The sequence below is a fragment of the Lathyrus oleraceus genome, chromosome 4 (assembly GCF_024323335.1).
Source record: "Lathyrus oleraceus cultivar Zhongwan6 chromosome 4, CAAS_Psat_ZW6_1.0, whole genome shotgun sequence".
Lineage (NCBI taxonomy): Eukaryota > Viridiplantae > Streptophyta > Magnoliopsida > Fabales > Fabaceae > Lathyrus > Lathyrus oleraceus.
In genome coordinates this window covers 457,930,257-458,002,345 of record NC_066582.1, presented here as the reverse complement: position 1 = coordinate 458,002,345, position 72,089 = coordinate 457,930,257, and the positions used below count along the sequence as shown (strand labels likewise).

At 36.0% G+C, this 72,089-nt stretch overlaps 1 protein-coding gene across 1 annotated transcript; it reads right to left on the bottom strand.

Annotated features, from left to right (window-relative positions):
* Positions 1 to 35,435: 35,435 nt before the first annotated feature.
* Positions 35,436 to 70,071, bottom strand: LOC127137961 (uncharacterized). The gene is made up of 5 exons (XM_051064366.1): positions 70,065 to 70,071; positions 69,739 to 69,758; positions 69,634 to 69,669; positions 69,492 to 69,547; positions 35,436 to 35,910 (listed from the first exon to the last, which is right to left on the bottom strand). Exons 1-5 carry the CDS (start codon positions 70,069 to 70,071, stop codon positions 35,436 to 35,438), a joined length of 594 nt encoding a protein of 197 aa, XP_050920323.1.
* Positions 70,072 to 72,089: the final 2,018 nt, after the last annotated feature.

Sequence of the window (72,089 nt, the reverse complement as noted above, 5' to 3'; positions counted from 1 at the left end):
GTGTAACTCATTTTTTCCCTCAGTTATATGAATCATCGAGTTATTAGACTTTGTCTTACTATCTTGATTTATTAAATTAACAAAGGGAAAAATATTTATTATTAAAAAATTATGTTTTAACTTAAATTATATTAAACAAAATCTATTTTGTCCATTTCCAAAATAGAAACATTCATATGTATCAAAAAATATTCATTATTTACACCAATTACAAAGATAAAAATGGCACACACATTGTCTTTTAATAATAAAACTAAAATAAATGATTAATGAAGAAAAGCAGAAACCACGATGTGGATTCTTGAATGGCCGTCAAAAAGTTTTCTTCTTTGAATTTTATAATCGGCTGCTAAACACCTATAATTTGAACCACATTTGAAATCAATTTGGATAATCAACAATAATGACATTAAATATTTAAATCATCGATCTCAACAACAACAATAACAAAAACAAGAACAACATTCAAACTTCAATCTCAACAACAACAATAACATCAACACCATCACCAAGAACAACAACCTTCAAACTTCAATATCAACAACATGCATCAATAACTACACCTAACATAAATAATTTATAAGCATATATGAATGTCACAAATAATAACACTTATTTTAGGAGTTTTTAGTTTTCGGTCTTTTACTTCTAAAATCATATAACATGCAACATATGGTATCCTTCGACATCTCTACATGCTGGAAAAAAAAATATTAGTAAAAAGTAGACAAATGTAAAATGAATAAATATATATTACTAAGTCATATAAAATATTTACATACTAGTTATCCCATATCTCTTCTTGATGATCATAGAGAATGACATGCACATCATCTGAATTATTTTCTTGAAATGAGAGGTGCACATGTATTGTGAAACAAGGGGTCTCAAAATTTAAATCTTGATTTTCATTACTATCAGGAATATGTTTTCCTTGTAGAACAATTGATCTTCTAGCGGAAAAATGATTAGTGACATAAAAAAAGTTATTTTTCTTGGGATGTCGTGATGGTAGGTTCGTTCATATAAGTTGTCTTTCGAAGATCAACATGTGTGAATCCTAATTCATCGGATTTTACACCAATGTTGCTATCAATCTACTTGAAATTAAATAAAAGCACTTTAAAAAATATATATTCAATCTCCAAAATCTCCTCAATGACCCCAAAGTACGCTCTAAATTCTAGTACATGATTCTTATCTTTGGAACTGGAGAAGTAAATGGATTCAACTTCAACCATAATCTCATTATTTTGCATGGTACTACGATCAAAGTTTTATTTTGTATATAATAAATCTTTAGTAATTTTGAATGCACTCCAAGGTTTTACATTAAAGTTTGGCATATATGATATCTATTTAATTGTCTCAAATGCACTACTATCTTTAGAAACCCTTTCATTAAACCAATTCATAAAAATTTTATTATGCTCTGTCAACATCAATTTTTCAATCATCAGAGGAAATTTTTCCTTGATAAGACTTTTGTGATCGGAAACGTAAGGTTGGACTTTATCAACGTTATTCAATATATACAAATATGCTTGAAGAACTACATATCGGTCCATTGTCATAACATTTAAACCTTGAGTGCCTCTACCTCCATATATTCCATCATTACGAAACTCGATAATTCCTATAGAGTTTGTGTAACACCCTGAATCCTGAAATTTATATAAAATGAATTACTCGACAATTTCAGGTTTCACCAACGATCACCATCCAAAACTCATCAAAACATGTGACAACAAGCAGCAGAAAATCATAACATAAAAACTTCAATTTAATTTCACCAATAAGGTATTAAACTTCAAATCACCAAATTCAACATTGACTCAAGACATGACAAACGCCCCGTTCCTGATGTTACCAGATCAGAGCACTAAAACCACTAAATTGCGATAAGCTATAAATAAAATGAAGAATAGCTCCAACGAACCACCTTCCACACACATTAACAACTATACTCAAAAGTATCTGCAAGATGTCCATGGTGGACAACATTAGGAAAATGGGTGAGAAATAAACTTCGATATAAACGGTGTAAAGATTACAAAGGTAGAGAAACATAGAACATATCATATATTCAATACACAACCAACATCACTGTAATCTTACCCTTATTCACAATGATATGCAATTATATGTAATGTGACTCACGACACAACATGACACTATGTATGTGCTACCAACTCAACATTTGGTTCTCTCAGGAACTGGGTCTCCCTTCTGAACCCATGAGCCCCCCCTTATGAGCTTGGGACAAGTCACTAGTCCCCCTTCTGAACTAGCGAACATGTATCTTTCAACGACACTACACAATGATACATGTCTATGCAAATAAATGCAACAACAATAATAATGCTTACGGTCCCCCTTATGACCATAAACAACATATTGACACACCATAGTAATTCCCCCTTCTGAATTACTATCCACCAATAATAACAATAATTCTCACCATCCATACATAATTAATCATCATATTTATCATGCATTTAATAATAATACGAATCATATTCACATCATGTAGCATCACCAAATAGGGGAACCACATTGAATACACATTCACATATCACTCAATCATGTTAAATCATCTTAACATCAATTCATTATTAATTCATTTGTTTGCATCGATTAACCATTTGTTCATTATCGTTTACTATTGTGTAACAAGTAAAACTATTAATTTTCATAAATTCCAGCACTCATCTAACCTCTTAATACATCACTATGGGATAGTCATACGTGTTAGCTTTCTAACGCTTCAAATCACACCTTATTTGGACTTATGGAACTAGAGTTATGGCAAAAAAATCGGATAAAATAAGAAAAATTACACCAGAGGTCTTTTAAGTTATTTTTTTGGAACAGGTTGGTCCTTTAAGTCTTTTTGAAACAACTCCATCCTTTAGGGTGATTTCTACATCCTTTTTCTCACATTTTTAACTTTTAAAAATGCGTGACTGTTGTATTTCTTGTTGCACTTCATCATTTTCATACCATTCAAAATAATTGCATTTATAATTAGCGCATTCATTCTATTAAAAAAGGGTAACGAAGCACGCGTTTGGCAACTTAAAGGACCAAGTTTTTATAAAGACACTTAAAGGATCAACTTGTTACAAAAAAGTAACTTACAGAATCTCTGGTGTAATTTTATCGATAAAATAATATGCTTCAGCTCAACAATTTTTTAAAAATCAACTAGCATCAATCGATTGACATGTGGGTGTAATCGATTGACATTAATCCCTATTACATTCTTCCTTTTCAAATTTTCACGTTTTGGCTAGGAGTAATCAATTGATTCAGGGAATTAATCGATTGACATGGTTCAATTTTTCAGATTTTTCTAATTTTACACGCACGCAATCGATTGACACAGGATGTCAATCAATTGACATCACCCTAAATTCCAAAATCCCAGTTTTTCACAAGTTAACTTCATTTTCCCTATCCCTCATATATCAAACCAAATCTCATTATAACATTTAAACACATCCTATCAAGAATTTAACGATATATAACAATCTCATCATAATTAAACATATTATAGCGCACATATTAAATCATGAATCATAACAATTGGACACCCCATTACTTTCATCAAATCCAGGTTTATATTCAGATTTTCAAAGTTCCAACAATGGCATAGAATCACATACTCATAAACAGAACAATACACACGCGAATTCAGTCACGAAAATTTGATAATTACACCTTCAATCATCAATTTTTCAGATCAACACATAATAACAATGATTCATAAAAATTGCATGCAATCCCTAAAGAGAGTAAGTGTCTCTCTTCTCGACCCTTTCATGCCAATCACCCCTATAGAAGTCCTTTCTCCGCTTACACCAAATTCCTTGCAAAATTATAAATTAGGTTGATGGTTTGTTCTTCCCTCTTCAAGCCCTAACCTTCTTTTTACTCCAAAAGCTCAATTTCATGTACTGACTCAAAATTCCCACTAACCCTTTTGATCTCTAAAATCCAAATTTACTCTCTTGATAATTATACTTAGCCCCAACTTATCTCATAATTTTCACCATTTCCCTAATTTCTCCTTATTTTCTATTTTCCACCCAAAAACCTTATTTCATATTTATTTTAATTAATTATTAAAAATAATTATCAATTCTAATTATTTCCATTTTATTTAATTATTTTAATTGTTCTAATCCTTTTACCATCCCACTAGTGTTCTCACTACACCTCTCATACACCACATGCACATACAACTCAATGTATATTTAATTAAAAGCGCACCATATACTAAATAATTAAATAAAACACGATTCATTTCATTAAATAAATTAATCAAATTTCAGGGTGTTACAACTCTCCCCCACTTAGAGAATTTCCGCCCTAAAAAATTACCTGAAGGAAACAGGGCCAGATATGACTTTCTCATATAACTCTCTAGCTCCCATGTTATGCTTCCACTAGTAGGCCCTCTCCATACCACATTCACCAGAAAAATATCATTGCCTCTCAATTGCTTCATTTCGCGATTCTCTACTGTCAAGGGAGATGCCTTAATGATCAAGTTCCCACCTAACTTGCACATTGTCCACTTGAATCACATGAGACAGATAAGGAATATGCTTCATCAGATGAGACACATGAAATACATCGTGAATATTCAAAAGAAATGATGGTAAAACAAATCTGTAGGCAACTTCTCCTACTCATTTCATAATCTGATAAGGACCAATAAACGCGGCGTGAGTTTTCGAGACTTCAAAGCTCGACCAACACCTGTTACATATCATCATGAAAACATTTTTGCTAAGACATGCAAAAAAATTCTTACGGGGAATCATATTTATTTGAGGTTATTTGCATAGCACCGGAAAGTAGTTATGAGTTCAGACAATAGGGTACTATGTACTTCACTTTAGTTGAGTGAATGAATGTTTGACTCATTTACATCAGTGTATGGTTTTATCTTCTGTTCTATTTGTATTAATTTTAAATACTTGTTGATAACTACAAGTCCATAAGGTTTTACCTGAAAGTAAAGAATAAACATAAAAATATTTTTCACATCCACATGCATTAACATGCATCTGCACGCATTTTCCAAACAAAAACTCATTTCATCTCTCCCCGTCTCCAAAAATCAATTTGATTCCTCAACATCGTTACGCTAGCTGCGCCAACACTCAAAGAGAGATGGATCAAATTGAGCTGAATCAATCAGCTATGAGGAAGGGATTGACACCATCAAGAGTAAAGTTGATCATATTCTTGAGGCGATGTTGGCTCTGGCCAGAAGAGAGGATGAGCTTCACAACACCACTATGGAAGGAAATCATGTTCCAGTTTAGGGATCTATCTCGCAGTCACGACCTGCAGTCCATAATCCTTGATTTATGGCCTTCCTCAGGGATATACTTCTTCACCTTAGGGAACTCCTACTCAGCCTTAACCAATGCAAATCTATATGGTCACTAATGGACTTACTACGCAAGGACCACCTGTTGCTAGCCACATCCCACCTCCTTGTATTGATGAGGAACTCCATAATGAATATGAAATGCATAACTATCATGAGGTTATCCTTGTGATCAATCCTGGTGCTACTCAGGATTCTAAGGCTATTCAGATGTGTCGTGCTCTGGCAGAAAAATTAAGGATCATGGAAGGACACAATTCAGCTAGCATAAATGCCTTGGAGATGTGCTTAGTGCCAGACGTGGTGATTGCTCCCAAGTTTAAGGTGTCGAACTTCGAGAAGTATAAGGGCCTTAGCTGTCCCAACATCCACTTGAAGATGTATTGTCGTAAAAAATTTATGCACGCTAGAGACAATAAGCTAATGATCCACTGCTTCCAGGATAGCTTATCTGGGGCATCTTTGGAGTGGTATATATAGTTGGAAGGAAATAATGTGCATACTTCTACTGAACTTGCTAAAGCTTTTTCATAGAAGTATAAGTATAATACTAAATTAGCTCCTAATCGCACTCAACTTTAGAGCATGTATCAGAAAGAGAATGAATTTTTCAAGGAGTATGCACAACGCTAGAGAGAGTTAGTTGCTAAAGTGCATCCGCCGTTGGTAGATCGAGAACTGATCGACATCTTCATGGGTACTCTACAAGGCTAATACTATGAGAGACTGATCAACGACGTATCATCAGGTTTTTTTTTGATATGGAGATTGTTGGCGAGCGAGTGAAAAAAGGATTGAAAAACTGGAAGATCCAAGGAGGTTCCAATAGTCAGGTTGGAGCGAAGAAACTTTTCAACAACAGTTATAAAAATAAGGAAGGAGAGACAAACTCAATTTCTTCCTATAAGGGGAAAGCACAACAAAAGGCACCACCTCAAGTGCCTTACTTTCAGTTTCCATATGTAGCTGTTGCACAATACCATGTCATTCACTAAAAGCAAGGTGTTCCAGCTCAGGCTTTAGCCCAAGTTACTCAGAATCAGGCTCCATATAATCAATATCAGGAGAGGAACCAAAAATAGATTAACCAAAAATGCCAGAAGCATCACTAGCGTCAGAACCAGCAAAGGGCATACCGTCAGTATAATAATGCGGAGATTGATCCTATTCCCATGACTTATACCTAATTATTGCCTTAATTAGTTCAAAATGGAACGGTTGTACCTAGGGAATTATCACCAATGCCAAAGCGAAATAAGCCTTGGTATGATGAGAATATTAAGTGCACATATCATGATAATTCTGAAGGGCATACGACTGAAAGTTTTCGTGCTTTCAAAGTCAGAGTTCAAGAACTGATAGACCAGAAGATGTTGTCATTTGCCACATTCTAAACGTGGCAAAAAACCTTTACCTGGACATGGCGGTCCAACTGTCAATGCTATAGAATGAGCTATTGAAGAAGGCTTGATAAAGAATGTGTTCGAGGTGAAAGCTCTCATGACGATAGTTCATGTGAATTTGGCTGAAGCATGATAATCTAAGGAATGCACGATAAGTGTAAGGTGTGTTTATCCATACTAGAACAATGTGAAGAGTTCAAAGCGTATCTTCAACATCTGATGGATCAACATGTGGTCTAGTTTAGTATAATGAAGAATGATGATAGCATTTCCATAATTGTGCCTTTGTTTGATTAGGAGAGACTCCCTAAACCTTTGATAGTTCCTTGTCAAAGGAATGCCACTACAGCACCAGTAAAGAAGATTGAACTGATGGTTATCCATGTTTTACCTTCGTTCCCATTCAATAGTACCAAAGCATTGCCATGGAACTACAATGCCACAATCTATTGGGCAACAGACCGATGGTCCTAAGAGAGCTGGATGTGACCAACATTGCTGGAACAAAGGGAATAACACGCAGCGGAAGAGTGTTCACTCCTGCAGTACTTTAGAGGAAAGTGGATGATACAACAATTGAACATTCCAAGGGGGGATGACATAGCTACTCTAGAGGCAGGAGAAGGGTCGTCCAAGAAGACTGTTTCTATAGAAGAAGATAGAGAACTTCTAAAGATCATAAAAAATAGTAACTACAAAGTGGTAGATCAACTCAATCGAACCCCATCAAAGATCACTATCTCTTCCTTGCTTATGACTTCTGAGGCTCATCGGACTGCCTTGTTGAAATTCTTGAATGAAGTTTATATGGCTGAAGACATCAGCATAAACCAGTTTGATAACGTAATTGCCAATCTTAGTGTCAGCAGATGCTTAATGTTCACTAATGATGATCTACAACCCAATGGACGTGAGCACAACATGGCTCTTCATATTTCCATAAAGTGTGCTAACGATACTCTATATCAAGTACTGGTAGATACTCTATATCAGGCCTGCCTATAGTTGTCTCTTAGGTACACCCTGGATCCATGAGGCTGGAGTTGTCACCTCGACGCTCCATCGAAAGCTAAAGTTTGTCACTTGTGATAAGCTAGTATCAATCTCCGGAGAGGAGGATATTATTGTCAGCCAACTATCTTCATTCAGATATATCAAAGTCGATGAAGAAGTCATAGAAATTCCTTTTCGATACCTGGAAGTATGGATATGGTGCAGACCAAGCAGAAGCTTGCTGAAGAGCCTAAGATGGCCATGTCTTCTTGGAAGAACGTGAAGACAACAATAGAGGTTAGATGTCCTGCAGGATGGGGCATAATAATTTATCTACATGAGAAGATGATAGGTTCATATTAGGATATAAGTCGTCCTTCGAATGGTCTAAAGATATAGGTGTTGATCAGGAGAGAGTGCCTAGTACCCAGGAAGTCTTCTCCAAAGGTAGACTTCAAAGTGATGAACATGTAACTGCAATTGAAGATGAATATGAAGAGATGCCTAAGCTGTTATTTCGTGGACCATCGGGTGCGGCCCTTACCAACTGGAAGATAACAGAGATTCCGAAGACCATTTCATTTTCAAAGTACTTTTTAAAAAAAAAAATCATATGCTCTGCTCAAGGCATATGTATATATTTGTATGGCCCATTTTTTTTAATGAATATTTCTTATCATTAATAAAAGTGCATTTTATATTCAATTAAGATCTATGTCTTTCTGCTCTTGCAAAAAAAAAATATGGCAATTTTTTTATTCCATATCACTTTTATTTTTTACTTCCTCTAAAAAGAAAAATCATATTCATGCAGATCATTAATAATTGAATCCATTAAACATGGCACTACTATAATCCCTATGACTTTGACTTCCACGGTAACCAAGCTGAAGAGGATGGTGAGGAAAACTGCGAACTCCCTAAAGAGTTTGCCAGAATGTTGAAGCAAGAGGAAAAGATCATTTAACCTCATCAAGAACCAGTGCATGTGATCAATCTAGGGACTAAAGAGGATCAAAAGGAAATCAAGGTCGGATCCTCCTTGGAGTAGAATGTAAAGGAAGAGTTGGTCAAGCTAAACCACTGTAAACATTGAAGCCAGAATGTCCGCCAGTCAAGTAGAAACTGAGAAGAACTCAACCAGACATGTCTGTCAAGATCAGAAAAGAGGTTAAGAAGCAGTTTGATATCGGTTTTCTAGCTATCATGATGTATCCATAATGGGTTGCCAAAATTGTGCCAGTTCTGAAGAAGGATGACAAGGTGCGAATGTGTGTGAATTATAGAGATCTGAATCAAGCTATTTTGAAATACAACTTTCCTTTACCATACATCGATGTAGTAGTAAATAATACAACTCATTTCTCTGTATTCTCCTTCATGGATGGATTCTCTCAATACAATCATATCAAGATGTCTCCCGAAGATATGGAGAAAATAAATTTCATTACACCTTAGGGAACTTTCTATTACAAAGTGATGCCTTTCGGTCTGATAAAAACTAGGGAAACCTATCAAAGAGCCACGGTAACTCTCTTTCATGACATGATGCATAAAGAGATCGAAGTGTATGTGGATGACATGATTGCTAAGTTTCAGACTGAAGAAGAGCACATTACTCATCTAAAGAAGTTGTTTTCCATGTTGAGAAAGTACAGACTGTGCCTGAATCCTGCAAAGTGCACATTCGGCATCAGATCTAGAAAATTGATAGGGTATATTGTGAGCCAACAAGGTATAGAAGTTGATCCTGACAATGTCAAAGCCATCCAAAATATGCCAGCACCTCATACAAAAAAAAAGTTTGTTGTTTCTTGGGCAGATTGAATTATATTACTAGATTCATATCACATCTAATAGCCACTTGCAAACCAATATTCAAGCTGCTAAGAAAAGATCAAGCTATCAAGTGAAATGATAATTGCCAAAGGGAATTTGAAAAAGTCAAATAGTATATGCAAGAACCACCAATCTTGATACCATCAGTGTCTAGAAGGTCCCTAATTATGTATTTTACAGTGCTCAATGCATCCATGGGATGCTGTAAGACCCCAATTTTGACCCTAAGATCCCTCATGTTATCTCATCATATGCATTAGCATTGGGATCACAACTTGGCATCCTCCTCACCCCTCATTCATTGGGTTTGCATTGGGAGAGGTCACCAAGCACTTTATATTGTATCATACTTTTTTTTTCATTATTTACTAACCAAAATACCAAAAATATGTCAATGTATAGTTTGTTGCTTTTGTAGGTAGTGTGTATGCTCGCCTATGCTCCATCAAGATCATATCTAGGGTTTGAGACCCTCAATGCAAGGAGCTCAAACAAGAATTGGTTTAATTTGGCTCTAAGTGTCATATATGGATCCCCATGATCTTCACATGTTATTTTGATCAAGAAATCATCAAGAGTTTGGAGTTTGTTTTCCTTGGAAACCCTAATTCATCTGGGTATGTTGTGTGACTTCTTCAATAAGTTTCTTCAACAATTGATTAAGTATTTCAAGGGATACTTCATGTTACATCATATTATGAATATATGATCATACATGAGTCCCAAAAGTAAAGAGAATGTAAAGCTAGCAAGTTGGTTCATGGTGGTTGACCAGAGAAAGTCAACTCGTCAAAACTGGGGTTCCCTAGACCTTATCTCCTACACATTTTGTCATATGAAAATGATTCCAAGAGAAACGTTACTCTAAATGACATTCCAAACAAATTTCATGTTGAAGTCAAGAGATAGTTTTGCTTGGAAAGTAATTTTTTATGGTGAACGGGTATAGGTCATTTTGTCTAAACCCTAGTTTGGAGGTCAACTTTTCAAGGCCATAACTTGCTCAATTTTTATGATATGAAAGCCATTAAAATTCCATGATCAATTTCAAGATGTCTAATTCAATATTTATGTTTTGAGGAAGTGCAAATTCAACTTGCAAATGCATGTGCCAAGAGTAAACATTATAGGTCATTTTGGGCTAATACCATTGAACAAGTGATTTCCCTTAACTTCTAAAATGCATAACTCCTTCATGCCAAATACAACTTTTATGGAATAACTTTTCTCATTTGAATTCCATAGAAAAATTTATTCAATATGGAAGAAGTGAACATTTGACTTGGGACTTAGAAAATTTTCAAATATGTTTGATTTCCCAAACTTCCACCTCAAAATGCATCATAATCCAAGCTTAAAATGAAAAGTGTTCAACATGAAAGTTTTTCCCCTTGGTCTAACCTTTCCGAAACACCTAAGATCATCTCATTTGGATCAAAATCGAAGTACTTGCGCATGGGTGTAAGTTAAGGTATCATTTGGATAATTTGAAGTTCCACTTTTCATATACATTTGCATGAGCTTCTAACATGATTTCAGCATGAAGTACATTGGATTATGGATCAGAATACATCATTTCATGGGCCTAATGCAATCCCATGCATCCACGAAAGGGAGAATTTTAAAATTTTCCAAATTTGGAAGTGTGCAAATATCATTCACATTGGCTATAGATAGAACCCTTGATGATCAGAATTGGGATCCCTCTTGCCCAAGCTTTGACCCTCTCCTCCCCAAACCCCATTTAAAGGATAATATTGAAGGTTTCTTGAGAAACCAAGTTTAATTTCTCCTTCTGTTTTAGGATTGAAACTCCAAGAATCCAAGCCTTTTAACCATTCAAATCATCTTCTGTAAGCTTCTAGAGTCAAGCCAAGCCAAATTAGAAGCCAGATCAAGCAATTCTAAAGCTCCTCGAAGGTGAGATTTCAGCAACTTCTTCTCTTCGATTCTCTCTCAATTCTCCACTATTCTTGTTGACTTTTGGTTTGCTGAAGTCCTACCAATGTAGGCAACAAGGTTGAGTTGCTTTGAGGTCAAATCGAAGCAACTCAGTTCATGATCATCAAAATTCAACTCCCTGTATCTTTTCATATACTTGGAATTGGACAAAATTGAGGCCAGATTCGAGCTCTTGAGCATTTTTTCTTTAAATCCATGTCTTGCTTTTTCATTTTGGTGATGGTTGAAGGTGGACCGGTCCGGTGAGGTCTACCAGAGAAGAAGACCGGAGCTCTGGCTCCGGTGATGTGTTGGCAAGCATATCAACCATAGGATCCATTTAAATTGTTTTAATCTTGGGTGTTGCTTTTGAATACCTCGCGTGCGTCTCAGTTGACCAAGGTACATGTGGAACGTGCGCTGATCACCATCTGATCTACCACCTCAATTAATGAGAGAGATTAGATGGTCCATGTTTTTTTGAATTTCTGAATATTCCATTTAATTGCTGGTTTTTAATTAATTAATATTAATTTCATTATTGATCCAAAAAATATGGGACTTTCACCAAAAAATTTCAAATATTTTCCTCTTTCATTTTCTGAATTAAAATTATTTTTGGGATCAATATTGATATTTTTCATAATTTAATTGTTTTTTGAGCATATTTTTAATTTTTTAAAAATACTTCTGACTTTTCAAAAATAATGAAATTTTTTCTCCAAGGTCCTTTGACCTTGTTTGACCCATTATAAATCTCTTGACCATTTATTTGGTGTTTTGAAGAGGTTTTAGGTTTTTGATAAAACATAATTTAATTTAATGCATTTTAATTTGATTTTTAATTGTTTAATTATTTAATTGTTTAAAAATTGTGTTAAGCCATTTTTATTGACTTGTGAAGTTTGACTATGTATTTGGGTCTTGGTCAAGGTTGATTTGACCTTTGTTGGATTAAAATAATTGGATTTAGGAGATTGATGAAATGTACGTTTCATCTCCCAAAATGAATGAATGGTTTTAATTTGATAAAATTCCTCCCATGACCAATTTGTGTTTGTATCATTTCCCCTCCCTCTTCTTCAATCTCATTCTATCTCATCCCTTCCATTGACCAATGGCATCTCAATATCCTAAGGCTAATTGGTTCATCAATAACTTTGTGTTAGATGAACCAATACAAGTATGGATGAGATTAGGTCCATCCTTTGATCGTTTTTCTTTTTGTGTGTGGTATGTTTTAAGAGTATGGTTCATTATACCATATCTCTAACATGCATTAACACCAAAATTTCTATTGCCCGACCTCAGATAGTTGTGACTTCTACGTAAGTCCAATTACGATTGCTTAACATAGCGCTAAATTTTGACGCAAAGGCATAGCATTGTAGTAAGTGAGATTGTAAGTCTCCCCCTTTCATGATATTATGTGGAAACTTGGCCTTTTTTCCTTCCTTTGGAAGATGTCTTGGTTCAAGGATCCATGCTTGTGAATAGAGGGTTGAGTGTTCTCCAAAGAATGACTAACAATTGAAAAGCAAAACCCCACTAACATCTAATCAACTAACATTTGACTAACTCTTATTATTAATTGCTTTTAATTTCAAGTCATTTACTTTATGCCATTTAAATTCAAGTCATTTATCACTTGCCATTATACATATCATTTAACTTGTTTATTTTAATGTCATTTTCCCTTTGCTCACTTGAGCTATATATTGTGATTGTATATATTTGTTTGTATTATTTTGTTTGTGCTTGTGGTCTTAGGACCTTAAAATACTTAAGAAACAACAAAAACCCCTAAAAAATGTTTGTGTGGACTGTTGGATTTGATCTGAGCTTTGGACTTAGAATTAGGCAACATTCCCTATGCAAAAGGAGTTGGCCAATGCCAACATTTCTGAAACCAAGTTCTTGTGATTTGAATTTTCATCTGATGCAAGTATTGAGATCCACTTTAATTCATCTGCTACATGGTCGTGATGCAAATGTTACTTTGAACCTGTGTCTAATGCCTTATTCTGAGCCATTCAAGGAGTACGTCATCTGATACATGGGGAACATTATGAAGAAGACTATGAAGTTGCTAGATTGGATGTGGCTATCTTTATTTGATGCCTTTCTCTTTGTTGTGCTACTTGCTTATTGATATTGCTTGATTTAAAGTCCAAAGGAAAAGTGGGTTTCTATATGACATTCTTGTCTATTGGATTGCATCCCATTGGTCAGATCTTTTCAACTCTTAACTTTTAAATTTTTACTTAGGATTAGTCTCGTCATCTCCTCCCACTTCTTAAATTTCAAATCTCTCCCCCTTTTCAAAATCTTATTTGCTTATGATTTCTAAACTTAGACTTTATTGAAAATTAGGAACTTTGGCCTTATGCCATTGCATTTTTAAACTCTTTTCTTAAATCAAACTTATAAATGAATTTAACCATACTTGACTTAAAATTTCAAAAAAGAACAAAAATAATTAACACTCATGCAAACTCTTTTAGGACCTTTATGCCTCTTTATAATTTAATTTTTTGTTAAAATCAATCAACTCACTTTGAAATTGTTACCGCAAACTACGAGGTTTTGATCCCTCGTTTTATGTTGGTACGTAGGCACAAGTCCGAAGGTCTTGTCAAACACAAAAATATAATTAATGAATTCTTTTCTCATCCCCACACTCTATTTATTGTAAATATCTTTTATACCAAAACACATACACACATAAAAAAGGGCTCCCTAGGAGTACCTAAGACACTTTGGGTGCTAACACCTTCCCTCTGTGTAACCAACCCCCTTACCTGTAATCTCTGGAATTTTATTAGTTTGATTTGAAAACTTCTTATCTTTGGGTTTTGTTCGTACTTTTCCCTTTTTATTTGGAAACAATAAAAGCGCAATGGCGACTCTGGTTTTATTGACGTTAATTTTATCCATTGCTTAATGGTCATGAATTTACCGCTACAGATGTGTATAAGGACAACATGATGAGACTGGTAGAAAAGAGCACGCTATCTACTAACTGAGTAAGAAATTCATAGATGTGAGACCAGGTACACATTGTTAGAAAAAACTTATTGCACACTAGCATAGGTCGCTCGCCGCCTAATACAATACATGGTATGCCATACAACGATGTTGAAATCCAAGATGGATCCCATCAAGTACATTTTCAATAAGCCTGCCTGAATTTGAAGAATTACTCGTCGACAGATGTTATTGTTAGAGTGCGACATTCAGTATGTGACCCAGAAATCCATCAAATGTAGTGTGTTGTTAGAGTATCTCACGCACTAACGAATAGAGGATTATCAACCAGTGAGGTTTGACTTCTCATATGGAGATGTCATGGTTATAAAAGATTATGATGTTCCAGACCTGGAGGAAGGGCCTGAACCAGGATCGTGATGGACGCTTATATTTGATGTTGCCTCAAATGCATTAGGTCATTGAATTGGAGCTATCATAACTTCTCCAACAAATCATCATATTCCCTTCATAGCAAGATTATGTTTCAACTGCACTAACAACATGGCAAATACGAAGCATGTCTCTTGGGAAATGAAGCAGCCATTGATCTGAGAATCAAGAATCTTGAGATATATGGAGACTCGACACTAGTCATATATCAAATCAAAGGAGATTAGGATACCCTTCATCCTAATTTGATTCCATATCGAGACCATGTCTTGAAGTTGATTCCTTACTTTGATAAGATTACTTTCCAACATATTCCTAGGGAAGAGAATCGACTAGCTGATGCTTTGGCTACTTTGTCGTCTATGTTCAATGTAAGTGGGCTAATGAAGCATCTTATATAATAATTCATCATCTAGATGAGCCAACATATTGCTTAGTAGTTAAAGTAGAAACCGATGATAAACCTTGGTTTTATGATATCAAGTGATACCTCAAGAAGCAAAAGTATGCAGAGAATGCCTCAACCAGAGACAAGAAGACTTTGAGAAAGTTGTCAACAAATTTATTCTTAAGTGGTGATGTGCTCTACAAGAGAAAGTATGACATGGTCCTTCTCATATGCATGGATGACACGAAAAAGATATGCTCATTAAAGAAATTCATGAAGGTTCTTTCGGTATTCATGCAAAAGCACGTGCAATGGAGAATAAGATCCTCAGAGCTGGTTACTATTGGTTGACAATAGAAACTGATTGTTACCACTATACTAGAATATGCCATAAATGCTAGATTTATGCTAATAAGGTGCATATGCCACCTACTCTTTTGAATGTCTTGACTACACCATGGACTTTCTCTATGCGAGGAATATAAGTGTTTGATATGATCGGGCCAAAAGCTGCAAATGGACATCGTTTGTTCTGGTTGTCATCGACTACTTTACCTAGTGGGTAGAAGCGTCTTTCTATGAAAATGGGACGAAGAAATTAGTCACTCGATTTATCAAAAAAGAGATAATTTGTCGCTACGAGACTCCCATCAAGATTATCACTAATAACGGGTCGAATTTGAATAATAAGATGGTGAAGGAGTTATGCGAGAGCTTCAGGATTGAACATCATAACTCATCACCTTACATGCCAAAGATGAACGACACTATAGAAGCCACTAATAAAAACATCAAGAAGATCATCCAAAAGATGGTGAAGACTTACAAGGACTGACATGAGATGTTGCCTTTTGCTCTGCACAGGTACAAAACATATGTCTGCACTTCAACATTGGCAACATTTTTCTCTCTAGTTTATGGCATCGAAGTTATGCTTCCAATAGAAATTGAGATCCCCTTGTTGAGAGTCTTAATAGAGACTAAACTAGAAGAGGAGGAATGGGTGCAAACCTGATTTGACCAACTCAATCTGATTAAAAAAAGAGACTGATGATGATGTGCCACAATCAGCTGTATCAAAAAAGTCTGAAGAGGGAATTTGTCAAGAAGGTTCGACCTCGAGAGTTTAGGGTATGCGACTAGGTGCTGAAGAAGATAATCTCCCTCCAGAAAGATTCATACAGAAAATGGATCCCCAACTACGAAGGACCATATATGGTGAAGAAAGTTTTCTTTGGTAGAGCTTTAGTTGTCACGAACAAGGATGTTGAAGAGTTGACACATCCCGTTAACTCTAACGCAGTTAAAAAGTATTATGCCTAACAAAAATAGATAGATGATAAAGTTTGCTAAGTAGAAAACCAGAAAGGAAAACTTAGGCAAAAATGAGCATCCTGGTGGGTTTGAAAACCCACAAGGGAAACTCGGGAAAAATTTAGAGATAAATAAAAATTAAGCCCGGTAAGTCGAAAAACCGAAAGGGAGGCTTAAGAACAAGAGGGTAAATCTCTCGGTGAACTGAAACTCTAAGGAGTGATTCACGTAAAAATTAGGGAATATCCAAAGGCATAAGACTACATCACACAAGCCTGCATTGCAACAGAACTTAGATGGAAGGGAATAGTCCAATCGCCATCTCCAAAAGCAAAGTAATGAGGATTAGATGATACATGGGAAAACATCAGGTGTTGTATTTCAATGGAAATTCAGTTAATTTTTCATTGCCATTTATTTGCCTTATGTAATCTCCTCTTATAGGGATTTACATCTTCATGTACTTTTATCTCATGTATGAGTTATTCTTCTCATCAAATAAAATTGTTCAGTTGAACTTTCTCCATCAATTATTTTTGTTTTTTTCTGTTTGTTTACATAAAGTTATTTTTATTCTTGATAAAATAGAAACATTAAAACACTAAAATAACAAAAAGCTTTTGAAAACTTTAAATTGTTTTGATTTTTGAAATGTCGAAGGAATATTTGTTAGCTCACAATAATGCATATGATTCACAAGATGTGAGGCATATAAATAATAATCATAACCTAAGTAAATCAGAAGTTTCTATTCTTCCATAAAAAAGAATTAGCATGGAGCCCTCTAGGTGGCAAAGCAGAAGTCAGGGTTTTGTAAACCATCTTCATGGTATCAAAACTACTCAAGGCCAGGGTGTCAAGGAATCAGAGATTGATACCCATTTTATGCATAAAACAGTATATCCATACATTAATTCCTTTTGCATATCATGCACAAAACATACATGCATAAGGCTCAACCAAGATTCAACGACCGCTCAAGGAAGTCCAATTTAATCCTCAGCAGAACTAAAAGTTGTTCTTATAGGAGACTTAGTTCTTATTTACTGCAAGTTTCAAGAGCTATTCAGAAGTCATGACAACAATAGTGTTGATCTTCAAGACGAGGTTCTTCCCTGGAAAAGTGATTGGTATTTCCCCAAGTGAGCTCTAGCGTCAACGGAATTTCTACTTGGTTTCCCCGACAGATATCTCCCCATAGAGTTTCCTTTGGAAATTTCTCCAGTAAGGCTACATGAACTCCCAAGGAGAGTTTCATTTCAGCAGGACTCCTTAGAAAGGTATCCCTAACAACGCTTATCCTCAACAAGTCTCTTGGAAGTATTTGTCTAAGATAGATATCTCTTCACAAGGATATACCGGGTTAACAATATCCATAGTGAGTCTGATTGGCAATAGTTCCCCAATAGATAAACTTCACCAAATGTTCTCAGTATATATCCAGCAAGCCTCTTGTGCATTTATTCCCCAAAGAGTCTCTTATATATATCCCTAACAAGCATCTACCTTTAGCGAGAGCGGATGAATATGATTTCTCAAGAGTCTACCTTTAGTGAGGAGTGGGTGAACATGATCTTTTTTCCCAAGAGTCTACCTTCTGTGAAGAGCGGTTGAATATGATTTCTTGATTAGCATGTCAACCTTCAACAAAGAGTGTTTGAACAAGATGTTTCTAGTAATCTACCTCTAGTGTAGATAATTGGACATGATTACACCTCAACAGTTACACTTGGACTATGATTCTTATGAAGTAGTCTACCTTCTATGAAGAACGGTAGAATATGATGCTTTCTTATTAATCCATCCCCTGCAGAGTTGTACAACATGTTTACATGTTTGTTGGGATCTACCATCGGTAAGAAGCGACAAAATATGATTTGTCAATGTTATAAAATCTAATGTCAATCAATAGCAACTGAGTATGATCTTCTAATCCCTAGAGGAATCTACCTTCAGTGGAAGCGGTCATACATGATCACCTGTTCCCCATAGATCTACCTTTAGTGTTAGTGGTTGATATGATCATCCAAAAGCCAACTGTTGAAGAATTACTAACTCTCGAATTGATATTGGCATATCATATCCCCAAATATTTCATAACATCTGATGATTAAGAAGTCAATAGTATTTCTTAATCCCGTTGGATTCATGCATATCATTTTATGATTAAGAAGTCAAGAGTATTTCTTAATCCTATTGAATTCATTCATACCATTTGATTATTAAGAAGTCAAGAGGATTTCTTAATCTTAGTACATTCGTACATACATAACATCTGATGATTAAGAAGTCAAGAGTATTTCTTAAACTCAGTTCATTCATTCATATCATTTGATAATTAAGAAATCAAGAGTATTTCTCTATCCCACTATATCATTCATCATCGCTAGAGATCAAGGGTGGATAAGAGGTCAGAATGTACTTTATCCAACCTTGATGTCTTAGGGCATCATTTCACTGCATTAGGTTATAGAGGTCCAGATGGATAAATAGTCATGAGTACTTAATTTCATGCGTGCCTTTGTAAAATTTTAACTACTTGATGCGTGCTTTCCGCAAGTATACAGAATACGTCAGACTAATATAAAATATTATCGATCCCACAAAGACCAATGTCAATCTATCGATTACTATCGTTATAGTGTTTATCTAAGGCTAATCAAACAGGTGTATAGAGTGCACAGGAATCAAAAATACTGAAGATAAATTCAGAGAAAATGATACTGGAATGTAATTCACATCGGTTAAACAGTACTCCTATTGTTTCTAAATATAATTACTTATGGGGAAATATTCTCTTCCTTGAAAAAGAGTTAATTAAAAAGGAATCGTCGTGTTAGCGTAATCGGAACCTTACCTAACCTCTAATTTATACCAGTCGCTCATGCTGCACCGGTTGCGTATTGTGTTAAAGTGAAAAAGTCCTTTTTTATATAATTACATATAAGGCTAAGTTGAAAAGTACTTTTGATTGAAAACTTTTAACATAAAAGGGTTTTCGGCATATGCTCGGCCAACCGGATCCTAAACCTATAAACGTGCCCGAAAATAGTTTTAAAACCACATTCTAATAATATTAGAATCTCCTAATTAATTTAACAAAACACTTTCGTTGTTTTTATCAATTAAAAACTAACCAAGTTTTATCTTAAATGTTGGACGGCTTTCGATCTTACCCGACTTAGTCATGGATCTACTTTTGTAGTAACCAATCAAATTAAACACACAAAACTTTTATTAAAATCAAAACAACCCCTAAAGTATTCCTATAAACACAACATTCGGAGTACCGTCAAAACGACGGTCCTCACATTCCAGCACTAAGGATTTAGCTGGACATGGTTACGTTAGACAACAAAACATATAATTGATTTATGGAATAAGTCATTCAGGGAAATAAAGTGTTAAGTGTGCAAATGGTTTTAAAAGTGAACCACATAAATGATACGTTGAAAGTATGGTTTAAAAACGAATCTTTTGCGATAATAAAATAAATCTGACAAGTAATCATGCAAGGAAAATAAACAAATTAAAGGCAGTGCAAGAAATAAACAAATTAAAGGCGAAGCGAGATATAAAATAATAGTAATGTGAATTGTATAAAAAAACCTGCTCCAAATCGGAGACTTGAATCCGGTACAAACTTGAAATAAATCTGACTTGAAAGTAAAATGACGGCAAGATTAACTTCTATTCTACGGTGCTCCAAACCTGATTACAACAAAGGTGAAATAATCCTCCGATGTGAAGAGTTATTTCTTTAACGGTGTGATTCTATGGACTATGTTGCAACTAGACTTGGATTCCTATAACTAAAAACCTAAGTCATATTTATAGTGTAACAATGCCTCGGAGGTAGCATAACACTTTCAAAAATTGTATGGAGAAAAAATCTCTAGCCATGGCCTCTTCCTAGCAACTGCTCTTGACTGGGCACATCGTCTGCCATGTGTACAAAGTGTGGAAGACATGGTCTTGTGACTGTTGAAACGTGGGTAAGAGCTTACACAGCATGGCTACCCACATGGCCAACGCCATGTGGAATGCCATGTGTGTATTTTCCACTGAAAATCTCTAATTCTTGATCTTTTCGCTTCCTTTTTCCATGAAAGGCTTTATTTAGGCAATGTACATGAAAACAAGACAAAATACAAGTATAACGCAAGAAAATAGAAATAAAACTATAATAATCATGTGCAATCCGAGGCAAATATGCAGTGTGTTTTAGTGTTATCAAATTCTCTCACACTTAAACCTTTGCTTGTCCTCAAACAAACTCTTATGAGCACAAAAGAAAAATACAGCAACATACAAGTATCGAAGTTAGGCTAAAGACTTTTAGTTCGATCAAGGTTGCGTAGATAGGTACTAACTCGTGAACCAAAGATATCGTAGTAACACTTTCTGCGGTTTGCTGTCATAAGTTTCCTTCCTATACAAATTAATCCACATCATGTTATTATACCTAGGCCTAACTTCGTCATCCGTTTTTCATCATTTTTCATTCAGGCGCAATCACATTAAGCTCTTTATCTTGTACTCACATGGTGAACGAACCTGTTGGTGACCCTAATCCAAATTTGTGTCAACATTCAATAATTTTTGCTATTTTAGTACAAACATGAAATTCTGGTGTAGTCAGAGTTCAGATGTTCTACTCGAAGTCATGACATCTGATCCAACATTGTTACTAATACAGCAAGACAGTTATACAAATTAAAACCCAGTACTAATATGCACACATTCACAGATGTCACGACATCTGCTACTATACCACCATGGACAGAAGAACATCCAGTTTTGTCCATCTAGTACAAAGACACAGTAGAGATCAAACATAACACTTATGTTTATTGATCCTGCCCAGTTATCAGCATGATGTCTCAACATTGATTTGAACATCACCTGTTCCAACATTACAGATGGTTGAACTGTAACAGACCAACCAGTCTATACATAAGTATTAGCAGTCAATGATGAATGTCATAACATTCTGTTTTGCATTCAGACTGCAGGCTATGTGTCAGGTCTGTTATTCCCTTCATAAATAGACTAAAACCAGACTGAGTTATAACAGACAGAATATAGTGTGCAGAAGGTAAAAACACCAGTAATTGTTAACCCAGTTCGGTACAACATTACCTACTATGGGGGCATACCAAGCCAGGAAGAAGATCCACTATTAGCAGTATTAATTCAGAGTTAAACTCCCCCGTTTATAACTCTTCACTTAATCCCTACCCAATGCAATCTATACCTAGGAACTCCTAGATAGAAACCTCCAGTTTCCATTCCTATCACTACAATTACAATGTAATGTTTAAACAACTTGAACATGCTTCACAGCTTCGTTCAAGAACATAACAACTCTTGCCTACAGGCTTTGAGTTACAAATAATCTCATGCTTTCAAGCACTGAGAAACACCTGGTAACCTTCCCACAGGTTGGGAGGTTTACCTTACACACACCTCTAATTCTACATTGTTTGAGGCTTACAAAACCTAGGTTACAATCTACTATTTATAACCTAACCACCCAACTGGATTTGGGCCTTCAGAAATTGCAGCAAGCTTCTTCTTTGCTGTTACAAAGCTAGCAGAAAACTTCTGCTACAATCAAGGTCTTCAATCTTTTATTTCCTAAAAGATCTCCATATTTGGAAACTGTATATTCACCAAATATTCTGATTGAATTTCTGCTAGGCTTGGATATCTTGAAAACCCTAAAACTATTTTCCAATCAAATCTTTTTATAACAGCTGTATAGATCTCCTTGGAAAATAAGTAAATCTGGTTGTAATCCATGATTGAATGCGCCAGCTAATCATATCTTCAATCATCCAAAGATTTCCATTAATTGAGCAATCACAAAACACCAGACATTCATACTGAATGTTATGTGTACAGGATGTCATGACATCGGGTCTGACATCTGGAAAAATCCTGCATAATCCATATTTCTTTTTATAGCAGGTACAACCATATCAGATATCATGACATTGTGTATGTCATCTGAAACAATCATGCATGAACATGTCTTCCATTTAAGCTTCAGCAGGTACAACTAATATCAGAAGCCTTGTCATTGTATATGGCATTCTGAAACAATCCTGCTTGCTTATGTTCTTTAACTCCAGCATGTACATAGGATATCTTATGTCAAGACATCACACAAGACATCTTGTGAACACTCTTTGTTTTACCAAAATTGTTGCCAACACTTAGAATCAACAAACTCCCCCTTTGGCAAATTTTGGCTAAAACATATATCTGTCCTTTTTGTTCACAAGGCAAACTATCAGCAGTTTAAACCACATACCAGTAGTTTAATCAGCAGCAAAAGCAAAAAAATTACTAGTTATGGATACTAGTAATACACACATGCACAAGGGTACTTCTCCTCCCCCTAAATCTATGCAACAATCAACAGAATTACTAGTTATGGATGCAACTAGTAAGACACACAAATGCACAATGCACAAGGGTACTTCTTCTCCCCCTAAAACTATGCATTCATCAAATAACAGCTACTGTAACTCCAGCACCTGTACCAGCCAGCATGTCATACTGACATCTGCTTCAACATCAGCACCTGTGCACCTCTTTCAATAATAGTTGTCCTCTAGTCCAACCACATACAACTTCCATATCAAGCATTTCTCCCCCTTTTTAGTCAAAATTGACCAAAGGTGACCAATCAGATAAAATAAATGTCTATTAGCCTAGCAGAGAAAGTTAGAACAGATGTTATAACATTAAGCATGTTAAAACAGAATATTCAGGAAGTACATAACACATCCATATTTCCTTATGACTGTAAGTTTCAGAAGGAAATAACAATATTGTCCAAGGCAATGTCATGACATCCGGTCAGACATTCTTCTGCTCACTTAGCCTTGACACACACCACATCATCCCACTAACTAACAAGGTGCCATACCTTGTTATCTGAGAACACATAGACCACAAGCTTGAAGATTACTTGCAGTGCAAAGGCAGAACTCCTCCTGTCATGAACAACCAACTCTCCTCTTGAAACTTGGAGATCACACATGAACATATCCAACACCCCAAAGTTGGACCTGCACATACTTCCTGATTCAAAGAGAACCCAGACCACTTGATGAATGGAAAACATAAGACGCATCTTCATGTCTTCAAGAGCACACCCTCTGTTCAACCCTCTTGGCTGAACACATCCACACTCTGTGTCAATCTCTCTTCTAACCAGAATAGAAAACCACTTCACACCATAACACCATCTGATATTCTTCAGATATCACTGAATCACAAGCTTGATCTAGACAAAGATTGGGACATATGCATTCTCATCCCATTACAAGAGATAATCCTCCATAGATAGCTCAGAACTCCTACCACAAGCTCCAAGTGATGAATAGAAAACACCTCCTTTTGTCTTCAACTTACTACTTTTCTGCTCAAAAGTAATTTGTCTCAGACTTTCCTCAAGAGTAATCAGCTGCCATGTGTTGATTATCTTGATTCTTCGAACTCACTTCTGAGATAGACCAATTGCCACTGGTTGATTACCTCCTTCATGAATCCTCATATGAAAAAGTCAAATGCCACTTTTTGACCTCTCCACGTTTATCAGACTTCTCCCGAAGATACTCTGACCTTCCAAGTGAGACTTGAACTTCAAGCTACATGTTAAACAAAACTTAGATTCTCTAAGACATGAACATGTAATATCCTCTCCATCCAGCAACTCCAAAGATCTGTAATGAGAACGATCTTTTTGAAGAACCCAATCTACAACTCTGTAGACCCTTCTATCTTGAGTTGATGTGCCACTTCACCAACTAAGATTCTGATGTTGAACCAAATGTCATAACCTTGTGTTTTGACATCTAGCTGTTGAATTCAGCTCCTTCTTCTGCCACTTGAAAGAACTTCCTCCCTTCACAGAACAAGAGTTCAATGTTCTCATAGACTTGATTGTGGAACCAAGTTTGAGTAAACATCCACCATCCTGCAGGTTTGCAGTTAAGTCATCCAAGCTCACACCTTGATGAATCCCTGCTTCTTCTCCAAAGACATCAGACACTCTGATGCATGAGTCTTCAGAAGGACTAGTTAGAAACTATCCCTTCAGCTATACCAAGGATTCCACTTCCTAAAGAAAAGTTGTTTCCATGATGTCAAGACTGCTGCCACTTGTTCTTGACTCCATAGTGTGCATTAGCTAATGCACTTTCTTACCTAGATCAGAAGTAAACTGATCCAAGTAACCACCATCAGGACTATGATGTTTTCTTCTTCTTGTACACACCAAGGTTGAACATGTTTCTTGCTAGGAAACCTTTTCAGAGATCATATGCTTTTGCTGCCACCAAAGTGATAGATCATAAACCAATGTACTATCCTTCCTATGATTCTGCACAGGATCTTGAAGATGAGATGTTCCAACATCTTTTAAAAACATCATTTATCTTGAGCTCCAAGGATAATCAATTAAATACTTGTACTTGGCACAAGTAGACATTGATCTTAAATCCTTTCCCAATATTCCTTTCAGATACTTCCACAATAAGACTACTTTGAAAATACTCTTCTAGTGTCAACATCTTCTGCTTGCAAGCACCTCAACAGATTTGAAAGTCTTCCCAGATTAAATTCACCCTTAGGAATGAGAGAGATGAATTCTTCCTTGCAAATGTGTCACACAACCACCAGAACCCATGTGACACAGGTCAACAGCCAACCAGACCCTAGGCTGACCGAACGAGAGGAGGTTAACCAACACTCCCCCTCAAATTAACAATCATGGAAACTCCACACCAATATCTATGCATTGTACAGACATGTCTCAACATGACATACACCATCCCTACCAGTGGCAACTAACTCTATGAGTTATACCTATACATACTCCAATCACACCAATCAGACTCCAGCTGACCATCAGTACTAGTGAAAGAAAACAACACCAGTCAATAGTAAATATGCATTGCCAGAGCATACTACCTCAACCAACCTACTTCAGGGAACAACTATCCAATCCTGATCAATCTATAGGAATAAGACAGACAGCAGGAAATTGCACCGTGTCACATCTCAACCAGCTCCACTTCTAGAGATCAGACGTCTAAAAGTGACCTTCTTGAGCACACAAACAGTTGACCCTACCCTTGTCAACTTAGCACCCACAGATGTCTCCTCTTCCAGGTCAGGAGTAGGTTCCAAACATACGTATCCCTTTGTTTGACACCTAAAACCATCTGCTCTTCAACCAGTAGCTGCATACTTGTTGAACAACATGTTCTAACATCGCATAGAACATTAGTTCCACCTCCTTGGAACAAACCCTCCTTGAAAGTCTTCAAGGTCTTCATATACACTACCCAAGAGAGTAAAAGAATCAGTGATCAGGTGATTCTTACAATCCTGAAGTGAGAACTTCATGATGAGTGGACTTGAGGAGACTCAAGTATCTTTGACATCTTCAGTAGATTATGATGAAATCTTGAATACAGCAACCTTTCATCCACATGAGGGGAACCTTCATCAGAGTTTGAGTTTAGCCAGGTATTATACAGTGGAAATCATAATACAACTCAACCTATGACCACGCACTTCACCAGATCAGCCTCCAAGAACATACCAAGTTTGAATATGTTGCAATACTAGCACAGCTGTTCCACACAAAGGCCAATTGCCAACCTCCAGAGACAGACACACACAGTTCCTGTCATGAATAGTCCATCCACCTACTTCAAGGGACCATTCAGGGAAATCACAGAACCTTCCACAGGTTCCAACATCAGTACTGACATAACTCCTTGCAAGATACCAGAAAGTATCACCCATGGATCTTATCCAGAAACAGAACATGATGCCTGCTCTGATACCAATTGAAATTCTGGTGTAGTCAGAGTTCAGATGTTCTACTCGAAGTCATGACATCTGATCCAACATTGTTACTAATACAGCAAGACAGTTATACAAATTAAAACCCAGTACTAATATGCACACATTCACAGATGTCACGACATCTGCTACTATACCACCATGGACAGAAGAACATCCAGTTTTGTCCATCTAGTACAAAGACACAGTAGAGATCAAACATAACACTTATGTTTATTGATCCTGCCCAGTTATCAGCATGATGTCTCAACATTGATTTGAACATCACCTGTTCCAACATTACAGATGGTTGAACTGTAACAGACCAACCAGTCTATACATCAGTATTAGCAGTCAATGATGAATGTCATAACATTCTATTTTGCATTCAGACTGCAGGCTATGTGTCAGGTCTGTTATTCCCTTCATAAACAGACTAAAACCATACTGAGTTATAACAGACAGAATATAGTATGCAGAAGGTAAAAACACCAGTAATTGTTAAGCCAGTTCGGTACAATATTACCTACTCTGGGGGCATACCAAGCCAGGAAGAAGATCCACTATTAGCAGTATTAATTCAGAGTTAAACTCCCCCGTTTACAACTTTCACTTAATCCCTACCCAATGCAATCTATACCTAGGAACTCCTAGATAGAAACCTCCAGTTTCCATTCCTATCACTACAATTACAATGTAATGTTTAAACAACTTGAACATGCTTCACAGCTTCGTTCAAGAACATAACAACTCTTGCCTACAGGCTTTGAGTTACAAATAATCTCATGCTTTCGAGCACTGAGAAACACCTGGTAACCTTCCCACAGGTTGGGAGGTTTACCTTACACACATCTCTAATTCTACATTGTTTGAGGCTTACAAAACCTAGGTTACAATCTGCTATTTATAACCTAACCACCCAACTGGATTTGGGCCTTCAGAAATTGCAGCAAGCTTCTCCTTTGATGTTACAAAGCTAGCAGAAAACTTCTGCTACAATCAAGGTCTTCAATCTTTTATTTCCTAAAAGATCTCCATATTTGGAAACTGTATATTCACCAAATATTCTGATTGAATTTCTGCTAGGCTTGGATATCTTGAAAACCCTAAAACTATTTTCCAATCAAATCTTTTTATAACAGTTGTATAGATCTCCTTGGAAAATAAGTAAATCTGGTTGTAATCCATGATTGAATGCGCCAGCTAATCATATCTTCAATCATCCAAAGATTGCCATTAATTGAGCAATCACAAAACACCAGACATTCATACTGAATGTTTGTGTACAGGATGTCATGACATCGGGTCTGACATCTGGAAAAATCCTGCATAATCCATATTTCTTTTTATAACAGGTACAGCCATATCAGATATCATGACATTGTGTATGTCATCTGAAACAATCCTGCATGAACATGTCTTCCATTTAAGCTCCAGCAGGTACAACTAATATCAGAAGCCTTGTCATTGTATATGGCATTCTGAAACAATCCTACTTGCTTATGTTCTTTAACTCCAGCAGGTACATAGGATATCTTATGTCAAGACATCACACAAGACATCTTGTGAACACTCTTTGTTTTACCAAAATTGTTGCCAACACTTAGAATCAACAAAACATATAAGCATAAGTTTTAGAAGTTTCTCTACCGTTTGGGTTAAATAACCGGGTGAGGGTTATCTAACTTTGAGGGAGGATCCTTTTTCAAATTCTTAGCTTTTTCTACATGTATTTTTTTTTCTGGATCATTCACCTATTTGCATCGGCTTGTTCGTAGTGGTAACTAAGATGGTGTTGAATGCTAAAATAAATTACTTAAGGATTAATTCAAGGGTGATATTTCAAGGCCACACAATAATAAGTATCTGGACCGGTTCCTATAATTAAGAGACTTATGGTGTCAGAACGATATCGATTTTTCAAAAGTTTTCCCAAGTCTTTGCAACTTATACTAAACTTGTCTAAAAGCCCAAAATTTTCATAATAACAACTGTTTTCTTATTCAATTTTTTTATGGCTCAAGAAATGGGGGAAAATAGACAAACTACACATACGACTCGTCAAGCACATGAAATTATTAAACACAAACTAGAAGCATAATTAAAACTAACTAGAAAGCAAAAAAATTAGAAAACATAAATAAAAAATGAAAATAGTAAATATCTCCTCCCACACTTAAATCGAACATTGCCCCCAATGTTTCTATAAAAGGTGAAAAGCGATAGGCAAAACCTGGGCAATGCTACTGCTGACCACTAGTACCCTCTTCTCCCTTATCTGAACGTCAGGGATGACTTCTCCTACTGCGGTGACGGGCACTCTATGAAATCTCGAGTTGTTCAACTCGTGTTGTCAGTGTGGTGTTTGACTCTTGAAGTCTTTTGATTTCCCCTAGTATAGAAGCCTGATTCATCTCTATAAGGTCGAAGTGACTGGCCATGTAAGCTTGATGGCGTTGCTGTTGAGAAACAATGGTGTGCTGAGACTCTAGGATGGTCTGCATAGATCGCTAAGTTTGTCTCTGAGATCCGCGTATGAAGTTCATCGCGTCCCGTTGATGCCCATACATGGCATACAATAGACTGTCACATTCTTCTTCATGAGCTCTTTACTCTCTTAGCATTTCTTCAGTAAAGTAGTACCCAATGGATGTCTCTAAAAAAGGGTGAGTAAAAGGTCGTGTGTGTGTAGGTGATGCATGAGGTGGAGGTGCATTATGAATAGGAGATGATTTCTCCTCTCATATTAGTCATTGGTTTCATCACCTTCGTCCGTCGAGACATTTGGTGGTAATGGGCCGACAAAGGATGCAGCTTGTAGGTCAAAGGTCGAGTTTCTTTCAAGTCGTACATCGGTACAAAGAGAACAGGGTAAACCAACACTCGGGATAGCCATATTATGAACCATGAGGTGATAGCCTCCCTCTTTCCTTACCTTGCACAAACGCATGTCTCTTACAAATTTTAAATTTATTATGCGGTGCGGTAATGATATGGTCCCTTTCTTTTTCACAACAGCACACATGTGTGCTATCATGAAAGGGACAAAATTTAATCTCCTCTGTGTGAGGGCAGCCTGTAAAAAGAGAACTTCTTTGGCATTTAATTTATTGGAATTTTCCCGGCCGAAAATAGTGCATGCCAACAAAAGTCGAAAAACACGATGGTCGGCTTATGGATATCTGAGGCCAAGTTTCCTTCAAAGAAAAAATGTTGTGGCCTGTCAGATTTATCCACATTTGAAATGCCTTAGTTGCCCAATTGGGATCTACGGGTGCCTCACAAACAACACCTTCCCCATGAGGGAATCCTAACATACCTGCAAGGTAGTCGGTAGTGTACTCATATTCCACATTAAACATTCTAAGTTATACCGTACCGATAGTGCTAGCAGTGTTAGGACTGATATCATTAATCAGGGAACTCAAGAATTCATGGGTCAACCTCTTATAGGTAGGTTCTTTATGTTCAAAAATATCATGCAAACCTAAGTTATCAAGCATGTAGAAAACACTATGGTAAATACCTAAGCTATACAGACAGTTATCATTAATATACCTCATAGCAAAAAAATTGTGTGTCTGCAACTCTTCAAATTGTTGCCTCTGCCTATTCCCAGCTTTTCCCTCACAAAAAATAATTTCTCCATCTCCAATTTCTGCCATTGTTGATATTTGTAGAAGAAAAATGGAAGTTTTAGTGAGAGATGGTGAAATGGGTTTTTTGTGGATTTTGGGTGAAATATGAGGTTTTTATGGATGGGAAATGAGTGGGGTAATGGGAATGTAATGGGCTAGTGAGTAGATGAGTGTAAATGAGGTTGAGTGGGTTTTGAAGTTGGTTAATGGTGTAGGAAATGGAGTTTGGAGAGGTTGAAGATGAAAGAAATTTGGGCAAAAACTTATTTTTTCGAATCTGTCTCGAATTTAGGTTCCAGACCCCATGGAGTTCGCTAAGGGTAGATGGCGTCCACCATCTTCATAAAATGGCTATTGGGCCATATGCTTCTTACGGATTTTGGGGTTTGGCTTGGCTTGGTTCCTTACTCGGGGGTGTATGTAGCATCTTCTAAAGTTCTTCTTTGTATTGGTACATGCATGAAACATCAATGATATTTTGACATAATAAAAATGATATTTAATATAAATAGTGACACATAAATTTTTTTAAATTCACCGGTAAATGCATAAATTTCACCAGTAAATGCATAAAGCTGATATATTTGCATAGTAAGTGTATTATATGCAAAGTACCGAGATCACTGCGTGAATAAGTGTATTTAATATTGAATGCGGAAAATTAAATCTACTTTGCGAGAATAAATAAATCTAATCTGCGAAAGAAATAATCAATAAGGAGAATATGTCTAATAACGGTGAATCAGATAAATAAAATGGTAAATCTCCCCCACACGTAGTGTGAGCAATGTCCTCAATGCTTCCATTAACTCTTCTAAGGTGATCTGCGCCGGGCACCCTGTGCCTCTGCTAGCTGGCGTCGGAGACTAAAGATTTCCTAATAAAGGTAATCTATCACTATGGCATGTGTATCATCTTAGACCTCCATATGTAAAGTTAGTTCAATAAGTTCTTCTCGTAGGGAAACCATCTCTTTTCGCATAGTGTCAAGCTCAGAGTCAACATCATGCCGCTGTAAGTTAACATTAGAGGAATAAACCGTGGTCCTTCCCGGGAGAGGTGTAGGATGGTATTCAGGAACAGGAGGGTTCTTGGGTCTATCAGGTGTCTCATCCTGGGCTTCTAAGACATATGACCAATTTTCTTTATTATGGACATTTGTTCTTGTTGGGTGTGGTAAACCAAAGTAGTGGATAGGTTCATTGTCTATCAGGAGCTTATAATGGGCGGGACTGAAATGGACTCCCCTCATTAGGCCACGGTCCAAGCAATGGTCCAGGTTAATTAGAGTATAATTACAATAGGCGGTTAGGTGAGATAGTTTGCTAATGAGACCTAAGGCATAGGCTATGTGGGTCATGTTCCTCCTACATGTATAGGTCCCTCGGAGGATCTGGCAGTAAGGTTAAGGTTATCAATTAGGAAATTTCTGGAGGCTACAAGACGTGATTGGGTGGTATAAAAAAGCATTAATATCTCCTTAGCACTAACATGGTCATCAGTCTCACTCTTCCCAAAGAAGGTCTGGGCTAAGGTCATTTGGAAGTATCTAAAAGTTGGGTTATGGATGCGGTTTGATAGTTGGGTGGATGGGTCAGGGCCTCCCCCACCTATGATATCACTCCAAAACTTATCAAGCTCATCTTGCATGAAATCACCAACAGGGAGTTCAGGCATAGCATCAAGGCCATAGTGAAATCCTAATAGTTTTGCAAAATCCTTATGGTTGAAGGTGTACTCATTTCCAAACAGTCTAAAGTTAATATGGCCTCTTTTGAATCCTCTACCAATGTAAGGTTCATAGGTGAGTGAGCTAAGAAATTCTAGGGTGAGGTGTCTGTAGGTAACATTAATGGCATCAAAATATTCCTCCCATTGAAGTTGGTGGCAAAGGTATCTCACACTTGCTTCAAGACCTAAGGCTTCTAGGCAGTTGGGGTCAAGATATCTAGTTGATAACAATGGTCACTCAGAAAGGACCACATGTCGTTTCCTCTGAGTATCATCTCTGAACACAACATGCATATCATCGAAGCTCAGCATCTTGAAAAATATGGTTAGTGGAGAATGTGATATGGAGAGGGATGGATCTGAAACCTGAAACATAAACATCACATAAGTTAATCATGTTAAGCAAATAATAAATTAAATAATTCACCTTTTGAGAATAATGCAAAATAAGACAAAAATAATAAATTAATAAATATAAAATGGACCTGGTTTTCCTCCCATGCAACGCTTGTTTAACGTCGTTAGCTCGGTGATTATAGAACTCACATCGTAGAAATAGGAATTGGTGGATCGATTAGAGTATGACTAGAGTAATAGGTAGGGATGTCACCTCCGTTATAGTGTTTCAACCTTTGTCTGTTTACTATGAAAGGACTACTTGAATGGTTTCAGATTTCTACTGCACCAGACTTTAGGACTTTAGTGACCTCATAAGGGCCAGTTCTTCTTGAGCGTAACTTATCAGGGAAAAGCCGCAATCTAGAATTCAAGAGAAGTATAAGGTCGCCTACATTAAATTCGTTTTTAACAATTCTCTTGGCATGACACCCTTTAGTTCTTTCTTTATAAATAATGACATTTTCATAAGCGTCGCGACGTAGTTCTTATAACTTATGAATGTCGAGAATGCGCTTGTCACCGACTACTAAGTAATCCATATTAACGGCTTTGATGGCTCAATAGGCTTTATGTTGCAGCTCAAAGGGTAAGTGACAAGATTTTTCGTAAACCAACTTGTATGGGGTTGTTCCTATAAGGGTTTTGTAAGAGGTCCTATAAGCCCATAATGCTTCTTGTAGTCTTAGGTTCCAATATTTTCTGGATATTGAAACAATTTTTTCTAAGATTTACTTAATCTCCCTATTCAACACCTTTACTTGTCCACTAGTTTGCGGATGGTAGGGTGTTGCTACTTTGTGCTTAACTCCATACTTATTTAGAAGTTTATTAAAGATTCTTGATATGAAGTGTGATCCGTTGTCACTTATAATGAGGTGAGGTACTCCAAATCTAGGAATAATGTTGTTTTTGAATAATTTGATGACCACACGAGTGTTTTTGGTAGGTGAGGATACAACCTCAATCAACTTAGACACATAGTCAACAACTACTAAGATGTATTTGTTTTCTATTAGCGATGGAAATGGTCCCATGAAATCTATTCCCCAGACATCGAAAAGTTCCACTTCTTGGATATTTCTTAAGGGAATTTCACCACATCTCGAGACATTCCTGGTGCGTTGACACCGCTCACATCTGACAATGTAGGTATGGACATCGCGCCACAAAGTTGGCTAGAAAATGCCTGATTGAAGTATTTTAGCGCAAGTCTTAGATGTGCCTGCATGTCCACCATATGATGCAGAGTGACAATGTTTGATTATATTTTCTACCTCCTCTTCGGGCACACGACGACGAAATATAATGTATGCACCTCTCTTGAATAGAAGGGGTTCGTCCCAATAAAAGTGTTTCACATCGTGAAAGAACTTCTTCTTATATTGATAGTTATGGTCATGGGGTATGATATCAACAGTTAGGTAATTTACAAAATCAGCGTACCAAGGTACGTTCGATACTGCTAGAGCATTTTCAGTGTTTAATTCTAGAAGGTCGGGGTCATCCCTGTGATTAGTTCCGACTGCCGCTATAAGCCTATCATAGGTAAAGTCGTCGTTTATGGGTATTAGGTATGGTTTTAAATATTCTAGCCTCGAAAGATGGTCAACAACCACATTTTCGGTGCATTTCTTATCACGGATCTCCAAGTCGAATTCTTGTAGCAAAATGATCCATCGAAGTAATCTAGGCTTAGCATCCTTTTTTCTTAATAGATATCGAATGGCTGCATGATCTGTGTAAACTATAATTTTGGCTCCGACCAAATAAGATCAGAATTTGCCAACAGCGAAAACAACGACAAGGAGTTCCTTTTCAGTTTTGGCATGATTAAGTTGGGAGGCATCTAAGGTTCTAATGGTGTAATGAATTACATGTAATCTCTTGTCTTTTCCTTGCCCTAAAACAACACCAACAATATAATCGCTTGCATCACACATAATTTCAAAAGGTTGGTTCCAATCGGATGGTTGCATAATAAGTGCAGAAATTAGTGCATGTTTTAAGTGTTTGAATGCTTCGAGACATTTATCATCGAAAATAAATTCAATTTCTTTAACTAAAAGGCCAGTTAAGGGTTTGGTTATCTTAGAGAAGTCCTTGATAAAGCGTCGGTAGAAACCGGCATGTCCAAGAAAACTTCGAACTTCCCTAACTGTCTTAGGTGGTTTGAGATTTTCTATAACCTCTATATTAGCTTTGTCAACCTCAATTCCTCTTTCAGATACTATGTGTCCTAACCCTAAACCTTGGGTGACCATAAAATGGCATTTTTCCCTATTTAGAAAGAGGTTCACTTCCACGCAGTGTTCTAGAATTCTTTCAAAGTTGGCCAGACAGTTTTTAAAAGTAAGAATGTCTTGCTAGACGTTCAAGCATTTAATCAATAAATGGAAGAGGGAAATTGTCTTTCCTTGTTACTTTATTAAGTTTTCTATAGTCGATGCACATATGCCAACCGTTTTCTATATGTTTAGCTACTTGCTCTCCTATCTTGTTTTGCACGACTGTGACACCTCCCTTTTTAGGTACCACGTGTACAGGGCTTACCCACTTACTATCAGAAATTTGATCAATTATTCCATCCTCTAGTAATTTCAACACTTCCCTTTTCACCATATCACTCATTATAGGGTTTATCCTCCTCTGATGTTCTCTAGAGGGTTTAGAGTCTTCCTCCAGCATTATCCGGTGCATGCACAAAGATGGACTTATCCCTTTGAGATCTGAAATGTTATAACCTAGAGCTACAAGATATTTTCTCATTACATCTAAGAGTTTATTGGTCTCGTCACCTTTTAAGGTAGCACTAACTATGATTGGATGATTTAGTTTTGCATCCAAAAACTCGTATCTTAGATTCTTGGGTAGCTCCTTAAGCTCGATTGATGGTTTCTTAGGACATGGCATATGGTCTGGGGTAAGTGCTAAGCATTCATAAAGACTGTCATCTATATAAGGTTAAGTTGATCTTTCAAATCCGTCTTCCTCCATTATGGGGGTCGAGGGTAATTTAATTGTTTCAGTTGGTTCTCCTTGGTCTAACTCTGTTATGCACTCATCAATGATATCAATGGCATAACATGAGTCATCTATGGCTGTGCCATTAGGAATTTTGATAGTATAAATTCTACTTTTTCATCACCTACTTCAAAATTCATCTTTCTTCTCTTGACATATATTATGGCTTCAGCCATTGATAAGAATGGTCTATCTAGGAGGATTGGGATTTCTTCGTCTTCTTTAATGTCCATGACAACAAAATCTGTTGGAATATAGAGTTGGCTAAGCCTAACTGGGATGTCTTCTAATATTCCTATTGGATATTTAACGAATCTATCGGCTAATTGAAGGGACATCCTAGTTGTTTGCGTTTCTCCTAGGTTCAACCTATTACAAACGGCTAAAGGCATTAAGCTTACACTGGCTCCTAAGTCCAAAAGTGCTTTACCGATAACATGATTTCCTAAAACACAAGGTATAGAAAAACTTTTGGGGTCTTTCTCCTTTTTAGCAAGTCTGTTTTCAGCAATAGAGTTACATTCTAAGGGTTTAGGATCACCAAGTCTACGTTTGTTGGTTAAGATGTCTTTAATTTAGCATAAGAGGGTATTTGGGTAATAGCCTCAGTGAATGGAATCTCAACATGGAGTTTCTCAATAACTTTTATGAAATTTTTGTATTGGTTATCTAATTTGGTTTGTTTTAATCTTTGTGGATAAGGAATTGGTGGTTTATAAGGAGGGGGTGGTACATATACATCGTTATCCTTCACTTCTTCCTTATCTTTGGCTTCTTCATCTTTTTGTTTTTCAGGCTCTACTGTTTGCTCCACTTGTTTCTCAGGTGTAGTCACAACAATTTTCTTAGGGGTTTTGGTTTATTCAACCTAAGGTTTACAGGTTTATCGTAAGTGGTTCCACTCTATAGGGTAATAGCATTAGCATGCCCCATGTGGTTGAGTTGAGTTTGTTCAAGAAATTGTCCTCCTGGCGAAGCTTGAGCAGCTTGTTGTTGTGCCACTTGAGAGATTTGGGTTTCAAGCATCTTATTGTGGGTAATCACAGAATCGACCTTGGTGCCTAATTGTATAATCAGTCCATTTATATGAATGTTTTGGTTCATGAATTCTTTGTTTTACTGAGTTTGGGATGTAATGAAGCTCTCCATGATTTTCTCAAGATTTGATTTCTGAGGAGCAGCTTGCATAGGCTGGTTCGGTCTTTGGGCTTAGAATCCTGGTGGTCTTTGAGGTGTAGAGTTCTGAGAAGGGTTGTTATTCTTATAGGAAAAGTTCGGGTGATTCCTCCATCCAGGGTTATAAGTGTTTGAATAAGGGTTTCCTTGGGCATAATTGACATGATCTGGGTTTGATTCAGCTAAAAGATTGCATTCAGTTGTGATGTGTCCTTGGGTTTTACAAATTTCGCATCCGGGTTTAGCTACAGCTACGGTAGTTGTAGAGTTAACAGATAAACTTTTGACTTTTGGGGTTATGGCGTCCATTTTGGCATTCATATGGTCTAGGCAACTAACTTCGTAAATACCTACTTTGGTGTCTTTCTTTTCTACTTATACTCGTTCCGTTCCCCATTGGTAATGGTTTTGTGCCATATCTTCAATGAGAGCGCAAGCTTCGGGGTATGGTTTATTCATCAGCACACCACCGACGGCAGCGTCGTTGGTCATCTTTGTGTTATAGATAAGTACATTATAAAAGGTATGAATTATAATCCATTATTCTAAACCATGGTATAGACAAGCTCTTAATAGTTCTTTATATCTCTCCCAATCATCAAAAAGTGATTCACCATCTTGTTGAGTGAATCTAGTTATTTGGTTTCGTAGGACAACAGTCTTACTCGATGGAAAGTATCTAACAAGGAATACTTTCTTTAGCTCATTCCAAGTGGTTATTGAATTTGTTGGAAGGGAATCTAACCATGATCGTGCTCTATCTCTGAGGGAAAAGGGAAATACTCTTAGACGTATCGCCTCAGGAGAAGCACCATTGGTTTTTAGAGTATCAGCTAATTGGATGAAAACTTTTAAATGTTGGTTTGGGTTCTCAGTAGGGAGTCCTGCAAACTGGTTTTGTTGTATTATTTGCAACAAAGAGGGATTTAATTCAAAATTATTAGTTAGAATAATGGGGTTTACAATACTAGAATGAGGTTCTTCGTTAGAAGGCATGGCGGAGTCTTTAAGAGGTCTTTGGTTTTGTTCTTCGACCATTACTCTTCTAATCTTTTGGAGTAAAAGGCGAGTGCGAGTGTATCTTTCGGGCTCTTCTATTAGATGTACTAAATTTATGGTAATGCGAGATCTTCACATTGACCGGAAAAAAAGGGGTGCCTTAATCTAGACGGTGTAACATCAGGGTACGAAATGTGACGTAATTGGTCCTCGACAACAGCGCCAAAAACCTGATGCGTGCTTTCCGCAAATATATGGAATACATCAGAGTAATATAAAAGATTATCAATCCCACAAAGATCAATGTCAATTTATCGATTACTATCGTTATGGTGTTTATCTAAGGCTAATCAAACAGGTGTATAAAATGCACATGAATTACAAATACTGAAGATAAATTCAGAGAAAATGATACTGGAATTTAATTCACATCGATTAAACAGTACTCCTATTGTTTCTAAATAGAATTACTTATGGGGAAATATTTTCTTCCTTGAAAAAGATTTAATTAAAAAGGAATCATCGCGTTAGCGTAATCTGAATCAGACCTAACCTCTAATCTATACCAGTCGCTCACGCTGCATCGGTCGATTATTGCATTAAAGTGAAAAAGTCCTTTTTTATGTAATTACCTTTAAGGCTCAGATGAAAAGTGCTTTTGATTGGAAACTTTTAACATAAAGGGGTTTCCGGCATATGCTCGGCCAACCGGATCCTAAACCTATAAACGTGTCAGAAAATAGTTTTAAAATCACTTTCTAATAATATTAGAATCTCTTAATATATTTAACAAAGCGCTTTCGCTGTTTTTATCAATTAAAAACTAACCAAGTTTTGTCTTAAATGTTGGACGACTTTCAATCTTACCCGAGTTAGTCACAAATCTACTTTCATAGTAATCGGTCAAATTAAACGCAGAAAACTTATATTAAAATCAACATGTGGAGTACAACATATGGAGTACCGTCGAAACGACGGTCCTCACATTCCAGCACTAAGGATTTAGATGGACATGGTTACGTTAAACAACATAGCATATAATTGATTTATGGAATAAGTCATTCAGAGAAATAAAGTGTTAAATGTGCAAATGGTTTTAAAAGTGAACCACGAAAATGATACGTTTAAAGTATGGTTTAAAAACGAATCTTTTGCGATAATAAAATAAATATGACAAGTAATCGTGCAAGGAAAATAAAAAAAATTAAAAACAGTGCGAGAAATAAACAAATTAAAGGCGAAGCGAGAAATAAACAAATTAAAGGCGAAGCGAGAAATAAACAAATTAAAGGCGAAGTGAGAAATAAAATAGTAGTAATGCGAATTGTATAAAAAAACCTGCTCCAAATCGGAGACTTGAATCCGGTACAAATTTGAAATAAATATGACTTGCAAGTAAAATGACGGTAAGATTAACTTCTATTCTACGATGCACCAAACCTGATTACAACAATGGTGGAATAATCCTCAGATGTGAAGAGTTATTGCTTTAACGATGTGATTCTATGGCCTATGCTGCAACTAGACTTGGATGCCTATAACTAAAAACCTAAGTCATATTTATAGTGTAACAATGCCTCAGAGGTTACATAACACTTTCAAAATTCGTGTGGAGAAAAAATCTCTAGTCATGGCCTCTTCCTAGCAACCGCCCTTGACTGCGCGCAGAATAGGAAGATGGCGCTCGCGATCTAGGCATGGCGTTCGCCATGTGTACAAAGTGTGGAAGATGTGGTCTTGTGACCGTTGAAACGTGGGTAAGAGCTTACACATCATTTCTACCTATTATGCCAACGCCATGTGTGTATTTTCCACTGAAAATCTCTGATTCTTGCTCTTTTCACTTCCTTTTTCGATGAAAGGATTTATTTAGGCAATGTACCTGAAAACAAGACAAAAGACAAGTATAACGCAAGAAAATAGCAATAAAACTATAACAATAATAATGTGCAATCCGAGTCAAATACGCAGTGTGTTTCAGTGTTATCACTACTATTCATGATTGAGAATTAGAAGTAAAGAGTCCAAGAGATTACTACTTTGCATTTGGTCCTCTGTTCATAATTCATGTGCATCATATACCATTACAACAGGGACAAAGAGTCATGAGCTTGATCTTTTTTGGTCGTATTGCTACCAAATAAAAAGTCAAGGGTAACGTTTCATTTGGTCACTTTATTCATAACCATAAGCATATCATTCTATTGTATAAGAGAGAAAATTTTGGATTTTTTATATTTAAATATCTTCTACATGGAAATATGAGGATTTGACATCACTCATATCAACAGGTTAAAAATGTTTAAATAGGGGCAACTGTCATACCCTAAATTTATCCCTCGTTCCTTTTCATATCATTTGGTTTTAAATGCTTTGAGTTTCATCAGATGACAAAGTGTTTAGTCCATATTGTCCATGTTCAACTCTTAAATAGCTTTCAATTAATCTGCATCATTGCATCATGACCATTCCATTTGATCATTGACGTTCATAACCATTCATTTGCATACATCATACATTAAGTCGATTAGTAAAAGTGAAATAAAATGATAAAAGTCAAAGGTTTGACTTTCTTTTGAATTTATTACATTACCATTCATATCATATGCATTTGTATTTGTTCATTCATTATATTTGAGACGACTTCATTTGTTAAGTTATTTTTTGCTGTTTAAAATCAAAATAGTAGAATAATTGGAAGGATGCATCTAGTCTTCACATTTCTTATTTTCTCAAAGGTGGGTTTAGAAAAACCATTTACATTTTCATCTTTAATAATCATTTGTTTCTTAATCCAATAACTATGTCATAGCCATCATCTCATTTTCATAAGTGTTTTTTTTATATATAACCATTTCATCCTCATTTTAATAACTATTTCATTCTAATTTTTCTAAATATAAACATTTCCTTCTCATTTAAATAATCATTTTATTATTATTTTAATAATCAGTTTTATAACCATTTTATTCTCATCATCTCATTTTTGTTAATAATAATAATAATTTATTTCTCATTCAAATAACTCTCCCATTTTTTCAAACTATTATGTTACTAATCCAAAATCTGGATTACTAGTAATTAATTTCAAACTTTTGCATCCTTTAAAAAGTAACCAAAAGAGTTAGCACTAGTAGTAGTTTAATTATTTAAATTGCATCATAAACATTTGCACACTAATTACATCAAGATACTAGTTATGTCAAAAGAACTCACACCAAATGAATTGCATCAGTAAGAACATTTTACTTCACCAGTAAAATATGCAAAGTTTACAAGATGCAGTAAGAAAATCGAAATACATTCAAAGTTACCAAGACTCATTTCAGTAAAAACAATTCATATCAAATATTACATCAGTAAAATGGGAATAAGATTACAGTGCAGAAGAGACAAAAATCCTTCGAAAAATCCACGAAATCAATAAAGGTTGACTCCCCTTTCCCTTTGTCTTGAGTGGAGCACGGGCCTCCTTCCCGGGTCTCTATTTGGGCCCATTTAATATTGACACCCCACTATTTTTGTAGCTTGTTTTTTTTAATACTTATTTTGTTTATTTTGTGGACTTTAGTGAGCCTTGGGCACCACCCTTTTACTACTTTGCACCACCCTTTTAATTCATTTAATTTATTTGCTTTCTTTCTTTTATTTTTATTTTTACATTTTTGTTTATTTACTTTAAATAGTATGTTTATTTTATTTTATTTTATTTTATTTGTTCGTTATTTATTTTGATTAGCATATTTATTTGATTATGTTTAGTTATTTCTCATTTGACAAAATGTATCCCCACCATTAGATTTGTATTATTTGATTGATTTCCTTTTTGTTGTTTTTGCTAATTTAGTTAATTTCTAGATCAAGATTAAAATCAACAAATATTTAAAAAAATAATAAAAATAGGCTTGATCCAACGTTAAGCGCTTTTTCAAATCAAACTCAATTGAATGCAATGCGAGTGTTTGATCCAACGTCAAGTATCTTTATCGCTTAATTAACACTCTTTTACGTTTGATCCAACGTCAAGCCGTTTTACGCGCAAAAATATTTTCTTATTAATATTGAAAGACAAAGGACCGAGAGATGCACATCTGTTTAAACTCCTTAATAGTCGAGCGCTCGGTTCACACCTTGTTCAAAATGACTGTTAGTCTTTCAAATCTAAAACACCCTAATCAAACTTGGAATAAAGGGACAATTAGAGGCACATCCATGTGAATCTCGAGTAAACGCACTCTTTGTGCACACCTATGCTCAAATATTTACTCATATTTCGCAAAGATCAAATTTCCATATAAAGTAATTCAACCAATCAAACTTCTTTTTGCCCTTGCGCAGCTTCAAAAACCTTTTTCAGAAACGAGTAAGCTTTATCCATTTCGACGAGAAATAAACAAAGGCTTCATACTCCAAGAGCGAGAAACAAGTAAAGGTTTAACCGCTCAAAATTTCTAAAGCGACACTCTTCAAATTCAATCATCTAATACATAGTTTTCTAAAAGAACTACGCGACCTTGAGTTCTCCATCACACATAGAGATATGTAGGAGCAAGATTTTGAAATCTTGTCAGACACAATAAGAAAAAAGAAACCTTTCTCTCTTTCTTTCTCGCTTAATAGATAGAAGATTGCAACTAACATCATGTTAACCGTCATTCGCATATCTAACTAAATGGATTCCATTGAGTACAACAGATGTGAGGGGTGCTAATATCTTCCCATGTATAACCGACTCCCAAACTAGCTCTTAATTGCGGCGACCCTTTTTTTTTAGTTTTTAGGGGTTTTATCGATATTTTCCCTTTCCTTTTGGAATAAATAAAGTTTGGTGACAACTATGTTGTATTTCGAGTGTGTGATGCACTCATGTATTTTTTGCGATGCGGCATCTAGATCTACATATAATTGCTACACATTGTCTCCTCGTGATAATAATTAACCTCAGTTGTGTATGATATCCAAGACAAATGAAACCGAGTTGTGGCACATAAACATTTGTCATATATGTCATGGATTCCATAATAGCAATCCACATATGGTATTTAACAAACGTAAAAATTACGATGGAGTCTATAATTTTTACAAGAAGTTTGATGTTGAATAATGTATATCAATTACTTGAATTGATGTTCCCTTTCAAGTATACAATTCAAAGGTATATTACACAAGTGCTCATAAAATAAATGATGAAACCTTTTGATTTATGCAATGAAAATAAATGCAGAAAATTTCACTCAAAAGCTTATGACACAAGGCACTTATTTTTTAAAGATGAAATATTGAGTTTGAATTGTAATGAAAGAAGCGTGTTTTCAAAATCTTAAATGTTAGGTATTTATACATGAAACATACGTGTAGGAATGGGTATAATACCATGAATCAATGACTTGATTGGTAGGTGAAATTTAAAATCCATTGGAATCAAATTTTCTGTCAAAAAGTGTCACTACTTTAGTGGTAACCGGTTACAGCTGAGACATTTTATGAAAATTTAGTTTTTTTTGAAGGTGTAACCGGTTACAAGTTTTGGTTAACTGGACATGTAACCGGTTAATAGAAACTGGTTAACCCGTTACACCTCATGCATTTTTGAAAAACACTTAAAGTTTCATTTTGGTAACCGGTTACACCTGACGAGAGTTTAAAAAATACTCTAAGTAATGTTTAGATGCTAAACCATTTGATGTAAAAAGTCATTTTATACATCAAGATGAATAGAATATGAAATTTCTAAGCACTATGGTAAGACATATGAACTAGAGATAGTAAACTTGCCTTCAACCAAACACAATGTTGGAGAAGCTTGACTTCACAACCTCCCCCTTTTTGATGATGACAACGATTGAAACTTGAAATTCTTGAATCTATTAGAACATTTGAAAATCTCTTTAGCAAGTTCCCCCTAACATTAATAACTTCCCCTTGATCAAACTCCCCTTTGATCAATAACGAATATGAAGACTTTGTTTCTGCATAAGTTAGAGAATACAAGCAAATATATATCTTATCCCCCTTTGTCATTATCAAAAGGAAGGGAAAAAATACAATGGATAGTATTGAAAAGTAAAATAGAATTATAGCAACACAAAATTTATATTAACACATAATTTGAATCAAAACAGAATTTTAGACAAAACGAAATTGTGCCCAAGTGAAAAAGTTTCAGAAAAAGGCTGATTTTTTCAGTTAACGTCATACTGTAACCGGTTACATGCAGTAAAAATTTGAATTTTTTTTAGACAGAATGAAATAGAGCATGTAAGAACATAATATAATCATATATCTCATACAGTTGAAGATAATCGTGTTCACAAAAGACTTTTAATCAAGAAGGATAGTGAATACATAATAATTCACATGCGACATGAAAATTAACTTATTTAAAATGAAACATAAACATGTACCTTATACATTTTGAGAAGAGAGTGCATGTTATCAATTAATGATTGTAGAACTTCCTTTGTGTGATGATCAAACATCATGTTCATCCAATATTCCCAATTCTCTTCGAATCTTGAAGAATGGTTCTTTTGCTAGAGGTTTTGTGAAAACATCCGCAAATTTTTTATGATTATCCATGAATGTTACTTCAACATCACTCTTAAGCACACAATCTCGTAAGAAATTATGTTGAATGTCTATATGTTTGGTCCTTGAGTGTATGCCTGGATTTTTGGTTATGTTGATTGCACTTGTATTACTGCATTTCATCGGAATGCATCCAAGGTTCATGTCATAGTCGTAATTTTTTTAATTTAACTAAAGGATTTGTACACAACAACTTTATGCAGCAGTATATTCTACTTTAGGTGTACTAAGAGCCACACATGCTTGCTTTATGCAAGACTACGATACGAGAGTGTTTCCTAGGATATGACATGTGTTGCTTGTGCTTTTCCGATCTATTTTACAGTCTGCATTATCTGAGTCAAAATAACCAATTAAATTACATAAACTACCTTTAGGATACCATAAGCCGACATTTGATGTTGCTTTGAGGTACTTCATGATTCTCTTCACGGATGCAAGATGCGATTCCTTCGTATTTGGTTGAAACCATGCATAAAGACAAACACTAAACATAATGTCAGGTGGGCTTGCCTTCAAATATAATAATGAATCAACCCTACCTCGATATTTAGTGATATCAATTGAAACACATGATTCTTATTCTTCTACATATTTTGTGGAACCCATTGGAGTAGCCATTCCTTTGCAATTATCCATATCAAATCTTTTCAGAAACTCTTTGCAAAACTTGGATTCGTTGATGAAGATGACATTCTTTAGTTTCTTAATTTTAAGTCCAAGAAAATAGTTCATCTTACCCATCATAGACATATTGAACTCTCCTTCAATCATCAACGAAAATTCTTCACATAGTTCTTTGTTTGTTGAACCGAATATGATATCGTCAACATAGACTTGAACTAATAAAGTATGATTATTAATTTTCTTAATAAACAAAAAATTATCAAATTTACCTTTTTCGAATATTCTTTCACATAGAACTTGCTAAGTCTATCATACCATACTCTTGGTGCTTGCTTTAAGCCATAAATAGTCTTTTTCAACTTGAAGACATGTGAAGGATTCTCGAATTCTTCAAAACCCGGAGGTTGTTTGACATAGACTTCCTCATTGATGTATCCATCCAAGAAGGTTCTCTTGACGTCCATTTGGAATAACTAAAAATTTAATGAAAAAGCATAAGCAAGTAATAAACGAATAACTTCTAACCTTGCAACCGGAATGAATGTTTCTTCAAAGTAAATTTCTTCTTCTTGGTTGTAACCTCGAGCCACCAAACTTGCTTTGTTTTAAATAACTATACCAGTCTCATCAAGTTTGTTCTTAAACACCCATTTTGTACCTATGATGTGTTTACCACTTGGACTAGGAACAAGTTCCCAAACTTGATTCCTTTCGAATTGATTTAATTCTTCTTGCATCGAAATTATTCATTGGTCGTATTCTAATGCTTCATAAATCTTTGAAGGTTCTATTTGAGAAATAAATGTCATATTCAAGAAAGCGCCCTTGACATTAAGTCTTGTTGTAACTCCTTGACTTATATCACCAATAACTTTGTCAATTGGGTGATCATGATGGGTTCTCCATTCTTGAAGAAGATCACTTTGATTTGTATCTTGTTTGATTGATTCCTCTTTGTGTTTCGTTGGTCATCTTTGTTGACTTGGGTAACATCTCCCATAGGAACGTCTAAAATATCATCATCATCATCACAAATAACTATACCCTCCTTAGATGGGTTAGATTCATCAAAGGAAACATGCATTGATTCTTCAATAGTTAAAGTTCTTTTATTATAAATTATATAAGCTTTACTAGTAAGAGAGTAACCAAGAGATATACCATCGTCGTACTTCTCGTCAAACGTACCGAGATTGTCTTTGTCATTATTGAGGATAAAAAAATTGCATTCAAAGATATTAAAGTGAGCAATGTTTGACTTTTTTTCTTTGAAGAGTTCATATGGAGTCTTTTTCAATATTGGTCTTACAATAACCCGATTACTTACATAACATGTTGTGCTTACCGCATATGCCCAAAAATATTTGGGTAGACTTGAATTACTAAGCATTGTTCTTGCAAGTTCTACTAGAGATCGATTCTTTCTTTCCACCACTCCCTTTTATTGTGGAGTCCTTGGTGCTGAAAAATTGTGAGAGATCCCATGTTCTTCATAAAACTCCTCAAAATATGCATTTTGGAATTCTCTATTATGGTCACTTCTAATTGATGCAATTTTTAGTAATTTTTCATTTTGTACTTGCTTTGTATACCTCTAGAACGCTTTGAATGCATCACTTTTCAGCACTAAAAAGAGTGTCCAAGAAAATCTAGAAAAATCATCAATAATAACTAAAGCATATACATTACCTCTAAAGCTTCTAGTTCTTGATGGACCAAACAAGTCCATATGCAAAAATTAAAATGGCCTTGTAGTAGATACCATATTATTTAGTTTGAAAGTTTATTTGGTTTTTTTCCCTTTTGACATGCATCACATAATTTATCTTTGACAAACTTTATCTTAGGTAAACCAATAATAATATCATGCTTGAATAATTTGTTTAAATGTTCCATATGAATATGGACAACTCTTTCATGCCAAAGCCATGAGCGATTGTTGTTTACCATGAGAGATTTTACTTTCAAAGATAAATCTTCTAAAGAAATCATGAAAATGTTATTAATCATTTTACCTTTGAATTTTACCTCATGAGTGACTTCATCTTAAATCAAGAATTCATCATTGGTGAACTTGATTTTGAAGTCTTTGTCACAAATTTGGCTTATACTTAGAAGATTGTTCTTTAGTCCTTCAACATAAATAACATCTTCAATGGATGTGAAACATGGTGTTCCAACTTTGCCTATGCCAAAATATTTCCTTTGTTATTGTCTCCATAAGTGACATATCCATTGGCCTTTAGAACTAGAGATGAAAATTTGTTGATAGCTCATGTCATATGCTTAAAACAACCATTATCAAGATATCATAGATTTGTAGTGGTTTTCAAGCACACATAAAAAATAAATTAAGTTTTGTTAGGTACACAATGTGCCTCGGGTCCTTCATAATTAGTTTCTTTCTTGACTCACGTAATGCCCACTGGAAATGTAACACCCCGATAAAATAAGATAATTATTTAATTTAAGTTAATAATATATTTATTAATTTAATTAAATAATTGGAATATTATTATTGGAATTATTATTATTGGGTTATTATTTTATTGGAATAAAAGTTGGAATTTAGAAAAAGTCCCCTTCAGTAAAAAGGTTTATTTTTCACGTGAAAAGGAAAAAGGGGCAGAAAAGTGGAAAAAGGGCAAAAGAGAACCAGAGAACAAGGGTTGGAGAGAGGAAGAGCTTGAAGCTGCAGGATTTGCCGGATTAACTCAGGTAAGGGGGGTTTATCGTCGATTAATGGGTATTATGGGATAACATGTAGTGGGTAGTGATAGACCATTGATTTGACTCTATTCGGAATGATGCATGATGAAATTGTGAACTTTTGGATGAACGAAATTGGATTATGATTGAGAGGAATTCGTAGGAATTAGATGTAAAAATGTTAGAATTGGTGAAATTGAATAGGGTATGATTCGGGTTAGATGATATGAACGATTACTGTGAAAAATTGGATTGTAGGAGGTTGAAATTGGTAGATCTCATAGCAGAGAAGACCATAGCAGATCTGGAAATCTGGTTTCTGGTCATACGCGTATGGCACTAGGCAATACGTGTATGAGATGGTCTGGTACGCGTATGGCACTAGGCATTACGCGTATGGATGAGGAAGATGATGTTTTGAACGTGGTTTGGTCTCTGTTGGTACGCGTATGAGGAAGTGGTACGCGTAGCATACGCGTATGGGACAGGTGATACGCGTATGGAATTGGCTGAGAATTGGGCCATACGCGTATGGGACTAGGCAATACGCGTATGGGCAGGATTGTGATTTTTCTGTGCTGTTGTTGTGCAGTTTTTGGTTGTTCAGCTGAGTAATGTAAATTAGCTGATGTATGATAGAGTAGGGATCATTTCCCGTTGTTTTGAGTAGTATAGGTATTAGTAGAGTGTGCTAATGCTGTGATTGATTATATGGTATGACATGATATGATTATGTGGTGAATATGTTGATGATGTATGATGATATGCATAATGTTGTGAATGTATCTATCATGTCTGAAATTATGAATGGACTGTTTATGGCTTAGAGTGCGAGCATATGTCCATTGTGGATGATTGTTGATGTTTGCATGACTAAGTGATTTAGCTTGCATATTGTGGCCTTTATGGTGGTAGCTAATTCCCATGGTGAGGAATTAGTGAGTTAGTATTATGGATTGTTGTTGATGTTTGCATGCTAGGTGATTAGCGTGCATATCATAGCCCTTGGGGTGGTAGCTAATTCCCATGGTGAGGAATTAGTGAGTGAGTCACTAGGTCTCAAATGAGTGGGACTAGTGAGCTTGGTAGCCGTACCTGGATTTGGTCGGTGAGGTTGAACTATATGTTCACGAATAGTCGGTACCGCATGCATGGAGTCTCATTGCATAATGTATGTATGTATGGCGTATAATATGAATGGATGTATTATACGTGTGTTTTATGGTTGTGTTGAGTTTGAGTATGATGATGACGATGATTATGAGTTGATATTGCCGTTGCTGTATATGTGTAATCTGATTAGGGTGATGATATGTGTTAAATTACTTAGTATTACATGATATTTTATAATGCTTATTACGTCGATTGAGGAACTCACCCTTACAACTATTTTTCAGGTAACGAGCAGTGATTGAGTAGAAGCTAGTGCTTGGAGTCTAGTGTAGTCTCCTTAGTGGGTCATGCTCTGATAGATGTAACATCGGGATGGGATGTTTTAATTGTTTTATTGTTGGTTGTTGAACCATTTTACATGTAATGTGTTACATGTTTTACAATGATTGATGAGATTTCTATCCGCTGCGTATTGTGCAAATGCTTTATGTTTTGAATTAATAAAGGAGCATGACAGTTAATTGGTGAATGGTGTGAAATGATTGTGTGACACCCTTAATTGCATAATTACTCTGATTGATATATTACTATTTTAATTAAATATTTGGGGTATTTTAGAAGGGTGTTACATTAGTGGTATCAGAGCATAGTTGGTCGAGTCGAGTCGTAATTATTCTGTTTCCCCTGTACGGGATAGGTGTTGTGTAACCCTATCAATACTTATTGTTTAGCTTGTTGGGTTTTCAGAATAGAGATGGCTGGAAGAGGTAGAGACGATGCTGCGATTGCTGAGGCTCTGGGTATGCTAGCTGGAGTACTTGGAGGAAATCCGAATGTTGTGGGAATGGGAGCTGCTCGTCAACTGAGTGAGTTCCAGAAGAACAATCCTCCAATGTTCAAGGGAGCATACGATCCAGATGGTGCTCAGAAGTGGTTGAAGGAGATCGAGAGGATCTTCCGAGTGACTGAGTGTGCCGATAACCAGAAGGTCAGGTTCGGTACGCATATGCTGTCAGAAGAAGCAGATGATTGGTGGGTTGCTACCCGCACTGAGTTGGAAGCTGCTGGGAATACTGAGATCACTTGGGCGGTGTTCAGAGAGAGATTCCTGAGGAAGTACTTTCCAGAGGATGTCAGAGGAAAGAAAGAGATAGAGTTCTTGGAATTGAAGCAGGGCAACCGGTCTGTTACTGAGTATGCTGCTAAGTTCACAGAGCTGTCGAAGTATTACACTCCCTATAACGAGGCTACTGGGGAATTTTCGAAATGTGTGAAGTTTGAGAACGGGTTACGTCCCGAGATCAAGCAGGCTATTGGGTATCAGCGGATTAGAGTGTTTTCCGATTTGGTTGACTGTTGCAGGATTTTTGAACAGGATACCAAGGCTAGAGCAGAGAGCTATCAGCAAAGGGTTGATAGGAAAGGCAAGAATCAGAATGATCGTGGGAAACCGTATGCAGCTGGCAAAGGTTTCCAGAGACAGAGTGGGATGAAGAGGCCTAGTGGGGGAGACTCCAGTGCCCCTGCTAAGTGTTTCAGATGTGGTCAGGCTGGACATCGTATCCATGAGTGTACCAGTAATGAGAAGAAGTGTTTTAAGTGTGGCAAAGGTGGTCACTTGGCTGCAGATTGCCGGTTGAAGACTGTGACTTGTTTCAACTGTGGAGAAGTGGGTCATATCAGTCCACAGTGTCCTAAGCCGAAGAGAGAGAACCAGTCGGGAGGCAAGGTCTTTGCTTTATCGGGTTCTGAGACTTCTGCAGATGATCGTTTGATCCGAGGTACGTGTTATATTAATGGCTTTCCTCTTGTAGCTATTATTGACACAGGTGCGACTCATTCCTTTATATCTTTGGATTGTGCTGTGAAACTTAAGTTAGAGATATCTGAGATGCATGGTAGTATGGTGATTGATACTCCTGCGAAGGGTTCAGTGACTACTACTTCAGTTTGTTTAAATTGTCCTTTGAGTATTTTTGGTAGAGACTTTGGGATGGACCTCGTGTGTCTTCCACTAGTGCAGGTTGATGTTATCCTGGGTATGAACTGGTTGGTGTTTAACCGAGTCTATATCAATTGTTTTGATAAGACTGTGATTTTTCCTGAGATTGAGGAAGGAAAGAGTTTGTTTCTATCAGCGAGGCAGGTGAATGAGGCAGTAGCAGATGGGGCAGAGTTGTTTATGCTGTTAGCGACTTTGGAGGCTAAAGATAAACTGGTGATTTGCGATCTAGCCGTGGTGTGTGATTTTCCTGATGTGTTTCCTGAAGAAGTGAATGAATTACCGCCAGAGCGTGAAGTTGAGTTCTCGATTGATTTGGTACCTGGTACTAGGCCGATATCGATGGCTCCGTACCGTATGTCTGCTGTTGAGTTAACTGAATTGAAGAGTCAGTTGGAAGATCTGTTGGATAAGAAATTTATTCGTCCGAGTGTGTCACCGTGGGGTGCACCAGTGTTGTTGGTTAAGAAGAAAGAAGGTACTATGAGGTTGTGTGTGGACTACAGGCAACTGAATAAAGTGACGATCAAGAATCGGTATCCTTTGCCGAGGATTGATGATTTGATGGATCAGTTGGTTGGTGCGAGTGTGTTCAGCAAAATAGATTTGAGATCTGGGTATCATCAGATACGTGTGAAAACTGAGGATATTCAGAAGACTGCTTTCAGAACAAGGTATGGACATTATGAGTATTCTGTAATGCCTTTTGGTGTGACTAATGCGCCTGGAGTATTTATGGAGTATATGAATAGGATTTTCCATCCGTACCTAGACAAGTTTGTTGTGGTGTTTATTGACGATATTTTGGTGTATTCGAAATCTGAAGAAGAGCATGCTGAACATTTGAGAGTGGTTTTGGGAGTTCTACGAGAAAAGAAGTTATTTGCTAAACTGTCTAAGTGTGAATTTTGGTTAGAAGAGGTTAGTTTTCTTGGTCATGTGATTTCAAGAGGTGGTGTTGCTGTTGATCCTTCTAAGATAGAAGCGGTATCTAAGTGGGAAGCTCCGAAGTCAGTTTCTGAGATAAGGAGTTTTCTTGGACTTGCAGGTTATTATAGGAAATTCATTGAGGGATTTTCTAAGTTGGCGTTACCGTTGACGATGTTGACTAGAAAGGGGCAAGCGTTTGTTTGGGACTCAAAATGTGAAGAAGGTTTCCAAGAGTTAAAGAGAAGGTTGACTACTGCTCCTATTCTGATATTACCGAGTTCGTCGGAACCATTTGAGGTTTACTGTGATGCTTCATTGTTGGGTTTGGGTGGTGTTTTGATGCAGAATAAGCAGGTTGTAGCTTATGCTTCGAGACAACTGAGGGTTCATGAGAGGAACTATCCGACACACGATTTAGAGTTGGCAGCTGTGGTATTTGTTCTGAAGTTATGGAGGCATTACTTGTACGGGTCAAGATTTGAGGTTTTCAGTGACCATAAAAGTTTAAAGTATTTGTTTGATCAGAAAGAGCTGAATATGAGACAGAGGAGATGGTTAGAGTTTCTGAAGGATTATGACTTTGGTTTGAATTACCATCCGGGTAAAGCAAACGTAGTGGCTGATGCATTGAGTCGGAAATCATTGCATATGTCTATGTTAATGGTTAAGGAATTGGATTTAATTGAGCAGTTTAGAGACTTGAGTTTGGTGTGTGAGAGTACTCACAATAGTGTTAAATTGGGAATGTTGAAGTTAACGAGTGGTATTCTGGATGAGATTAGAGAGGGTCAGAAATCCGATGTGCTTTTGGTTGATAAGTTGACTCTAGTGAATCAAGGTCAAGGTGGTGAATTCAGAGTTGATGAGAATGGTGTTTTGAAATTTGGTAATCGGGTGTGTATTCCGGATGTTACCGAACTTAAGAAGAGTATTCTTGAGGAAGGACATCGTAGTGGCCTGAGTATTCATCCTGGAGCTACGAAGATGTATCATGATTTGAAAAAGTTATTTTGGTGGCCGGGAATGAAAAGAGAAATTGCGAGTTTTGTTTATTCTTGTTTGACTTGTCAGAAGTCAAAGATTGAGCATCAGAAGCCGTCTGGGCTAATGCAACCGTTGGCTATTCCAGAGTGGAAGTGGGATAGTATCAGTATGGATTTTGTTTCTGGTTTACCGAGGACAATTAAGAATTTTGAAGCTATTTGGGTGATTGTTGACAGATTGACGAAATCGGCTCATTTCATTCCGATCAGAATGGATTATCCGTTAGAGAGATTAGCTGAGTTGTATATTGAGAAAATTGTAAGTTTGCATGGTATTCCGTCGAGTATTGTTTCGGACAGAGATCCTAGATTTACATCGAAGTTCTGGGAAGGTTTGCAGAGGGCTTTGGGAACTAAGCTGAGATTGAGTTCTGCATATCATCCGCAGACTGATGGTCAGACTGAGAGGACGATTCAGTCACTAGAGGATCTTTTGAGGGCTTGTGTTTTGGAAAAGGGAGGTGCTTGGGATTGTTATTTACCTTTGATTGAGTTTACCTACAACAATAGTTTTCATTCGAGCATTGGTATGGCACCGTTTGAAGCTTTGTATGGTAGGAGATGTCGGACACCTTTATGTTGGTATGAGTCCGGTGAGAGTGCTGTGGTTGGACCGGAGATTGTTCAACAAACTACGGAAAAGATTAAGATGATTCAGGAGAAGATGAGAATTGCTCAGAGTCGTCAGAAGAGTTATCACGACAAGAGAAGGAAGTCACTTGAGTTTCAAGAGGGGATCATGTGTTTCTTCGTGTTACTCCGATAACTGGGGTTGGTCGAGCTTTGAAGTCGAAGAAGTTGACACCTCGATTTATTGGTCCTTATCAGATTTTGGAGAGGATAGGGAGGTAGCCTATCGTATCGCTTTACCGCCGTCACTTGCGAATTTGCATGAAGTTTTTCATGTGTCTCAGTTGAGGAGGTACATTCATGATCCGTCGCATGTGGTCCAAGTAGATGATGTCCAGGTGAGAGATAACCTGACTGTTGAAACATCACCTATGAGGATTGAGGATCGAGAGTTGAAGCAGTTGCGGGGTAAAGAGATTGCTTTGGTAAAGGTAGCTTGGGGAGGACCAGCAGGTGGCAATGTGACTTGGGAACTTGAGAGTCAGATGAAGGAGTCTTATCCTGAGTTATTCGCTTGAGGTATGTTTTCGAGGACGAAAACTCTTTTAGTGGGGGAGAGTTGTAACACCCCGATAAAATAAGATAATTATTTAATTTAAGTTAATAATATATTTATTAATTTAATTAAATAATTGGAATATTATTATTGGAATTATTATTATTGGGTTATTATTTTATTGGAATAAAAGTTGGAATTTAGAAAAAGTCCCCTTCAGTAAAAAGGTTTATTTTTCACGTGAAAAGGAAAAAGGGCAGAAAAGTGGAAAAAGGCAAAGAGAACCAGAGAACAAGGGTTGAGAGAGGAAGAGCTTGAAGCTGCAGGATTTGCCGGATTAACTCAGGTAAGGGGGTTTATCGTCGATTAATGGGTATTATGGGATAACATGTAGTGGGTAGTGATAGACCATTGATTTGACTCTATTCGGAATGATGCATGATGAAATTGTGAACTTTTGGATGAACGAAATTGGATTATGATTGAGAGGAATTCGTAGGAATTAGATGTAAAAATGTTAGAATTGGTGAAATTGAATAGGGTATGATTCGGTTTAGATGATATGAACGATTACTGTGAAAAATTGGATTGTAGGAGGTTGAAATTGGTAGATCTCGTAGCAGAGAAGACCATAGCAGATCTGGAAATCTGGTTTCTGGTCATACGCGTATGGCACTAGGCAATACGCGTATGAGATGGTCTGGTACGCGTATGGCACTAGGCATTACGCGTATGGATGAGGAAGATGATGTTTTGAACGTGGTTTGGTCTCTGTTGGTACGCGTATGAGGAAGTGGTACGCGTAGCATACGCGTATGGGACAGGTGATACGCGTATGGAATTGGCTGAGAATTGGGCCATACGCGTATGGGACTAGGCAATACGCGTATGGGCAGGATTGTGATTTTTCTGTGCTGTTGTTGTGCAGTTTTGGTTGTTCAGCTGAGTAATGTAATTAGCTGATGTATGATAGAGTAGGGATCATTTCCCGTTGTTTTGAGTAGTATAGGTATTAGTAGAGTGTGCTAATGCTGTGATTGATTATATGGTATGACATGATATGATTATGTGGTGAATATGTTGATGATGTATGATGATATGCATAATGTTGTGAATGTATCTATCATGTCTGAAATTATGAATGGACTGTTTATGGCTTAGAGTGCGAGCATATGTCCATTGTGGATGATTGTTGATGTTTGCATGACTAAGTGATTTAGCTTGCATATTGTGGCCTTTATGGTGGTAGCTAATTCCCATGGTGAGGAATTAGTGAGTTAGTATTATGGATTGTTGTTGATGTTTGCATGCTAGGTGATTAGCGTGCATATCATAGCCCTTGGGGTGGTAGCTAATTCCCATGGTGAGGAATTAGTGAGTGAGTCACTAGGTCTCAAATGAGTGGGACTAGTGAGCTTGGTAGCCGTACCTGGATTTGGTCGGTGAGGTTGAACTATATGTTCACGAATAGTCGGTACCGCATGCATGGAGTCTCATTGCATAATGTATGTATGTATGGCGTATAATATGAATGGATGTATTCCAATATTATACGTGTGTTTATGGTTGTGTTGAGTTTGAGTATGATGATGATGATGATTATGAGTTGATATTGCCGTTGCTGATATGTGTAATCTGATTAGGGTGATGATATGTGTTAAATTACTTAGCATTACATGATATTTTATAATGCTTATTATCGATTGAGGAACTCACCCTTACAACTATTTTTCAGGTAACGAGCAGTGATTGAGTAGAAGCTAGTGCTTGGAGTCTAGTGTAGTCTCCTTAGTGGGTCATGCTCTGATAGATGTAACATCGGGATGGGATGTTTTAATTGTTTTATTGTGGTTTGTTGAACCATTTTACATGTAATGTGTTACATGTTTTACAATGATTGATGAGATTTCTATCCGCTGCGTATTGTGCAAATGCTTTATGTTTTGAATTAATAAGGAGCATGACAGTTAATTGGTGAATGGTGTGAAATGATTGTGTGACACCCTTAATTGCATAATTACTCTGATTGATATATTACTATTTTAATTAAATATTTGGGGTATTTTAGAAGGGTGTTACATTAGTGGTATCAGAGCATAGTTGGTCGAGTCGAGTCGTAATTATTCTGTTTCCCCTGTACGGGATAGGTGTTGTGTAACCCTATCAATACTTATTGTTTAGCTTGTTGGGTTTTCAGAATAGAGATGGCTGGAAGAGGTAGAGACGATGCTGCGATTGCTGAGGCTCTGGGTATGCTAGCTGGAGTACTTGGAGGAAATCCGAATGTTGTGGGACTGGGAGCTGCTCGTCAACTGAGTGAGTTCCAGAAGAACAATCCTCCAATGTTCAAGGGAGCATACGATCCAGATGGTGCTCAGAAGTGGTTGAAGGAGATCGAGAGGATCTTCCGAGTGACTGAGTGTGCCGATAACCAGAAGGTCAGGTTCGGTACGCATATGCTGTCAGAAGAAGCAGATGATTGGTGGGTTGCTACCCGCACTGAGTTGGAAGCTGCTGGGAATACTGAGATCACTTGGGCGGTGTTCAGAGAGAGATTCCTGAGGAAGTACTTTCCAGAGGATGTCAGAGGAAAGAAAGAGATAGAGTTCTTGGAATTGAAGCAGGGCAACCGGTCTGTTACTGAGTATGCTGCTAAGTTCACAGAGCTGTCGAAGTATTACACTCCCTATAACGAGGCTACTGGGGAATTTTCGAAATGTGTGAAGTTTGAGAACGGGTTACGTCCCGAGATCAAGCAGGCTATTGGGTATCAGCGGATTAGAGTGTTTTCCGATTTGGTTGACTGTTGCAGGATTTTTGAACAGGATACCAAGGCTAGAGCAGAGAGCTATCAGCAAAGGGTTGATGGGAAAGGCAAGAATCAGAATGATCGTGGGAAACCGTATGCAGCTGGCAAAGGTTTCCAGCGACAGAGTGGGATGAAGAGGTCTAGTGGGGGAGACTCCAGTGCCCCTGCTAAATGTTTCAGATGTGGTCAGGCTGGACATCGTATCCATGAGTGTACCAGTAATGAGAAGAAGTGTTTTAAGTGTGGCAAAGGTGGTCACTTGGCTGCAGATTGCCGGTTGAAGACTGTGACTTGTTTCAACTGTGGAGAAGTGGGTCATATCAGTCCACAGTGTCCTAAGCCGAAGAGAGAGAACCAGTCGGGAGGCAAGGTCTTTGCTTTATCGGGTTCTGAGACTTCTGTAGATGATCGTTTGATCCGAGGTACGTGTTATATTAATGGCTTTCCTCTTGTAGCTATTATTGACACAGGTGCGACTCATTCCTTTATATCTTTGGATTGTGCTGTGAAACTTAAGTTAGAGATATCTGAGATGCATGGTAGTATGGTGATTGATACTCCTGCGAAGGGTTCAGTGACTACTACTTCAGTTTGTTTAAATTGTCCTTTGAGTATTTTTGGTAGAGACTTTGGGATGGACCTCGTGTGTCTTCCACTAGTGCAGGTTGATGTTATCCTGGGTATGAACTGGTTGGTGTTTAACCGAGTCTATATCAATTGTTTTGATAAGACTGTGATTTTTCCTGAGATTGAGGAAGGAAAGAGTTTGTTTCTATCAGCGAGGCAGGTGAATGAGGCGGTAGCAGATGGGGCAGAGTTGTTTATGCTGTTAGCGACTTTGGAGGCTAAAGATAAACTGGTGATTTGCGATCTAGCCGTGGTGTGTGATTTTCCTGATGTGTTTCCTGAAGAAGTGAATGAATTACCGCCAGAGCGTGAAGTTGAGTTCTCGATTGATTTGGTACCTGGTACTAGGCCGGTGTCGATGGCTCCGTACCGTATGTCTGCTGTTGAGTTAACTGAATTGAAGAGTCAGTTGGAAGATCTGTTGGATAAGAAATTTATTCGTCCGAGTGTGTCACCGTGGGGTGCACCAGTGTTTTTGGTTAAGAAGAAAGAAGGTACTATGAGGTTGTGTGTGGACTACAGGCAACTGAATAAAGTGACGATCAAGAATCGGTATCCTTTGCCGAGGATTGATGATTTGATGGATCAGTTGGTTGGTGCGAGTGTGTTCAGCAAAATAGATTTGAGATCTGGGTATCATCAGATACGTGTGAAAACTGAGGATATTCAGAAGACTGCTTTCAGAACAAGGTATGGACATTATGAGTATTCTGTAATGCCTTTTGGTGTGACTAATGCGCCTGGAGTATTTATGGAGTATATGAATAGGATTTTCCATCCGTACCTAGACAAGTTTGTTGTGGTGTTTATTGACGATATTTTGGTGTATTCGAAATCTGAAGAGGAGCATGCTGAACATTTGAGAGTGGTTTTGGGAGTTCTGCGGGAAAAGAAGTTATTTGCTAAACTGTCTAAGTGTGAATTTTGGTTAGAAGAGGTTAGTTTTCTTGGTCATGTGATTTCAAGAGATGGTGTTGCTGTTGATCCTTCTAAGATAGAAGCGGTATCTAAGTGGGAAGCTCCGAAGTCAGTTTCTGAGATAAGGAGTTTTCTTGGACTTGCAGGTTATTATAGGAAATTCATTAAGGGATTTTCTAAGTTGGCGTTACCGTTGACGATGTTGACTAGAAAGGGGCAAGCGTTTGTTTGGGACTCAAAATGTGAAGAAGGTTTCCAAGAGTTAAAGGGAAGGTTGACTACTGCTCCTATTCTGATATTACCGAGTTCGTCGGAACCATTTGAGGTTTACTGTGATGCTTCATTGTTGGGTTTGGGTGGTGTTTTGATGCAGAGTAAGCAGGTTGTAGCTTATGCTTCGAGACAACTGAGGGTTCATGAGAGGAACTATCCGACACACGATTTAGAGTTGGCAGCTGTGGTATTTGTTCTGAAGTTATGGAGGCATTACTTGTACGGGTCAAGATTTGAGGTTTTCAGTGACCATAAAAGTTTAAAGTATTTGTTTGATCAGAAAGAGCTGAATATGAGACAGAGGAGATGGTTAGAGTTTCTGAAGGATTATGACTTTGGTTTGAATTACCATCCGGGTAAAGCAAACGTAGTGGCTGATGCATTGAGTCGGAAATCATTGCATATGTCTATGTTAATGGTTAAGGAATTGGATTTAATTGAGCAGTTTAGAGACTTGAGTTTGGTGTGTGAGAGTACTCACAATAGTGTTAAATTGGGAATGTTAAAGTTAACGAGTGGTATTCTGGATGAGATTAGAGAGGGTCGGAAATCCGATGTGCTTTTGGTTGATAAGTTGACTCTAGTGAACCAAGGTCAAGGTGGTGAATTCAGAGTTGATGAGAATGGTGTTTTGAAATTTGGTAATCGGGTGTGTATTCCGGATGTTACCGAACTTAAGAAGAGTATTCTTGAGGAAGGACATCGTAGTGGCCTGAGTATTCATCCTGGAGCTACGAAGATGTATCATGATTTGAAAAAGTTATTTTGGTGGCCGGGAATGAAAAGAGAAATTGCAAGTTTTGTTTATTCTTGTTTGACTTGTCAGAAGTCAAAGATTGAGCATCAGAAGCCGTCAGGACTAATGCAACCGTTGGCTATTCCAGAGTGGAAGTGGGACAGTATCAGTATGGATTTTGTTTCTGGTTTACCGAGGACAATTAAGAATTTTGAAGCTATTTGGGTGATTGTCGACAGATTGACGAAATCGGCTCATTTCATTCCGATCAGAATGGATTATCCGTTGGAGAGATTAGCTGAGTTGTATATTGAGAAAATTGTAAGTTTGCATGGTATTCCGTCGAGTATTGTTTCGGACAGAGATCCTAGATTTACATCGAAGTTCTGGGAAGATTTGCAGAGGGCTTTGGGAACTAAGCTGAGATTGAGTTCTGCATATCATCCGCAGACTGATGGTCAGACTGAGAGGACGATTCAGTCACTAGAGGATCTTTTGAGGGCTTGTGTTTTGGAAAAGGGAGGTGCTTGGGATTGTTATTTACCTTTGATTGAGTTTACCTACAACAATAGTTTTCATTCGAGCATTGGTATGGCACCGTTTGAAGCTTTGTATGGTAGGAGATGTCGGACACCTTTATGTTGGTATGAGTCCGGTGAGAGTGCTGTGGTTGGACCGGAGATTGTTCAACAGACTACGGAAAAGATTAAGATGATTCAGGAGAAGATGAGAATTGCTCAGAGTCGTCAGAAGAGTTATCACGACAAGAGAAGGAAGTCACTTGAGTTTCAAGAAGGGGATCATGTGTTTCTTCGTGTTACTCCGATAACTGGGGTTGGTCGAGCTTTAAAGTCGAAGAAGTTGACACCTCGATTTATTGGTCCTTATCAGATTTTGGAGAGGATAGGGGAGGTAGCCTATCGTATCGCTTTACCGCCGTCACTTGCGAATTTGCATGAAGTTTTTCATGTGTCTCAGTTGAGGAGGTACATTCATGATCCGTCGCATGTGGTCCAAGTAGATGATGTCCAGGTGAGAGATAACCTTACTGTTGAAACATCACCTATGAGGATTGAGGATCGAGAGTTGAAGCAGTTGCGGGGTAAAGAGATTGCTTTGGTAAAGGTAGCTTGGGGAGGACCAGCAGGTGGCCATGTAACTTGGGAACTTGAGAGTCAGATGAAGGAGTCTTATCCTGAGTTATTCGCTTGAGGTATGTTTTCGAGGACGAAAACTCTTTTAGTGGGGGAGAGTTGTAACACCCCGATAAAATAAGATAATTATTTAATTTAAGTTAATAATATATTTATTAATTTAATTAAATAATTGGAATATTATTATTGGAATTATTATTATTGGGTTATTATTTTATTGGAATAAAAGTTGGAATTTAGAAAAAGTCCCCTTCAGTAAAAAGGTTTATTTTTCACGTGAAAAGGAAAAAGGGGCAGAAAAGTGGAAAAAGGGCAAAAGAGAACCAGAGAACAAGGGTTGGAGAGAGGAAGAGCTTGAAGCTGCAGGATTTGCCGGATTAACTCAGGTAAGGGGGTTTATCGTCGATTAATGGGTATTATGGGATAACATGTAGTGGGTAGTGATAGACCATTGATTTGACTCTATTCGGAATGATGCATGATGAAATTGTGAACTTTTGGATGAACGAAATTGGATTATGATTGAGAGGAATTCGTAGGAATTAGATGTAAAAATGTTAGAATTGGTGAAATTGAATAGGGTATGATTCGGGTTAGATGATATGAACGATTACTGTGAAAAATTGGATTGTAGGAGGTTGAAATTGGTAGATCTCGTAGCAGAGAAGACCATAGCAGATCTGGAAATCTGGTTTCTGGTCATACGCGTATGGCACTAGGCAATACGCGTATGAGATGGTCTGGTACGCGTATGGCACTAGGCATTACGCGTATGGATGAGGAAGATGATGTTTTGAACGTGGTTTGGTCTCTGTTGGTACGCGTATGAGGAAGTGGTACGCGTAGCATACGCGTATGGGACAGGTGATACGCGTATGGAATTGGCTGAGAATTGGGCCATACGCGTATGGGACTAGGCAATACGCGTATGGGCAGGATTGTGATTTTTCTGTGCTGTTGTTGTGCAGTTTTTGGTTGTTCAGCTGAGTAATGTAAATTAGCTGATGTATGATAGAGTAGGGATCATTTCCCGTTGTTTTGAGTAGTATAGGTATTAGTAGAGTGTGCTAATGCTGTGATTGATTATATGGTATGACATGATATGATTATGTGGTGAATATGTTGATGATGTATGATGATATGCATAATGTTGTGAATGTATCTATCATGTCTGAAATTATGAATGGACTGTTTATGGCTTAGAGTGCGAGCATATGTCCATTGTGGATGATTGTTGATGTTTGCATGACTAAGTGATTTAGCTTGCATATTGTGGCCTTTATGGTGGTAGCTAATTCCCATGGTGAGGAATTAGTGAGTTAGTATTATGGATTGTTGTTGATGTTTGCATGCTAGGTGATTAGCGTGCATATCATAGCCCTTGGGGTGGTAGCTAATTCCCATGGTGAGGAATTAGTGAGTGAGTCACTAGGTCTCAAATGAGTGGGACTAGTGAGCTTGGTAGCCGTACCTGGATTTGGTCGGTGAGGTTGAACTATATGTTCACGAATAGTCGGTACCGCATGCATGGAGTCTCATTGCATAATGTATGTATGTATGGCGTATAATATGAATGGATGTATTCCAATATTATACGTGTGTTTTATGGTTGTGTTGAGTTTGAGTATGATGATGACGATGATTATGAGTTGATATTGCCGTTGCTGTATATGTGTAATCTGATTAGGGTGATGATATGTGTTAAATTACTTAGTATTACATGATATTTTATAATGCTTATTACGTCGATTGAGGAACTCACCCTTACAACTATTTTTCAGGTAACGAGCAGTGATTGAGTAGAAGCTAGTGCTTGGAGTCTAGTGTAGTCTCCTTAGTGGGTCATGCTCTGATAGATGTAACATCGGGATGGGATGTTTTAATTGTTTTATTGTTGGTTGTTGAACCATTTTACATGTAATGTGTTACATGTTTTACAATGATTGATGAGATTTCTATCCGCTGCGTATTGTGCAAATGCTTTATGTTTTGAATTAATAAAGGAGCATGACAGTTAATTGGTGAATGGTGTGAAATGATTGTGTGACACCCTTAATTGCATAATTACTCTGATTGATATATTACTATTTTAATTAAATATTTGAGGTATTTTAGAAGGGTGTTACAGGAAATACTAAAGTTCCTTACATAGCAAACATTAGGTGTGTGGCCAATTATACCACAATAGAAACATGTAGAAACAAAATTACTTCTATATCTAAGAGCATAAGATTTTTTCTTAACAAATCTTTTCTTAGGATAATGATGAACATGTTTTGCTTTGTTCACTTTCTCTTTTGTGGATTGGCCACTAGCCTTACCAAAGATAGTTTTTCTAGAACTTGGTTTATCAAATTTAGAGTAACCAATTCCACTTTTGTCATTGGAATATCTTTGTTAACTAAGGACTCCATACAATCTAGTGTATCCCTTTTCATATCTTTCAAGAACTCTTTTCAATTGGACAATTTGGAAAGAAAGTGACTCACACTCTTTGCATATAAAATTATGTTTTTGTTTTTCAACTTCAAAATCTTTTTCCATAGTGTCAATTTTTTCTTCAAGAGATAAAGTTTGATTATTTCGTGTCGACACCGTTTTGTACATAATTTTACATTCATTGAGTAGTTCATCTATTGCACCTTGAGAATCATTATCATAAGAAGAAAAATCATTACTAACCTATTTATATTCATCATTGGATGGTGTGATTCTATCAAAGCAAGATTTGTACATTCTTCACTTTCCGAGTCGGATGATGAACTTAATTCATTATCATCCCATGCAGTGTAGGCCTTTTTGGATTTTGTCATTTTTCTACTTTTGAAGTCGTTCTTCTTGGTGAGTTTTGGACAATTCATCTTTATGTGTCCTTGCTTTCCTCATTCATAGTAAGTGACATTTTATGTTAAAGTGGAAACATCCGTTTTCCTGAAAAATTTATTTCTTTTTGTATAATTCAAGGATTTTTCATTATTGCCAAAAAACTTACAAAGAATTTGCATAAGGAGCATGAAGTTTTCATCTTCTTCCGAAGCATCTTCTTCTTGTTCTTATTTTGTGTCAACTTTCAAAGCAATGCCTTTGTATTTCTTCTATTTATTCTCATGCTTTTCTAATCTTCAAAGTCCAGTGGACGTCATGGTAGAAAGACTTTTCTTTTCTGATATTGATGTCACCTTTGGTTGTCATTCCCTAGTTAAAGACCTAAGCACTTTAAGATTAAGATCATCGTTAGTAAAAGTCTTACTGAGAGCAATCAAGTGATTGGTCAAGTGTACATATCTCTTTTGCAATGCGAGGATTGATTCTCCCGTCTGCATTCTAAACAACTAACACTCTTAACTCAAAGTATTCAATCTAGATCTCTTTACTTCAGTGGTCCCTTCATAAGTTTCTACCAATGTATCTCATATTTTCTTTGTCATTGTATATTGAGAGACATGAAAGACTTCGTCCATGCTAAGAGCGCTTTGAAGTATGTTGATTGCTTTCTTGTCTTAAATGATTTTTTTCTTATCATCTTCATTCCATGAACTTTAAATTTTTACTGTTCCAACATCGTTGACAACACTTGTAGGAACAAACATATCATTCTCAACAGCATCCCGTACTTCTTCTCCTTGTGCTTCCAAGTGAGCCTTCATGCAAATTTTCCAAAAAACAAAGTATTCACCAGAAAATGTAACAACCTAAATTCGATTAATTGATTTAATTGAATCATTTAAAATTTTATTTAATTATTTGGTGTTTAATGTATCTTTAAAAATCAATTTGATGATTACAAGTGTTGTTGGAGTGTAATGATATTGGTAGGGTGTGGTGAGAGCATGGGTGGTTGGTAGAAATTAGAAATAACTAGTATTTAATATTATAAATAAATAAAATAGAGATTTGTGGCTTTATAATAGAAATTATTTAATTGATTAAATTAAAATGAAAATAAGAGTTAGTAGAGAAATAAGGGGCGATGAAGATATTTCGGAGAATAAGTTGGGGGTAGTTAAGAAAATACCTAATTGGGTAGAAAAATTAAATTTATCATTAGTATGAGTTTAATAATTTAATTAAAAAATAAAATAATAAGAGTTTTGGGTAATAGTGTGAATTAAAAGTGTTGAGATCTAATTAAAATGAATTGTGTAGAAAACCCTAGGTATATATTCTAAAATGTGAGGGAGAGTTATGTTTCATCCAATTCTTAGAGAAGTTGAGAAAGAGGCAAGAGGAGAATCCTAGAGCTAGCAGGTGAGAGGAAAATCATTGGAGAAGAGCTTGCTGCTGGAAACCTAAGGTAAGGGGGGATAATTGATTCAATAACAGGTATATGCATAAGGGATCAAATTGAGGAGTCTTTAATCTTCAATAGTATGTTGTTTGATTGCTTTGAATTCTGAAAATGGTGATGATGTGTTGTTTTGTGATGAATTGGATGTTTATGGCAAAAAAGGTTTGAGCAAAACCTTTGAGACGATTGATTGATCATGTTTTAAATCTCAAATATGATATATATTCTCATCGATATGTCTTGATGTCTTGTTTAAACTTGTTGATAACTTTGTTAATGCCTTGTTGATATTATTGCTCTGTTTGTGTGTGGTGGTTGCCTATGAGTTGTAGTTCTATTCAATAGGGCGAGAGTTAGAATGTTTAATTTTCAATGGCTATGTTTATTTGTATATTTTTGGGGCAGTAATAACTCAAATATGCGAAACAAATGAGTTTCGAATTTGTTTAATATGAAGAAAAACGTAGAAAATTGTTGGTAGATGTAGAAGGGGATTGGTCGTCTTATTTCAGACATAACTTGAGTTTCTGTCATCAGTTGAGTTAGAAAGATAATTTAACGATATTTTAAACTGAAGAGTTTCATAATTTTATCACGAGTATATAATTTTTCGTGCTATTTTGAATTCATACATTATGTTTTAGAGTTTATGCAGAACTGAAATTTCGTAACTTCTTTTGAGGTGATACTAAGTGTGTTGGAAATAGGGTTTAATTATATCTTCAATTGGACTTTTTCATAATTTTATCATAAGTATATAATGTTTGGTGCCATTTTGAAGTCACGAGAAACATTCTATCCAATGGGAGTACCTATTCTTGTTGTTTGATTAAACTGAACCAATTGTTATATTAAGTTCTAAAATAAAAATTATATTCTTAAAATAGACTCTCTAAGCTTTCTATAATATATTCATTTGCTTGATTACGACTCTGTTTGATATTTTAAATAATTATTCTAATATGATGTGTGACTAGTAGGAAGTATAATTTTGGGGTTGTTTGATGAGTTTAGAATTGTTATTGGGTAGTCTTGAGATGTTTAGCGTTGTGAAAGTGTGATTGGTAGAATTGTTTGATGAGTTTTATTGAGTAGCGTTTGAGCAACTCTATTAATATTTAGATTTATGTTAAGTTTAAGAGAGAGATTTGTTACCTTAGATTTGTCAGAATTACTATTTGAGTAACTCTGATATGTTTCAGAGTTGTGTTGATATGCCTTGGTGTTAAGGGTTATTACTCTATTGATGTACTGACACAAGTAATAATAATAATGGATTATTTTATTGATGAATTTAGAGTTAATTTGACTATTTTGAGTCATTTTTAATTGTGCAAGAGTTATCAATTGAGTAATTTATAGTACTTTAGAGTCATATTTTATATGTTTTGAGTAACTCTGATATATTTAAAGAGTTGTTTTCGAGTAGTTTAGAGTTAAATTTGATGAGCTTTATTTTATTTAATAATAATAATAATAATTTAATATTATAAATGATAATATTTTAGATTTGAGTTGGAGATATTTATTATTCAGGGATGTCAATAAAGTTGTTAGAACAACAAATTGAGTTTATAAGAGTTATTTTTATAAGCAGGAGTTTGCAGTAGAGCATTTTTTAGCATCTTAGAGTTATTTTAAGTTGCAGAGATTGTTGTAGAGTTGTTTAGATTTCCTTGGAAACTATCTTGAGTATAATTATATATTGTTATCACATTTGATGAATTAAGTGTATCAAATAAATCAATAAAAATACTTTGTTGAGACGTTTTGAGCATGCATGGTTAATTTTCGAGCTACTGAGTAATGATACAATTTTACTCAATTATTGATAATTTTTTAGTAAGAATATAATTATTGAATTTAATTATATGATGATGTTTGAGTTGAGTAATTTAGTAGAATTACATTGAGGCTTGATAATTGGAGAATTTATGGTTCAAGAGTGGAACATGTTTTGAGTATGAGCATGAATTGTGTTGATGAAATATGATTGTGTGGTTGTGAGATAATAGTTCAGGATATGAACTATTATCGTTGGGTCAATGCATATTTTATTTATTATCGGGAGGGGACTTTAAACATTATGTTGTTGTTGCATTGACGTGTTGTGACATTCATTCATTATATCATTGTTGTTGATGAAATAGACAAGTTGGAATCCAGTAGGGTGGATTGGTGACTTGTCCCGAATTCGAGCATGGTGGATTCAGGGTTTGAGCAGAGTGAACCTGGTTCCTGGATGAACCAATTGGTGATGATATGGTACCATATGCATATGAGTCTATTTGAGGTTGCGAGTCTCATTGCATACTTTAAATGATGAATATGTGATTGTTTTGTGTATGATGATGGATTGAGTGTGAGAATGATGTTGTGTGATTGTTGTTGATATGTAGATGTTTGAGTTCTACCTTACAACTTATACCGTTAATTTATTGATGTGAGTTCTCACCCTATTTGATTTAATGTTGTCCATCATGGACATCTTGCAGATACTCAAGAGTAGAGTTGTTGTTATGAATGGAAGATAACTTTTGAAGTTATTTCCATTTAGTTTTGTTACTTTTTTAGTGGATATGATCTTATCATGTAACTTCAGGCATGAGACACTTGTTTTACTTATTAAATTCGAATTAATGTTTTGAGGAGTTATTATGACGTTATTTTAAAAGTTGAGAACAAACATGATTTTGTCGAGTATTTTAATTTGATTTTCCGCTGCTTTTTGAATAATGTTGAGATGTTTTGAAGTTGGTAACACTTTAATCAACGTATAATGCTAGTTATATAAGTTTCAAGGTTGGCGTATTAAAGAAAATAGTGGAGGTTTATTGCTGCTACCACCGTCTTTGAAAACAGGATTTGCGGAAGCCATATTGGATCTTTAGAAACATGTTACCTATAACCTGCTCTGATGCCAATTATAAGTTTAGAGTGCACCTAAGAGGGGGAAGGGTGAATTAAGTACTTTGATCGATTTTTGATTTTAATGAAGTGTTACTTTAACTTTCTGGTTTGATGATGTTTAAAAAGCTGTAAAATAAGGAAAATTAAAGAACACCAGGGATATATCCTGGTTCACCTTACAATCCGAGAGTTCTCCAGTCCCCTTACCATATGTAAGGGATTTCATTATTTGTTAGAACCTTTTACAAGTCTAATCATACTATATATACACAAGTTGCTAAGTTAATCAATAAGGAACACTCCCTTATGATTTTACAAAGTAGAAAAAGAAAATAATCATCTCTTTTTTCCAAAAATCCCGGACAGTAAGGTATACACATAAATCCAATTTTTTACAAGAAGTTTGATGTTGAATAATGTATATCAATTACTTGAATTTATCTTCCCTTTCAAGTACACAATTTACATGTATATTATACAAGTCCTCAAAACAGAAATGATGAAACCTTTTGATTGATGCACTGAAAATGAATGCATAAAGTTTCACTCAAAAGCTTATGACACAAGACACTTGTTTTTCAAAGATGAAATATTGAGTTTGAATTGTAATGAAAGAGGTGTGTTTTCAAAAGATGAAACCTTAAGTATTTATACATGAATCATACTTGTAGGAATGCGTATAACACAATGAATCAACAACTTGTTTGGTAGGTGAAATTTAGAATCCATTGGAATCAAAAGTTTTGTCAAAAAGTGTCACTGCTTCAATGGTAATTGGTTAACACATAATCGTATCTGGTCACAACTAAAGAATTTTATTAGAATTGAGTTTTTTTGAAGGTGTAACTGGTTACAAGTTTTGGTTAACCGATTACATGTAATCGATTAACAGAAACTGGTTAATCTGTTACACCTTATGCGTTTTTGAAAAACACTTAAAGTTTCGTAATGGTAACCGATTAACAAGAATGTGTAACAGCTTACACCTGATGAAAATTTGAAAATTACTTTAAGTAATATTTAGATGCTAAGCCATTTAATGTAAAAATTCATGTTATGAATCAAGATGAATTGACTATGAAATTTCTTAGCACTATGATAATACACATGAACAATTGTAACTTGTGCCTTTAATGATGTGATCAATCTTCAAAGTTCCAAGAATGTCTTGTCAATGTTGCTTGAGATACAAGTCTTGATACCATAGCTTGAGTCGTGGAGCTTTTTCTCATCCTTTAATAATGCACATGAATTAGAGATAGTAAACCTGTATTAATCAAAACACAATGTTGGAGAAGCTTGACTTCACACGGTTGTTCATTCTAACCGTAGTAAAAAACGTAGCACATAAAATTTCACCACGGTTATAAATTCCAACTATTATGATATGTTCACTTGAGTTTATTATAACTTATGTGGAATGTTTATTTCACCAACTTATCACTAAACATATAACTTTATCTGATTTAGAAATCAATAATATGACAAATTAAGTTATATCAGAAGAACAAATTACACTAATCAATGTTGTTAGAGCTTTATACAATCCATTATCTGCATTTTGCTTTTAATGGTTAGAATTTTTTTCAATGCTTCTAATTTTTCAACTAACATTTATTTTTCTAATAGTTCATTCTGCAAAGTTTTAATTACTTTGCAGACAAAAATAGTAGTGAAGAAAGTGATAGTAGAAGAACCAGACGTATTGAATCAAGTTCTAACTGTTAAAGATTAATATAGGAATAATGGGCTACAAAAAACTCGTAAATCATTGATTAATGTAAGTTGTTTTATTATATAACTTAATATCTCATATTATTATTTTCTAATTCAATTTGAAAGATTATATAGTTAATGAAGGGTTAGTAAAACACTCAAATCACATAAGATATAATAAACTCATCTTCTAGTACATGTTGGCTAAACGAAATGAAAGTTGTAATGTACAAGGAATAACGTTAACAATAACACAGACAACAACAACAACATTATCAACAAAAACATCAACATAGTTCAACAAAACATCTAAAATAACACAAACAACAACATTTATCAACACAAAAAAACAACAACTTACCTTAACATAAACAACAACTTACCTTACCAAAACAAAAACATAGCTCCACAAAACATTAACATACCTAATAAAAAACATCTACAATAACACAAACAATATTTATCAACAAAAAAAAACTTACCTTAACATAAACAACAACTTGCCTTAACAAAACAACAACATACCTCCACAAAAACATCAACGTACCTAATATAAAACATCTAGAATAACACAAACAATAACATTTATCAACAAAACAACAACTCACCTTAACATAAGCAACGACTTACCTTAAAAAACAACAACATACCTAAATAAAAATATCAAAAAATCTAACAAAAAATATCTACAATACTAGAAACAACAATATTTATCAACAAAAACAACAACTTATGTTAACATAAACAATAAATTACCATAACAAAAAAACAACATACCTCAACAATAACTTAAACTCTGTACTTATCTCAACAAAAACAATAATATAAAAACTATAATATCATCTTAACAACAAGAAAATAATAAGCACTATTTTCACGTATATTTTCAACAAGAAAAATAAGACTAATATTTTGAACAACAACAACATTAACTCATAAATGTTTCACGAACATACCTTTCATTGAAAATATTCGTGGAGAATGAAGACAAAATAATGAAATACTTGTTTCATCTTGCAAAGATTCTTGAAACCTTTCTTTGATTCATACTAGTTGAAGAAGTTATGTTGGATTTTTAAGAGATTGGGATAAGACGGGAGAATTTAGGGTTTCCTTTGAGCATAGTATCTTCTAGACTGACATAAGTTAGCTTTTATAGGTAATATATTTCACCACGGTGGTAAAAAGAACTATGGTGAAATGTCATAATATTTAACTATGATTGTTAATATGGACTGTGATGAAAAGTGTTTAATATTTATTTAAAAATAGAAATTAAAGTAACACACCATTTTTTAATGAAAAAACATAAAACTGCAAGTGTGAGGATTCAAAGTGTGTCACTACTTCACATATCACAACAATTATTTAAATGGACCGTGGTTATATTTTATTTACAATAAAAATAATGAAAGACGCCTAATGAATATATATTACTTCTTTTAGTTAAGTGGTTGTAGTAAGAAATTGTTACGAAATATGCTTTTTGTAGTAGTAATTCTAATGATGACAACGCTAATGATTGTTGAAGTTGGTGGAAATATCCTTCTAATTCCTTGATGATGTTGATTAACTTGAATATTTATCAAGCCTCATAAAGTAGAAGATTCAAGGTTTAAGTAAAGTGCTTGTATGATTGACATATATGGCGAAGAAACTTAAAAGCTTCAGAGTTGTGAAACAGAGGAAGTGTTAAAGCTCGCATGGTCGTGTCTGTCTGAGTAACTAGGGTCTTGTGAAAGTAGGAGGGTAACTCATAAGATACTAAGAAAACTCACACACACCTAAAACACTTTTAATGCCTCAATTTACTTAACAAAATCACCTAAAAATATTTTCAAGGTCTATCTAGATGATGCCTAATTGAGTATATAATCAATTATGATAGCCTCTTAATGATTTATAACAACTCTGTATCTAAACCTTCAATATTGAAAAAAACTAAACGATTATTTGAGGTACCTAATCAATTAGGCTTAGGACCTAACCAGGTTTAGAATTAGGACCTAATCGATTAGGTGAGTTAATTCGCTCATGGATCGTTTCCTTTTTTAGTCAAATCTTTTCCTACATAAAGGTGGCAGATCCTCACTTCATAACATGCCCGAATTTGGAATTTATTTAATTCTTCATAATTTGTCTCTCTTTTCTCTGTCTAAATATTTTTTTTTCACCAAAGTTGCCTTGGTGGCTTGTGAGTGAAAAACTACTTATGAGGAAAGATTTGTATTGGTGTCGTTTCATTGTTGTTATTTTCAAGAGTGAAATACTCTTGAAGAATTGAGTTTGGTTCTCAAGATAAACCATTTAAAAATCTCTGTTTGGTTATAGAACTCATCCTGGAAAAAGTATGTTTGGTTATTAAGATTTGTCAGTAAAATCTCAACTCGGTTCATGAGTTCAGACCGTGGAAAATATCACATTTTGTTGGGGATAAACCAATGTAAAATCTCTTGATGCACTTGTATCAAAGGTTTTTGGAAATAACATGTAAAATCTCAATGTTAGAGTCAAAATTCAATAAGGTCTCTTATGGACAAGAGTAGGTCAACGTTCGGCCAAATGTTGATAATTCGCTGGTGTTATCTCTCTAACCGCTATTTTTAAATTTCTTCTATTTATTGTACTGCTCTTATTTACCATTGCTTTATATTATGATTTTAAAATTACTAACACAATTTGCTTCCTAATTATTAAAACTTCTAAATTAATCACAAATTTTTGAATCCCATAATCCCCCCCCCCCCTATTGTGCTTGAATTCACTTGTCCAACAAGTGGCGTTAGAGCCTAAATCTTGTTAAAGACTAATCATTCTAGGGGGAAATGACTTCAAATTTATCACCAAACAAACCCACATCCTTTAATGGAAAAGTGTATAGTTTATGGAAATAGAAAATGAAGTTTTTCATATAAGTGATGGATTATGGTATTTGGAGTGATGTGAAGGAAAGTTCATTTGTTCCAACACATGATGTCGAT

Coding starts and splice junctions, on each gene's coding strand:
- LOC127137961 (XM_051064366.1), bottom strand. Junction 69,548..69,633: donor ACGTTGATGTTTTTGTGGAG/GTATGTTGTTGT, acceptor GTGTTATTGTAG/ATGTTTTTTATTAGGTATGT. Junction 35,911..69,491: donor TATGTTTTTGTTTTGGTAAG/GTAAGTTGTTGT, acceptor CAACAAACGTAG/ACTTGGTGATCCTAAACCCT.